This window comes from Cupressus sempervirens, chromosome 2 (assembly GCF_028749045.1).
Source record: "Cupressus sempervirens isolate cs-2001-9-10 chromosome 2, ASM2874904v1, whole genome shotgun sequence".
NCBI classification, from domain to species: domain Eukaryota; kingdom Viridiplantae; phylum Streptophyta; class Pinopsida; order Cupressales; family Cupressaceae; genus Cupressus; species Cupressus sempervirens.
In genome coordinates, this window is record NC_143119.1 from 99,277,190 (window position 1) to 99,349,278 (window position 72,089).

The 72,089-nt window shown below is 35.4% G+C and overlaps 1 long non-coding RNA gene and 1 pseudogene across 1 annotated transcript; one reads left to right on the forward strand and one right to left on the reverse strand.

The window, feature by feature from the left end:
- The first annotated feature begins 12,904 nt into the window (after positions 1-12,904).
- On the forward strand, positions 12,905-17,637 carry LOC149571216 (uncharacterized). Its single transcript, XR_016359782.1, has 2 exons — positions 12,905-13,180; positions 17,070-17,637. It is a non-coding gene; the product is annotated as an uncharacterized LOC149571216 (long non-coding RNA).
- Positions 17,638-17,657: 20 nt separating this feature from the next.
- Positions 17,658-19,387, reverse strand: LOC149571217 (transcription termination factor MTERF15, mitochondrial-like; annotated as a pseudogene).
- Positions 19,388-72,089: the final 52,702 nt, after the last annotated feature.

Sequence of the window (72,089 nt, forward strand, 5' to 3'; positions counted from 1 at the left end):
TATACCACATAAGAAGTCATATAAAACTTCTTCTTGTCCTTTATTGTTCGTAACTAGTCACACAAGTTCTCACTAAGTGTGGTGGCCCAATCTAGTGGCATCTTTGCATGTCTGATGGTCTCAATGAAATTGACCATGAATGGAGCGAGATGACCCACTGCAGGCAATCCCATAACTCTGCTAAGGAGAATGATTGAATATCCAATGTCATCCTTCATGTATTCTTGAGTCATATCCACTTTGCTGATTGTCTTCCCCCGAGGTGGTTTCTTAATGAAGTATGAGGAATATATGATGTCGATGGCCTCCTGTTAATGATCCTTATGCCACCTCTAAGATGCTTCATATGAAAGCCTGATGAACTGATCAGCTCTGGGTAGATGAAAAACCCTCTCGATATTATCAGGTCGTAGATCCAAAACCACTTCCCCAGTGATGCTCTTTACCACCCTTTCATCAAGAATAAAATGCTGAGATAGAGTCAATCAATTCAACTGACTGCACGATCCCGAGATGTGATGTTGCATTTACTAATCCAAAATGGATTAGGGCAGATCTCAAGGATGACCTTTCGATTGGATTGTTACAAACTCTCAAGAACTCTCCCAAGTCTGTGTGTCCAAGTTCTGTGTCTTTGATCTCAGAGTACTCATCGTGTAACCATAATTTTGGGGTTACGCCTTGGAACTTGTAAACAACTAGTTTGGGTGCGACTCCAGATGTGGACGTCATTTAATCACCTGCACACAATGAGATAAACATTTATTAATCCAAAGTTTAAACATATAACTCTTAAATTAAAATAAGCATAAAGAAAAGAAAAAAATAAGTGCCCTTGGGTATTTTTCAATATATATATATATATATCTATATATATATATATATATATATATATATTTTTTTTTTTTTTTTTTTTTTTTAATTTATATTATTATTTTTTAATTTTAATTTTTATTATTTATTATTTATTATTTATTATTTTTTAAAAACAAAATTGAAATATATATATATATATATAACGTTTTAAGAAAAATGTGAGGCACGGGCTCGCATTTGTAGAGGCGCGGCGCGTGTTCGCAAGAGGGTAGGTGGCACGAGGGTGCATGGGTAGGGTTTGGAGATGGCGTCAGGGTGGGGGGGGCTTTGAAGCAGCGATGCGTGGGAACTTTGGAAGAGGAGTGTTGCACGTAAGCAGTTTGGTGAGTGCAGGAGTTGAAGGCGTGGAGTGAGCAGAGGCGCTCAGATTTTTGGTTGCGACAGAATGGAGTCACGCGCGCGCGAAAAACTTGTAGAGATGCGAAAGGGGTGGAGATGCAAAGGGGCGCAAAGGGTTTTAGTTGGCACGCGGGCGCAAGGAAGGCACGTGGCATTGTTGGGGCATGACACGCGATGCTAGGAGTGTTGACGCGGTGGCAAGAGGTGAGCACGATGCCGCATTATGATGGATGTGTAGCCATGTTCAAGACAAGCATGCGGCGCCATAACATAACTGGCACGATGCTTGGGCACTCGGGCGTGATAATGCACAGTGCCAAAAGGATAGGCGCGAGCTGCTTGGGCGCGTGACACATGGGCCCGCATCGCCATAGTATGATAGGCATGCGCAGGGCTTGATGTTTGAGCGTGAGGGTTTGAGAATTACCTGCGTTTGAAAGTCAATAACCAACTTGAATGTGCTTTTTTAAAAAAAATGAAGTGTGAGGTTTTATAACCTCTCCCACCCCTACGCACCAAGTGATGCCCACGCAACGCCTTGACGCGCATGCCAGTGCGCGGGACACGCTTCACTTGCACATGTGCATAGGTGTGACATGTTATATATATATATATATATATATATATATATATATATATATATATATATATATATATATAAACTTTTTTATTTTTTTATTTTTTATTTTTTTTTTAACTCTAAAATTCTAACTTCTAACCAAATTTTCTTCTCTCGACTTCCGAACTATGAGTCCAGGAGTCGAAAAAAATAAGGAGTACCCATTCCTAGTAAGGAATGGGGCGTATGTTGTGGACACCACAACACCATGTACATTTGCAAATTTTCCTAGATTTTAAAATTCTTTGTTATCATATGCATATATGATATTGACAATAAACATTGAATTTTGATTTTCAAAATTTGAATGCATATTGTCATTGTGTTGTGAAATAATGAAATGTTGTAAACTCATTAAGGTTATATGATGTTTAAATGACATGTTTTATCCACATTTTCATATGAGTGCCATGTACATTTGCAAATTTCCCTATATATTTTAAAATGTCCCCACAAAAACAGTTGTTGTCCCCAAAACTCATCCCCGTGTATCCTATTGTCTTTGTTCCAAAAATTCATGACAACATTGATCACACCTATGTTGAGATAATGGGTGTTGCACACATTGCATAATATTGTTATATTGTATTATTTTATTTTATTATGTAATATTGCACACCTAAATGGACATGCAACATGAAAAGATTCCCATGGGATATACTTCATAAGTTGTATTGTAACATTGTGATAATATTTGATGTAATTATTTAATATTGGGGAAAAGAATTAAATGTTCAATATTAAATGTGGGGTCAATGGGTTAGATAGCACATGTTTTATGTAATACCACTTGGTAGTTTTGTGGGACTTGCTACTATATAATCAGCCACAAGGGTAGTTGTATAAAAAGACAAAAGGCAAAAAAAAAATATTCGAGCAAGACAACGCTTGACAGGTTAGCCAAGAGAGTATTTGTGAAAGTCAGAAGCATGGCATGGGATGTGTGAATTGATGTGTGTTTATATGAATTGTTTGATTGTAGCTATGGCTTTGAAGGCTTCCATGGTTGTATTACAATGACATTTTTGCTGAATAATACATGGTGATGGATGTTTTTGGAGGCTGGGTTTTTTCCCTCAATAAGGGTTTCCCAGAGTATATCTTGTGTCATAATTTTTGTGAGTATGTTGTCTATTCTTTTGCATACGGATTTTAATTGCATATTTATTTAAAATCTATTATGGGTTATGTGGAAACAGTTATACTCTTTGTTGCAAGTTTCCTTACAACCTACACATAAATCACTAAAAATAGTAACAAAGTTAAAAATCTTCTACTCGTATTTCCTCACCAATAGGATTCCCTACACATGCCTCTACTTTTTTTTGGTATGTTGTGTTTTCTAAAAATAATAAATCTTCATTATATATGAGGATTCCAAAGATCTTTATCTTTTGTTGCTGCTTCTACTTCAACATTAATTGCTTCAAGTGCTACAATATTTCAGACCTCCTCTTATGATAGGTTGTAGTCCTCTTTATGCAATCTTCCAGCTCTTCTTTTTTTGAGTTGTACTCTTTCCTTAGGAAATGTCACTCAACACTTCCACTCTATTCATCTTCTTATCATCATTCTATTTATCCACTTCTAATCTACATATCTCTATAAAGATTTTATAAATCTCATTCAAAGGTCTTTTATTTCTTACTAAAAAAGTGAGTATTTATCCTCACCATTCTATTACACCTTCTTACAAGTTTTCAACACCTTTGCTTCAAATTTATTTTACTTTTTTTAATTATTGTTGCATACCTCACATTCCTTAAATATGCATAATAACTCTTCCAACTCTTTTTTTTTTTGCAATTCATATTGTTGATCTTTTGTTACCTTCTTCCTCTACCTTTCGCTTACCCTTTCTTCCAACTTGGTTATCCTCTTTTACACATCATAATAATTTTCCATAATTCTTTTTCATGTCATGATATAATTCAGTATTTACTTTTCACATCACGACACAATCCCATGTTTCCTTTTCACATCATGATACCACTCCATATCTGTATACACTACCAAAAACCAAATACCACTCCATCCCATCCAAAGCATCGGCACCAGAAGACTCAATAGGTTTCTTGAAAACTACAATGGATACAGAAGGGAGTCATCCACAATGCCCTCCAATTAATAAGGCAGATAAACAAGAAAGTAAGCCTCCATAAAATATCATGTGAAAAACTAGAAATAATATATTTATTATTGGCAAATAAAGTGCTCACAGAAGTCAGTGTACAAACCAAAACTTTCTCTTCCCCTCCTTGCCTCCAAATCCCCTCTTCTTAAACTTTATCCTCCTCCATTCTTCCTCAAGATCACTTGAAAATGCATATTCTTCGCTTGAAATGCTATCATTAGAATGTTGCTTTCTTTCTAAAAGAAGATGTTCAGGCTTAACTTCAAAAAGGTTGTGTTATGCCACAACATATCGTACTACAATGAGCTTCATGTCTAGTCTGCTGCAGGCCCGCAACACTATCTTATTTGTGTCTCCTTTTATGTTGAATGCGTATTCAACAACATTAACTCAAAGCTAATAAAATTCTAATATATAAATATATTTCTGGCATCTTCTGAGTCTTGACTTAGTAGCCTTCTTACAATATGGAAAGGCTTTAATAGAAAATCCCACACCAATATATTATAGTTTTTGCATTCGACTCTAGAAAATTTGGATGTTGCTCACAGCAAGTACAAGATCCGCAATGAAGCGCTACTGACAACCACTCACACTGCTAGGAAGACCTAGTCAGATGCAGACTTGTATTGCTCTTGGTCTTGCTTATATGTAGCCTCAAATCATTTACTATCTTCTTTGTCGCTACCCTCCTTTTCTTTAAATCTTCACGCCAACTGGCCTTAATTTTCTCTGTCAGTGGGGAACATTGACTTCTATCTTTGGCCCCTACTATTCTCCTCTTCCCATAACAACTACTTCTCGAGGCTTAAACTCCATATGATTCAAAGATAGCGGCAATGTCTTCTTTACCTAAGCCTCATATGGTATTGACAACAACTTCGCTACCAAAGAATGACTGTGAACAGAACTCAACGAACTTCTCTCATTACCTCTTCTTTTTGCTCTAATACCAAATTGGTGCAACACTTGAAACGTTTACAAACCTTTTAAAATACATGCAAAGAGAAATTGAAGAGCATCCCCTGTATAGCAGCAGAGAGATACAACTATAAGCAAGGGTTAATGAGGGCTAATGGTCCATGGTTAATAGAAAAAAGGAACAGTCAGGGGAATGCAGAAGATATGATTCTATTAACATAGAAAAATATTTACAAACCTCAAACTTAAACGTATCCTTCCTTTTCTGACCAAACTACCACCTCACAACAGACCACTAACTTTCCATTTTTAGCAATCATGTAATAGGTGCTTCCCACCAAATTAAGCCATTATTTGCAAGACCTTTTAATGTTCCTATGTCTCTCTGTGTTCAAAAATGTTGAAATTTCACGGAAGATCACCTGAATATGGATGTTAGGCGCGCAAGAGGGTAGAAGACTGGCCGTACGGCTGATTACAGATGGCGTATGATATGTCTTGAGCCGTACCGAGCAATCCTTAGCAAGTTCATATGGTGGAGATTAATGTACGGTTGTGTTGAAGAAGGCGGTGAATGACTTAGTAGCCGTACGGTGGCAACACAACTTTCGTATGATGATGGTGGCAATCTGTACGGTGTCCTAGCAGACCGCGCGGTCTTGGTATGAGCTGGGCGTATAGTGAGCAGTCCGTATAGGGTGTGTTTCAGAAGCAAGGTAAGTTGTACGGTGGCTTAGATCAGCCGTACGATTAGAGTAGGAAGTTGTACGGTGACTTAATTGAGATTTCAGAGACGTACGAATGGATGGAAGATGAGGGAAGTCAGGACGGATGGAGAGTGGAGCAGAACACACACACAATGATAGGAACACAATGTTGCATGTACATACACAGAATATTGATTAAGCTACACAATAGGAAAGAGAGTCGAATGCGAATATTGATTTCCACCAAAAGATAATACTCTGATTTGCCAGATACAAAGAGATGAACACCAACGGAATAGGGTGAGGGCTGAGTCCCACCAAAACTGAGCGAGCCAAATAGGGAAGGTCTTTCACTTCCGAAATAGTGAAAAAATTTTGAACTCCAACAGGAATCCACAATACAGAGAAAATATGATCCAAAAACATACCTATCGACTAGTACGAGCCGTGCTTAAATACCCATCGGGAAAAGCTTTCCGAGGGTGTACAAAGATTACCCGACGGCGACACAAACTAGTATGACAAAATTAAATTTGGGTCCGAGTTAAATTAAACAATCGGCCTGTTACACAAAAATAATTAAATACATTTATTTCTGTTCGAGAACATTACAGCCCTCCCATCCCAAAATTTGCTTGTCCTCAAGCAAATGCAGTGCTGGATGCTGAAGGATGTGTTTGCCTTCCCACGTTGCATCGTCCAGCGATAGATGTCACCAACATACCAGGTATTCTCTCATCGTTCGGTTACGCAAGACTTTTTCATGTACTTCGAGAATCTCAGCAGGTTCCAAGATGAGTTTCTCCTCCTCATTGAGTGGTGGAAGATCTGTAGTGACAGAGATGTTTTGCCCGATAGCCTTCTTCATACAAGAAACGTGGAAGACATTATGAATGCAACTACCTTCGGGAAGCTACAATTTGTACGCTACCTCACCAATGCGACGAATCACGTGGTAGGGACCATAAAACTGGGGCTTTAGTTTCTCCTTCCCTGTTCCCTTCAGTGAGGACTGTCGATAAGGCTGTAGTCAGAGATAGACCAAATCTCTCACTTCAAAACTCCTCTCTAATCGATGTCTGTCGGCATATGCCTTTTGTCGATTTTGTGCCTATTGCAGGTTTTCTTTCAAACTCTTCAGAATGTCCTATCCTTCCTGAAGCCAATCCTTCGCCTTTGGAGCGCGATTTTTGCTCAACACTGTATCGAGGAAGGAGAGTGGTTCGTTCCCATATAGAGCCTTGAACGGCGTCATTCCGATCGACATGTGATAAGTGGTATTGTAGCAGTATTCTCTGAGGTGGATCCATTTCACCCACGTGCGTTGTTGTGCCGAGACGTAATTTCGTAGATAACCTTCGAGCCATTTGTTCACAATTTTAGTTTGGCCATCTGTCTGTGGGTGGTAACTTGTGCTCGGTGATAGTTCAATTCCTGCCATCCGAAACAGTTCTGTCCAAAAGATACTGATGAAGCGTCTATCCTGGTCGCTGACAATGTTTCGGGGTAACCCGTGTAGATGGAAGACTTCTCTGAAAAATAGATCGACAATTTGTGCAGCCTAAAAGTTCGAAGGGATGGCGAAGAAGTGAGCATACTTTGTCAATCGATCAACTACCATGAAGATGCAATCCCGTCCGTTCACCTTGGGAAGACCTTTTATGAAATCCATTGATATATTTTCCCACTTATGTTCGGGAATTGGCAAAGGCTATAGCAGTCCAGTAGGAAGAGTGTGTTCGGATTTGTTCTGTTGGGAAACAATACATGCTCTGACATGCTGCAATACATCCCCTTTCAATACCTTCCATGAGAATCTCTCTCGCATACTTCTATAAGTTTGTAGGAAGTTGGGATGACCAACTAGAGGGGAGTCATGCATGTGCTTCAGGATCTTTTTCTTCAACTTTGATTCAAGCACTAGGTAGATCCGATCCTTATAATAAATGATATCATTCACCACCTTATAACAATCATCGTGGATGTGACTATCCATTATCTCACAGGTGAAAGTATTCTTGGAATATTCCACCAATAATCGTGCCTTCCAATTGGCTGAGATCTGCTCTAGTGAGCAAATGGTGGGTCTTTGGGACAAGGCATCTGCAACAAAATTGTTTTTCCCCTTCACATATTCAATATCAAAATCAAAATATTGAACCTTCCTTACCCATTTTTGTTGCCGCTTGTTCAGATCCCATTGCTCCAGGAAATACTTCAGACTGTTGTGACCCGTAGGGACAACAAACTTGGTACCAACCAGGTACTACCAAAACTTGGTCAGTGCGTGAACAATGGCCAACATTTCCTTATTATAGATGGAATACAGGCACTCGGCTGGTGTAAGCTTCCTGCTCTCATAGGCGATGAGGTGTCTGTCCTACATCAAAACTGCTCCAATGCCTTCCCCTAATGCGTCGCATTCCAAAATGAATGGTCAGGTGAAGTCAGGCAATGCCAACACCGGACAAGTGCTCATGGCCTCTTTTAACCTATCAAATGTGAGTTGTGCTTCTTCATTCCACTGGAAAGCCCCTTTCTTCGTTAGATCTGTTAAAGGCGCACTGAGTTGAGAAAAACCCTTGAAAAATCTCTTGTAGTAGCTGCACAATCCGAAGAACCCTCGCAGATCCATGAGTGATTTCAGGGGAGGCCAATCGAGGATAGTCTGGATCTTCTCCTGATGCACTTGAACTCCATATTGAGTGATAACATGCCCCAAGTACAATATCTCTGTCATTCCGAACTCACATTTGGATTGTTTGGCGAACAAGGATTGTTCTTCCATGATACTCAGAACCTCGTTCAAATGTTTCAGGTGTTCCTCCCACGTCCTGCTATAAATGAGAAGATCATCAAAGAACACCAACAAATACTTATGCAATTGCTTGTTAAAGATGCGGTTCATGCATGACCGGAATGTAGCAGGTGCGTTGGTCAGCCCGAACAGCATGACCAGGAACTCATAATGTCCATAATGGCAACGGAAGGCCGTTTTCTCCACATCCTTTTCCCTCATTCAGATCTGATGGTATCCGGAACGGAGATCTATTTTGAGAAATAAACCGCACCATATAGTTCATTCAGCAGCTCATCTATCCTTGGAATGGGGTACCTATTCTTTATTATTCTCTTGTTCAGTGCACGATAGTCCACACACATACGCAACGTTCCATCCTTCTTCTTGACCAACACCACTGATGATGCGAACGGGCTAGAACTGGGACGAATCAATCCCTTATCAAGTAACTCTTGGATTCTTCGTTCGATTTCATCTTTGAACTTCTTTGGGTGGCGGTACAGTGTGGTTATAATAGGTTTCGCTCCTGGTTCCAACTCTATTGTATGTTCAAATCCTCGATGCGGTGGTATGCCAGGAGGAATATCTATGAAAACCCTTTCATGCTTACTTAAAACATCCTGAAGCTCTTTATCCTGTGGAGGTGTTCGGTGCCCCTTAATAGGTTCCTCCGAGATGAAACATTGTGCAACCCACACAACATCATCATGCCGTAAGATTGCCTCCATCCGATGCGCAGACACTTCCTTCGGTCCTTCATTTGCCATCCCTCGGAGGACCACCTTCTTCCCATTAGCCACGAAATTGAAGTCCATTCGCTTGAAACTCTAAGTGTATTCATCAAGCGTCTCCATCCACTGTATGCCGAGGAGGACCTCCATGTCGGCCAGATCCACTATGAAAAAGTCCTCTATCACCGTGTGATTTCCCATCGTGATGCTCAGCTGAGGAACTAGGTGTGTGCAGGGCAGGAAAGTCCCTCCAACAACTTTGACCTGAAAGCCCATGTGTGCTTCCATCGGAAGATTTCTTCGTTGTACTAAAGATGAATTTATGAAATTCAATGTAGCTCCGCTATCCAACATCACTGTGATCCTTTGTCCTTGAAGGGTACCTCACACACGAAAAACTGCGCACCTCGAGCTGCCAACCAAGGCAATGGATCCTCCACGTTTTATTAAAGCGGCAATCCTCTCCGTATGGTTGAAGTTGGCCATGTCAATGTCATCACTATGTTGGATGTCTTCTACTGGCGTTTCCTCTCGATCCTGCTCATCTTCTTCATCGAACATCACTTCGATGTAATAAATTTTCCCTTTCCCGAGACATCGGTGGCCAGGTTCCCAAGGCCCCTTACAATTAAAACATAACTTCTTTCTTCGGAGTTCTTGTCGAGATGCTTCATCCAGTGATGGCTTCTTGGGCGGAGGTTTGTCCCTCAGGAATGTCGACGGTTTTAGATGTGAATGAATCCGAGAGGATGAGGATGATACTGACAACGACGCCATGCTTCGTGCCTTACTGATTGCTTCTGTCAAGGTTGACGGGTTGAATCCTTTCATCCAACCTTTCAGTGATTCTGCTAGTCCATCCATAAAGAGAACAACCCGCCTTCGTTCAGAAATGTTTGTCACCAACACAGAAAGTCTCTAAAACTCTGCGATGAACTGATCTACTGATCCCGTTTGCCTCAGCTATGCCAGATCTTTGAAATTGAGCTCGGGGTCTTTTCCATCAAATCGTTCAATCAATCTCTCCGTGAACTCAGCATAAGTCTTTATTTGATCATGCCCAAGAGTGATAGTGTCGTGGGGCCACCATTCATGCACAACGCCCTCCAAGTGTAATGCGGCGAATTTAATCGCTTCTTCTTCGGGCATAGGATTTAGTTGGAAGTAAGTGTCAGCTTTCATTACCCATGCCTACGCTGAAATGGAGCCTGAACCATCAAATGGAGACAGGTTCACCTTACTCAATTTTCTCCTTAAGTCATCGTTAAAATATCCTCCTCTGTTTCCACCTCCTGCATATCTCATTCTTAGATCTGCGTAACCCTTGTAGGAGATGTCTTCTTCAAGATTTGCATTCCGCCAATCCTCCCGTATTTCCTCGAAGGTTGGAAGTCTCTCTCTGTGATGTGTCTCAGTCTGTGGTGGGAAAGTCGGCATGGATGTTCGAGAGTGTGCAGTGTGAGGGTGTGATCTGCCTGCCACTGAATCTACGCTATGTCCATTCGGTTCTCCAGAAATTTTGTTTTTCGCCAACTTTTTGAGAGTTTCTTCTATAAGCCGCTGAGTATCAGTGATCTGTGCCTGGTTCCGCGCAAGATCCCTCAAAAGTGCAATGAGTTCAACACCTATCGATTCCCGTTCCCGTTCCTGTTCTTCAGCCATTCTATCAACAAAATGTGTCCTTTGCTTCCGGCTATAAACTTGCATTCACCGATCACAGGCCGGCAGGATCGATTGCTCTGATACCACTATAATGTTCCTATGTCTTTTTGTATTCAAAAATGTTGAAATTTCACGGAAGATCACTTGAATATGGATGTTAGGTGCACAGGAGGGCAGAAGACTGGCCGTACAATTGATTACGGATGGCGTATGGTATGTCTTGAGCCATACCGAGCAATCCTTAGCAAGTCCGTACAGTGGAGATTAATGTACGGTTGTGTTGAAGAAGGCAGTGAATGACTTAGTAGCCGTATGGTGAAGGAAGGTAGGTCCGTACGGTGGCAACACAACTGCCATACGATGATGATGGCAATACGTACAGTGTCCTAACAGACCGTACGGTCTTGGTATGAGCTGGGCGTACAGTGAGCAGTCCGTACGGGGTGTGTTTCAGAAGCAAGGTAAGTCGTACAGTGGCTTAGATCAGCCGTACGGTTAGAGTAGGAAGTTGTACGGTAACTTAATTGAAATTTCAGAGACGTACGGATGGATGGAAGATGAGGGAAGTCAGGACGGATGGAGAGTGGAGCAGAACACACACACAATGATAGGAACACAATGTTGCATGTACATACACAGAATATTGATTTGTGTTGGAGGTGCAAGTCAAGGCATTATAGTAGAGAAGGACAAGCCTGAAGAGATTGAGTTGACACCAAAATGAAAGGATCAAGAAGCCATTCAAGCACTGGTAACTTTACCAAAATTTGGCACTTCTTCCAGTCACACTCTTTAGAAGTCAAGCATAGATGCAACACCATTTCAAAGATTAGTGCTGAGTCTAAGCTCATCAAAGGTAGATGTGGTAATTACATATGGAGTTGTAAGCCTTGATGAAGAGATTGTGTTACCAAAGTATGATTATGGCACAATTATACTAAACCACAGGAAAGAGAGTCGAATGCGAATATTGATTTCCACCAGAAGATAATACTTCGATTTGCCAGATACAGAGAGATGAACACCAACGGAATAGGGTGAGGGCTGAGTCCCACCGAAACCGAGCGAGCCAAATAGGGAAGGTCTTTCACTTCTGAAATGGCGAACAAATTTCAAACTTCAACAGGAATCCACAATACAGAGAAAATATGATCCAAAAACATACCTATCGACTACTACGAGCCATACTTAAATACCCATCGGGAAAGGCTTTCCGAGTGTGTACAAAAATTAGCCAACGGTGACACAAACTACTATGACAAAATTAAATTTGAGTCCAAGTTAAATTAAAAAATCGGCCCGTTACACAAAAATAATTAAATACATTTATTTCTGTTCGAGAACATTACAGACCTATCACACGAATCTGAGGAATCCATGTGATTGTGACTCCTGATTCGTAAGTTGTCAGTTTGCATCACCAAGCATCTGTGGTGGACTTGCAAAGTCTTGAGCTGAATTAACAACAGTAAACTTTTCTGTCTTGGCTCAGTCAACTCACAAATTTTGACAAAAAATTACAGTATCTTCTGGATTTCTGTGTTTTTGGTAGAACTTTGCTGACACTAAATCAATCTCAGGCCATCTTGTTTCAAATAGGCAAGAGCGATATTCAAAATCCTGAACAATCAAACTTAAAACACTCGTCATTTTCATAATTTATTTATGTAACAACTTTTTAAATAAACCCTCGATAATTCATTTAATCTATTATCTCCAATTCATTAAATCACAAGAACTTTCTCAAATTAGGTATCTGCTACATGGAACACAGCAACCTGTTCATTATATTTCTATTGAGAGGCTTTGCACTTAGATGCATGTCACTGATGTTACTCTGAATTGCAAACAATTACTGTCAAATTTATCTGCGAATATCTTTTTACATTGTTGAACCAGAGGTTGGGGTTGACCTTGTCAGGCTTAGTCCCAAAACTATGCTTTAAACCATTTCTTAACCAACTTCGAAGTGTTCAAACTAATAATGTTTCCTGATGTTATTACTGATGAACTTTCAGTATATATGGAAAAGCCGAATGTTTTGGTTTACTGCTTAAGACGATAGGATTTTTATTCTGGGCATCGCCCACTGACGGAAAAATTTCATATGCCGGTAAGATGTCTTATGCTGTTAAAATCGTGAGACAATGACAGTTCCACATCGAGCTTTAATATATTGACTTATCCAAAACATTATGGAATTCCCGGAAAATAGCCCCAACCTTCTTGCAAGGGAATTGCCGAGAACCCTGCAACAGAGCTGCTTGCCGGGATGCGGAGGAGCTTGCAGGAAGATCTTCTCAATGCAGAAACTTGCCACAGCGGTTCTTGGTGGTGTTTGTGATCACCTCAGGAATTGTTGCCGTACAGAACTATGGGTTCGTGGGACAGGTTTGATCCATTGTTATTGTCATGTCCATTTTCGTAGACTTGGGGTTTTCCCTTAAACAGAGAGAACATTGAAAAAAATCAGTAGCAAAGCCAAGACCGAAATTAGGACCAGAGCGCAAACTTGAAGAGAATTACAAGACCATCACAGTTGATTCTTCTTACCCACAATGAGATATCAGTTCTATGTGGTTTAAATTTTCAATAACAAGAACTGCAGAGTATGTTTGATAAGAAATGGCCATAAGCATTCCAAAAGAATATTTCTTCAGATCGATCCATAGGGGATTTGAAACTTAAAATGCTTCTGAAACCATAGCTTCTTAAACTTAATCTTGACGATGTTGTTTCCCTCAGTAAAACTATTTTATACCCTAAGAGAATCCAAGCAATGTCAGCAAAATTATTCTAACTTATCAGTTTGGGTTCGTTTTCAAGTTTGAAGTTTGAGAACCGGTTGGCAAATTTGGCAAATTATAAAATGTATATGTATATATAAATATTTATGAAGAATGAGTTAAAATTAGAATGTAGCATAGTAGCATAAACACATTTAAATAACAAAAACATCATACACTTGTAATCATGGTGATCTTACCATCATATAGTCATAGTGCTCATACCATCATATACTTCAACATCAAAGAGATTACCATCATATAGTCATAGTGCTCGTACCATCATATACTTCAACATCAAAGATTCAAAACATGAAAAATAAATCATAACATCAAGTTCAAGTATCATTGTTTCACATTCATTGTTCAACTAATAGAATAAAAATCTATTAATATTCTAGGTTCTTCAATCTTTGTCTTCTTCTTCATATTCATCTTCTTCTACTTCATTTTCTTCTTCTCTGGCATTAGTTGACTCAGCACAGAGCTAAGGCCAATGGGATCAGCAGCAGCAACAATGTTATTGGCATGAAATTTTTCAAAAAATGATAATGAGAGGCCACAAAAAATGACAATGCGAGGCCACCAAAAGCATGTCATAACAACCTTTTAGAATTGTGGACGCCAAAAACTTAATTAATTTTGCAAAAAAAATACTTTATTGCTGTCCACTGGCCCAGAAAGCATGTGGTTTGAACTGGGGTCGAACTTGGTTCAATTTTTTTGGACTGGTTCACCCAGGTTCAAACCAGATCGAACCAACAAGCAAAAATTGGAACCCTGCCCAAACCGGACCCGAACTTCAAACCAGTTTGAACTTCTGCGGGTCTGAGGGGTCTAGGGACAAACCATGGTCACTTAGAAATTATTTCAAATCCTTAATGGAAAAATTTGCATTAGCTTCAATAAATGGCGAGGTTAACCAACTTTCTTCCCTGCATATCCAAAAAACAATCATACTGTGCAAAACATTCATGGGCCTTGACCCCATGAATGCACTGTGTATGTAAGTTATCATTACAACAACTGACCCAGAAGTGCAACATATCTGAACCAGGTTACTAAGCCGAACATTTTTGGCTGCCTACCATTTTAGATTGCATTTTATTTTCAAAGCCTCTATGTTATGAACCAAGCATTTGTTTTTGTATAGGTTAATTATTTGATGTTTAAAAGGTCCACGCCCTTTAACAACTTCAAATTCTATGTATTAAATTATATTAATATTTTAAATTTATTTGAAAGGTCAAATAATCTTTTACCTTTCTGATTTGTATTACATGGAGTTACATGGAGTGTCCCTGCAACCTAGTCCAGCGATGACCAGCAGCCAATGTAAATTAAAGCGAGATTAGTCCCCCGTGGGTGAGATCAGCCACGTGCAAGATGTCTCTCTTCTTAAACCTGAGAGAGTTTTAAATCCAAGACCATGTGAAAATACCCACAACCTCAAGCCAACTCATCTATTCGTGTGGGCTTTACCTCTCTATTATCGTAGTCGCTATCTTTTCTTATTGAGAACATTATGAGTTCTCTCCAGAGGTAACTGGATATTAGATAAATTTGTATCTATCCCGATGTGCTAGATCAAGGACTGTAGACTGGTATTACTTACCCAATAGGCATACAGCGTTAGGTGCTTTGTTCATAGAAGAATTAGATTAAAGAGGAACCTTCAATATGTTTTTATGTTACAGTGTTTGAAAAACTTTGAATTAACAAAAGTTTCCTTGAACCAGTTTACTTGCTTTCTATATTGCTTCTTTGAAGCTCTCTGCTAATGCCCTGCACGTTATACAGAAAATAAAAACAAAAGTTTAAGAAACATACCATTATACAGAAAATTAAATAAAAGTTTAAAAAACATACTCCAGCCATCAGATACAGGAAAAGAATGAACTGCGCTCTGTCGAAATAAATAGTTCACTAAAAAGGGATATACAAATACCTACCTTTCCAGAACCCCTTTTGTTTTTAACAAATTAGCGGGTTTAGAAACCTTACTGCAGATGCATGAACATCTGTTCAACTGCTGTTGTTCAGATTAGAAACTAGCATGTTTCCTTGGTTTCTTGGTTGTTGCAGAAGACTGAGCCACATTGATTGCTATCACAGATTAATCAAACGTTTGTGCATCAAGTTTCAGAGTTTGTTTCTTCTCTGGGTTTTATTTGAAAGGACAAATGATTACAGCAAGTTCCTTTACTGGAATCTAGTGTGTAGTTTTTTAATGAATGCTATCCTATGTTTATATTTTAAAGGAGTTTTGTACAGAGTCATGTGCTGAGAGGTTTAAGTAGGAATGAAACCCATGAATGCGATTCAGTAATGGTAGCTTTTTTATTTAGTTGCTGTAACAGTAGCCACATTTTTTTTACTTACTTCAAAGATGAGCTCTATGTATGGATGATGAGTGTGTATATAGAAGGGTGGGGGAATTAAATACGCCACTGCATGGGCTCCCTGTCAATTTTACCTTGAGAGACAGTATGGTTGTACACTCTATATTTAGATTTTGGGCTTCTGGAAAAACTAGAATGAAGATATACATATATGTAGGTGCACTTGTATACGTGTGAATGAGGTAAACTATAAGTGCATCCGTTCTAATAAGAGTCATCAAATCCCATATCTTAGTTTAACTATTTTCAAGGTAAGGGCATGTATGTACATAGGAGCAATGAAAAAGAGCACATACAAGGTAGTGTCTCATTCTTCAGTAATAAATCAGTACTTTATAGGTTTCATTAAGGTCTTATTAAGATGATACAAATTGATGCAAGTTTGGGAATACAGATAATGTGTAAATATTAATTGATTATTAAGAAAGATATTTATTTCTATACAAAAAGAGATGTTATCTCTTATGTGCTCTTTTGTGCTGATTTTTGAGAGAATCTTTCATTACATTGATAAAAAGTTAGACCAAGTTCATATATATTACATGTTAGGAATGCTATAGTACTGAATTATTTTCTTTATATTTTTAAAGAATTTAGTCAATAATGCTTATATGAGAGCTCCATTTTCACATTTTGTTCTCTTTGGATTCTTCTTTCACAATTCCCTCTGATTTGGCACATGACCTCATTTCAGTTCTTACAAAAATTACAGAGGTTGATGTAATTAGAAAGTCCCGCTAAAAATGAATGATATAATTGGATGCTATTGAGTATTTCACAGCATTTAAAGGATTTCCTTTATTACAAGATTCAAGAATTGACAGATTAACAGATTTTCAGATGACTGATTTATTAACAGACGAACAAATGTGTTCTTTATAAAGAATTACAAGGATGTCGTTTCTTTTTACAAACAAGGTAGACTGAAGACGAAATTAGAAACAAAACTGAAGACAAGATAAGAAACATTCCTATCTAGTCCGAAAGATAGATTACAGACAAGTAGTTGACCAATATAGAAAGTATTTAACTAAGAAGATAATATCTTAATATCGTTTTCACAATGACTAAGTTTTTAACTTAAATTTGCAGGTTTCTGAGCTGCGATGAATTTAACAGACATAGAAGCTGGATCACCAACATCAGTTATTTTTAGCCCGGGTACTATTGGCCAAACAGGGAAGCCTGGAACTTGACAAATACTCATCATCATATGTTCCCGCTGACATAAACATTGCACCTGATTGGTGCAAGTGCTAGTTTCATGTATTTTGAAACGTGTCAATGACGTTACTGTGAATTGGAAACAATAAAAAATTAGCTTCTCTAGGAATACATTTTTTTATTTATTGTGCCAGAGCTTGAGCTTGACCGGGTCAGGATTAATCCCAAAAATTATGCTTAAAACGATTTTTTAACAGACTTCAACTATTAACGTCTTCCATTGTTATTACTGATAAACTTTCACTAAAAATGGAAAAGCCTAAGTTTTTGGTTTACTAATGTCAAGTATTCTTGAAGAACTGACTCTGGTGTTCTAAATGGTAATGCACCAAACCCATAACCATAAATTCCAAACATATTAGTGTCGTAAAATTTGTTTGCTCAACAAATGTACGGTTGCTCACTCCTTGCACTAGCAGACTTTTCATTTGGAATATAACAGTAAAAACCCTCAGATGATTTTCAAATGTAACAAACTTTTACGTATTAAACATTAACCAATTACATTACACTAAATGGCTGCACCGCTAGCAAGTGGCTCACTTTAAAAATTCAATTATTACAGTGCATACCGTTCTTGAAGAGCAACTAGTAGGTAAGGACTCGCCTTCCTACTTACAAATAGTCGATCAATTAATTTGTTGCGGTGTCTGGGTTCTGTGTCTCGCCTTCTCCATCCAAAATTATGTTTTTGTTGAGCTCTTAGAGCGGTTGAGGGCATTAGAGATGGCACTTTCATAAATTGCCCACAATGTTTTAGACTCGGGATGTCCTATAATTTTGCTAACAAATTTTGTCTCTGTCATGGTCAATACGTTCCAAAGAGAAAGCTCAAGGGCATTGATGGATTTGATTTTCTGCCAAACAAGAAACCTGGGCCTTGTCGTCTTTTCCAAATTGAGGTATAATAATCTAGGGCGCCTAATTACATAATTTGCAGGAAACTCCATGGTATTAACTACGAAGTTCATTTTCTCCTGAACACCTTCCTTAGAGTAAATTAAGGACCAGAGGAGCAGCTCCCAGCAGCTGCCAGATTTCTTCAGGCAAGAGTCCACAGAGTTTGAGATTCTCTATCTTGGCCTCTAACGTTTCCACGCGGCTCGCAGCAACTTTACTCACAACATATTTGTACAGTTTTCTCTCTTTATCAATGTCAATCTTGTTGATGACATCGACTTGTGCAGGCGTTAGAGACGTGCGTGTGAGAACAAACGGATATATCTTTAAGAAGTTTCCTAGCTCCTTCCCAGAGAAACCCCATTCTTCCCAAAAAGCAAGCGAGGGCTTCAGGGTCTTCTCCAAGCTACGACTGAGAAGTCGCGGTGTTCTTGTCAGGGCTTTGACGAGCACATCCTGGGGCTGAAATACATTCTTCAGAAACTCCATCCTGGGAAGGTGGTCATTCTTGAGGTTACGACACAAGACGGTGGAACAGTAACTCAAAAGCTTGGCCAGATTTCCATCCACAAAACCAAAATCTTCCAGCAGTTTGATATTAGATTCAATTGTTCTTTCTGCGTATCCGATAATTTCGGGCCGAACCCTCATTATACGGGCAATTTGAACATTAGTAAAGCCGGGCTTTTCAAACAAATGAATAAACTGCTCTACCTTGCTGAGGTCTCGAAGCTTCTTCAGTTGGGGGAACAACTTGAACATCCGAGTGATGTCGGCCTCAGACATGTTCAGTTTGGAGGAGGCAAACTGTGAAAAGAGGGTCTGCGAACGAGCTTCCTTGAGAAAGCATTACGCAGATGGAATGGATTTACTAAAAGCATTTTGGAGCAAAAATTGGAGTTCATGGGAGCTCCTGCAAGGAATAGTCTGCGGCATAACCAGCTATTCATCGTGCGGGTTTTCTGCAACAACAAAAGATCAGGTTAGGGTTTGTGCAGAGCTTTTACAATTTCCTTATCGTAAAGCCACAAATCTGATTGGGTTAGGGTTTTCTGCAACAACTGAAAAATAGGTTAGGGTTTCTGCTAGCCTAATAGTCCATTTGTAGATTCATACACTTCCTATACTCAGTGACACGGCAACGGCTACCCAGGCAGGAGGATCGACTGCCTCGGGTATGCCCCCGCCATGCCCCCATCGTTATGCCATCCCCATCATGACGGATCCATCTGGCCTCCTACGTGCGGGCATCGTCAACGCTATACCCGATCTCCTTTGTAACTACGTCAAAAGTTTGAATGGTTTAAACAAAGTTTCCCTCTTTGTATGATATGTATTTTAATTTGTTACTTTATTACTATTTTTTTTATCGCTTTGTTAGTTTAGTTATATTATTAGGAACATAATATATAAATTATTTTAAGATGTATTATATAATTATATTAATATAATTTTTCAATTTTAAAATCTTTGATTTGTAAAATCATTAATAATTCTTTTATTTTACTATATTTGTAACACTTTTGAGTAATTTGTTTAAACAAAATTTATCGCTCTTTTCAAATAATGTTTTTTTCATATCTATCTTTTATCTTTATTGTTTAAAACATTTTATTTTTAAAGGAGCAAACCTAACTAATTAGTGTTAAATAAAGGGATTTAGATATTTGTTGTTTATTTTCAATGTAAGTTACTTATGAAATGGAAAATTTTATGAAATAGATTTATGCTAATATTTATCTTTCTATACTTTTGTTCCATCAACCTTTTTAGCCATAGTTGAAGGTGGTTGGTGAAACTTAAGTTTTTAAAAGGAGCATTATTTTTCAATTATATTTTATATTATCATTAATCTATAAATTTCATTTTAAATTTACAAATTCTTGTCTTGGGAATTTTCCCAATGAAAATATATAGATAGTTTATATATTAGAGATGTGCTTTAATTTTCAAAATTTATATATCTTGATAAATTCCAAAAGTTGTTTCTAAATTTCCAATATTTTGTTCTAATATTCAATGAGATTGAGTGCTCAAGTGCTAATTCACATTTTAATGAAAGTAACAATAAATTTTTTACATGAAAATGGTAATATGTATCTCTTTTATTAATGTGAGCCAGTATGAAACTTAAATACAAGCTCTAAAATATATAAAATAAATGTAAGACATAAGTATTTTAATGTTAATTATGTGAGCTATTATTAATCTTTACATAAGTTTCTAAAAACAAAAATTATAATAATGTAATTTATAAGTACATTTTTTAATGTTTTTAAAATCTAAAATAATAAGAATAATTTTATAGCATTTTAACTAATTTATGTGAAATCATTTTTTTCCTTTTTGAACAATAGTCCCTTTTCTATTAATTAAATATTAAAGCTACATATTCACAAAAATAGGTCAAGGGATATGAAGATCACACGCGAAAGTTCACATGATAAAGTTAGAAATCTAACAACTATTCATCAAAAAAAAAAAAAAATTGCCCTCATGCGACTAAGGCAATGCCAATCAAGGGGGTGGATCCTAACGATCATTAAAACCCAATACATCAGTCGAGTTTGTAGGTGGCTCAGGAGGAGCCCACCCGTTAAGAACAATATCTTTCTCTTTATCTTCTTCTCCCTTTTCCTAGGCAAGCAAAATTGCCTAGTCCAAGCAGGTGAATGACCACTTGGGATCTGTACTAGGGGTAGGCCAACCAAAGGCAAAAAGAAAAGCAAGAGGAAATCGAAGACTAGTCAAAACCTCATCATTGAGAGGTAGAGTGGCGATGCTGGACATCCCAACCACCACTAGGAAAGCGACAGGAAGATTGGGAATATTGTGTCAGTGAGCACTGAACCAAGGAGCTACAGTCCTACTGATGACCATGGGGTGGAGTCTAATCCGTGGAAGCAAAATCTAGTGGCACCCAGGCGACCATACATGGTGCATTACCCTAGTGATTAAGAAGCTTCTGTAAGTGGTACACCTCAAGAGCCACCTTGTTGGCTTATAGTTAAATTTGTATCATTACATTGTGACATATGCAAGATTTAGTGTACATAGATACATTTATATCTATAAAGTTATGAGTGAAAAGAACAACATTCTTATGTTTCCATAGATGAAAAGATTTTCCATCTTAAAAGCATGCCAAATTTGAGTATACTTGAAAGGGATTCTGGGGTAATCCCCTGGCAGAGAGTCATATGCCAAGAAAATGGCTTTAACCTACAAGACTTGAAAATATCATGAATCCAAAGTCAATAGTGTTGAGCATTCTGATATAACCAAAATATATGTAGAAAGGACTCTGGTTGCCCACAAAAAAGACAACATGGGATAGGAATACCTAAATTCTTGAGTTGAGAACCCAAAGGCAATCTCTGGAAAATGACACACCAAGAAAAGTTTGCAATCTCTAGCTCAGTGATGACATTCCAAATAGTATTAAACTTATATGTCCAATTCTTCTGTGAATACTAGAGGTCTCAGTATTGGTTGATAGTAGCAACCATAGGAAAGTGAGGCACCAGCCAAAGGTATCCCATCTTGGTCTTGTAATTGACAAGAGGAGTGGACAAATAACACTTCCAATCCTTCCACCAAGGTTTGATAGGCTAGACACCGAGCTTGTAGAGCATATGAGGTGGGAAGAAAAGTCTAGTAGGTTAAAAGTTTTTTGATCTACGCAAGATAGATGAAATTAGACCTCCAATCCTCGCATGATCTAAGGCTCATAGTATCTTTGGAAAAAAGGTCTTTGGGAGTCTTGATGCAACATTTCAAAAAAATAACACACTCACACCCTAAATTTTGGCAATAGGCACACCTTGAATTCCAAACAAGGGTAAATACCAAAGATTGTGTTTGATCATAGAGAGCCCATCTCTAAAGTCCTTAGCATCCTAGTGAAGCCACAACTTGATGATTTCTAGATCTTTCCAAATGCTTTTGACAACAAAAGAGCCCTTAATTTGCACTAACTTTGACATGATGAGAAGGGTTCGCAACCCAATCCTCTTTTGAGTGGGTCTATTAACTGGGAATCAAGAGGAAATGCAATGTCTAAGAAGGATTTTCTATGTGTCATCTCTAGTAAGGGACTAGATGACCTATTTATCACATAAAGTAATACCCCATTTCTAAGTGGAAATGAGGCCAAGACCTCTAGATTCCTTTGGAAAACAATAGTAATCCCAAGTGACTAGCTATGAAAACCATGATGCTTAGCTCCTGAAGCCTAGAGGAAATCTCTTAGAAGCTTCTACAATTTTAAGTAAGAGGCTTTAGAAGGAGCTCAACAAGATGAATAATAAACATAGGGAGTAGCTAAAACCTTGGAATTGAACTGTAATTTCTTGGCCAGAGAAAGAGGCTTAGTGAGCAAATAATCCAACTTATAAATCCTGGCAACCAAGACATTCAAAAGCTCAACATATGAAGCTTGAAAAGAAAAGGGAATGTCCAAAATGAAAAAAAAAAGACCTCTCAGTGTTGAATCCATTTCCACTGATAGTGGGAAAGCTTTGGTAAAGATGAAACAAATTACTGCCTATAGAAAAATGTTTTGTGTCATTAGACGACATATCCAAAAGCCAAATCAAATGTATCAATATATTGGAGTACATTCAAGATATTTTTGTCGCCCCCAATTAGAGTGAGGAAAGAGTCATCTGCAAAGTTCCCATTAACAAGATGAGTAGGAGACTCAGGTCGAGAAGCCTCTAACATGGCTAGAGGAAATGACATTGGCAAGAAGATACCCAATTCCTTTAGCAGCAAGAACATACAAAGCTAGAGTGCAAGGACATCCCTATCAGATGGACGTGAAGTGACTGAAGTCCTCAGATTGTTTTATCCCCTCTTTGAGTTGCTCCTTTTTCAAAAGTTTAGGTATGAAATCTGATTGGCAACAGTCTCATTTTCAAATAATTTTTAGGGTTGGACATAGCGATGGAGAAACCCTAGTAAAAAATGAATAGGTTTATCCTTGTTATTTTTTGAACCTTTTAGTTTAGGGTTGTCTTTGATAAAGGGCAAACCTTATTAAGTATTTTATATCCTAAGTTTTTCTTGTTTTAATGTCCCCCTGATCATGAATTAATCATGGCAGGTCCTTTGATTTTGATTACTCATTATATTGTGCCTATGGTGGATACTTGATGCAAACTGATTTTGCAACCATTAGATCAAAAGCTAATCAAAGGTCATCGCTTTGTCACTAAAGAAAAGTGCAAGGTTTTTAAGTTTTGCGACAAAGTGAGGTTATGACACACATCTAGTGGGGCCATAGAAATATAGTAGTTTGAATGCTTGAATGAGAGCCATCAGATGCATATCAAATTGAGGATTGTCATATAGTCTCTAAAGGAAGATCTACTAAGTTTAACCAAAGCGACATAGTGACAGAAAGAGATGTGGATACAGTGGGGCGAGAGAGTTTGCGAGTTTCAAAATCAGAGGTTAACAGGTGTCACAGTTTGATTGGATTATAGTTGGGGGTAAGAAGGCTTTTAAGATGTATTTAAGTCATTGATCAGGTTGAGGATCAATGAATTTTGCATCGTCACTATGAGGAAATGCTCAATTTTTAACCAATACGACAAAGTGAGGTTACGACACATGTCTTGGTGGGCCTTACCCTATAGTGAAGGTGTTATCTTTCATACCATTTGACAAAGTGCAAGGCAGGAGAATCCCCAAAGGAGATGTCCTAGCCCCTAGAAAATAACCATAGTCAAATATACACGATAACATAGAGATTTAGATCAACACAATGCCAATTCTCATAATACAATTTTCATTCAACATGCCCAGTTGTAAGGCCTTCCAGGTTATCGCGTATATTTGACTATTGTTCAAAAAGGAAAAAAATGATTTCACATAAATTAGTTAAAATGCTATAAAATTATTCTTATTATTTTAGATTTTAAAAATATTTAAAAATGTACTTATAAATTACATTATTATAATTTTTGTTTTTAGAAACTTATGTAAAGATTAATAATAGCTCACATAATTAACATTAAAATACTTATGTCTTACATTTATTTTATATATTTTAGAGCTTGTATTTAAGTTTCATATTGGCTCACATTAATAAAAGAGATACATATTACCATTTTCATGTAAAAAATTTATTGTTACTTTCATTAAAATGTGAATTAGCACTTGAGCACTCAATTTCATTGAATATTAGAACAAAATATTGGAAATTAAGAAACAACTTTTGGAATTTATCAAGATATATAAATTTTGAAAATTAAAGCACATCTCTAATATATAAACTATCTATATATTTTCATTGGGAAAATTCCCAAGACAAGAATTTGTAAATTTAAAATGAAATTTATAGATTAATGATAATATAAAATATAATTGAAAAATAATGCTCCTTTTAAAAACTTAAGTTTCACCAACCGCCTTCAACTATGGCTAAAAAGGTTGATGGAACAAAAGTATATAAAGATAAATTAACATAAATCTATTTCATAAAATTGTCCATTTCATAAGTAACTTACATTGCAAATAAACAACAAATATCTAAACCCCTTTATTTAAAACTAATTAGTTAGGTTTGCTCCTTTAAAAATAAAATGTTTTAAACAATAAAGATAAAAGATAGATATGAAAAAAACATTATTTGAAAAGAGCAATAAATTTTGTTTAAACAAATTACTCAAAAATGTTACAAATATAGTACAATAAAAAAATTATTAATGATTTTACAAATCAAAGATTTTAAAATTGAAAAATTATATTAATATAATTATATAATACATCTTAAAATAATTTATATATTATGTTCCTAATAATATAACTAAACTAACAAAGCGATAAAAAAAATAGTAATAAAATAACAAATTAAAATACATATCGTACAAAGAGGGAAACTCTGTTTAAACCATTAAAATTATAGCTGACGTAGTTACAAAGGAGATCGGGTATAGCGTTGACGATGCCCGCACGTAGGAGGCTAGATGGATCCGGCATGATGGGGATGGCATAACGATGGGGCATGGCGGGGGCATACCCGAGGCAGTCGATCCTCCTGCCTGGGTAGTCGTTGCCCAGTGACACTACATCTAAGCGTACTACCAATCAGACATGTGTGTGTGATGGGTATTTTGAAGAGGTGTGGAATTTAAGTGGAGAATTTTTTAAGCTCTTTTAATGAAGTACATAAGGTCAAATGATAAAGAGTGCAAGAGCGTAGAATGCATTGTTCAAGAATAAAATTGTAGAAAATTTCAGAGAAAGTAGAATCTCTTGTAAGATTTTCTACATTTAATTGGCGCATATAATAAATATGGTTATTTAATTTAATTATTAAACTAAATATAAAGATAGCATATGGTTATTTAATTTAATTATTAAACTAAATATAAAAATAACATGTGAATAAAATAAAATAATTAACCTTCATCAAGTGTTGTGTCTTATGAACTGTTCATTACAAAGTTTCTTAAGCTCATCAATTGATAAGTAGGAGATATTTTTCATAGCAAGTCAAATTGTGATATTGGTATTAGGGTTCAACTGTCTAATTTTTGAGTCAAACTCACTAACCCGTGTTTCATGAGTAGTGACTTACACAAGCACATCTCTCATGACAATGAATGCAAAACTTAACACACATTGGATCTAGGTGATGCTCATAGAGGTGAACCATTGAGACTTCCCAGGAGGTCATCCATCCCAGTACCACTCCATCTCGAGAATGCTTAACTACAAAGTTTCCTCCATGTTTAAACCCACTTTGCAAACCCACAACCCCCCCCATTCATTCAAAATATTTCTAACACTGTATATCATCATCGAATGAGGTGAGAGGGACATCTTTTATAGTGATTTTAGAACAAAAATCGAGAAGGGTCATCTCAGGAGAAATAATTATAAAATCCAAAATGGGCATGTGATCTGAGAGAAAATAAATCAGGTAAGGGATGGACTCATTCCTTACTAGGGTTTGAGGATTAGGTCATCCCTTACCTAGGGATCAAAGATGACCTTAACCCTTACTCCACAAAATTTGAGCCTCAGGTTACACACTAGGATCTCGGGGATGGAAAGATAACGACCAAAAAAGAAGAAAAATGTTGAGAACAAGAGAAATTAGAGAATAAGTGCATTCATGGGCCTAGGATATCACAAATGGGAGGGGTATAAGGTCTTACAATGCAAGTGCTTCTATTTTAAGACCTTACATTAGTTATCCTTCACTTTAGCAAAAGTATGAGTCAAATTCAAATTCATGATAAAGTAGATCAAAAGTATAAGGTAATCTTGTCAAGACTAAGGAGACAAGGAAACAATAAAGAACCTAGTAGACTTTATTCCTCATCAAGTCCAAAATCAAGACAATGAAGTCATCACTAATGAAAACTAAAAACAATGATAGTGTGGTTTTCTCACGTAGTAAGTTTTTTTTGTCTCAGAATAAATCACACCAAAGGTATGCTGCACCAAAAGATAGAATTGATAGTCTACCAAGTGTGTGTGGAATGAAATTCAACCCGTCAATGATGCTCCTTGAGAGGCACCAATTACCAAAGGGAATTCCAAAATGATGATCTAGGCATAAGGATGTAGATATCCTTAAGGGATTGGAAAATGCATATGTAGGGGATCAAGCCTCAAGGATTGTCAATAATCCAAGGAGGGATCCAAATTTGTAGGGATCAAGCCTTACAAACTATTAGTAGTCAAATAAGAGATTGGCATATGAAAAATATCATTGTGTGTGTGTGTGTGTGTGTGTGTGTGTGTGTGTGTGTGTGTGTGTGTGTGTGTGTGTGTGTGTGAGAGAGAGAGAGAGAGAGAGAGAATGTGAGTGGAGTCTATGTCCCATGCTAACGCGATTGGTAATGCCTCAATAGAAGAAATGACTTTAACAGGGCATATATATACATCTAGAGACATTTCCATTGTGAAATACCTCTAAGAAAGGACATATCAAGGGAAATAAGCACATCAAAAATAAGATCTCAAAAGGGATCTACCAACTTTGGGCTCAATATGAACATATGAAAAAATATGTCTTATAGGAAATCGCATCATTCCCCAAAGGAATTAGATCTACGATGCAATGGAGAAAATACATGTAAGATTTACAAAGAAGAGTCTTTTGGGGTTGACATCATAGAGACCCAAAAGAATTCAATGCTACCACATGTCACAATATTCCAAGAAAACTACAAAAGGCATATTTATGAATAATGACACATGTAAAACACAAAATGTAAACAACATAACAGAGAGACAAGGATCATCTAAAGTAATAAAGAGAAAGAATATAATAGGCAAAACATTATGAGGGCAACACATTACAATAGGAAAACACATAAAGACCACTGCAAGGATTATACAAAAATGCTAGGTAAATATTTATGATACTATTAGTGATTGATAATTGTTGAAAAAGAATTTTTCCAGTAAATCATGATCAATTTTAATAGTCTCATATAAACCATCACAATCACTAGCATGTATATTGTTAGCATAAATAACATCATCAATAGTATCTTCTTTACCTAGATTAATCATTATTGAATCTAAGATACACATATTATCATTATAAAAACTCACATTATTAACAATCTTAGACATAAGATGATCAAAGAGATGCTAAGTAGGAGGTATATGAGATGATGAAGTATTTTGGGAATCAAGTGTTCAACCCTTAGACCTAGGTTGGAATTATTTATGATGATCACAAGAAGATCAACTACACTTTCTTTTGGAAGATACTTGAGGTGGGGTAGGTTCAAATTGTTGGAAATAGAAGATAAATTATTTAGTTAGGAGTGTTGCAAAGATGTTGAATTGATAGCTTTTTGTAATTGATGTCAACACATGTTCTTTGCTTCATGACAAACTCAAGTTCTGTATGGCGTTGGCTACTTATCAGTTAAGACAATATAGTGGTTGATAAGTTTGGGTATGTGAACTTACATTTATTTAGAAGAATGAGTGTGGACATCATATCTATGTTCATTGTACTTTATGTGATATTCTGGTTGAGTTAGAGTTTATTTTATGAATAGTGGCAAAAAACTAGTGTTCATGAAAATGCGACAAAGTCAATTAAATTTTTTTTACTATATCTTGATGGTGAGAAGTAATTGATTCTAAAGAAAATGAAATATGGTAGAAGATATGTTCATGCATATATGTTTCAATTTCTAATTTATTTTTTTTATTTTAGAAAGATTGTTGATGGGTAACATGCAATGTATTTCACTAGCTGAGGACTAGGTTGTTATAGCATGTGAATTATCATTGGAAAATGTTACATTCTTATTGTATCATGTGGGACACTTCATGCAATATTTTTATAGATGCATATGAAGGCATGTATTCCTTAGCATGGTCTTATATAAATAATTGTACATTTGGAAAGCCCTAATAAGCCTACCCAAATAATTATTTGTAATGAGTATAAAGGAAAGTTAATTTCCTTGATTAAGATGTTTGTATGGGATGTATAGATATGATCATTGATGTTTGATTATTATAGAAGTGTAACTAAGTTGTTTGGAATCTTGTGAAGAGGCATAAGTGGAATCTATCATTCCTAGTGGGCCTCAAAGGAACTAGTTTGGCAAGTTGTAGATTAGTCAGCTTGTGCTTATTAGATATGTTATCCTAAAATATCTATCTTTCACTTTTGTCAGAGAATTTTGATAGTCGGTCTACTTTATCTCATCAACATTTAATAGAGTTATAACCCGTAACAAGGTTTCAAGGTCTCCTAATAGGAATTTGTTCTTTAACAAGGACTATTGTACTAAATGCACCACATCTGACTCTCAACAGTGTAACATCATTTCACAAGGAACTTAAATATTAGCACTATTTTGTGGGTGTCATCACCATTGGGGTTTTTTCCTTTGATCAAGAGTTTTCCTTGAAAATAAAAATTAGAGTGTAATGGTGTAAAATTTCTTATCGTTGTTCTTCACTATAATATTTTTTGGTGATTAGTTTTATGAGTTTGGATTTAATCATATTTTTTCACAAGTGACTCACTCCCCCTATTGTGGTCATCAACTTTACTTCTTAACCATTAGTATATGATCATCTGATCCTCTTTAAGAAGGAATATTAGAAACTTAAAGGAATATATAATTACTTATAGGAAAGCAAGTCCTAAACTTGATGGTGACAACTATGACAACTAGAAGAACAAGATGAGAACATATTTGGTGTGTATGCAAACTAACCATTAGATGATCATGAAGGAGAGGACTAATGCCAAAATTGGAAGTCATATATCTTAATGCATAGATGATTAAAAGAAGCAACTCTAGTACAACATGATTGCAAGAGAAGCACTAATTATCGCACTATCTGAAGCAAAATTTACAAAGGTAAAAGAAATTGATTTAGCACATGATATTTGGACTAAGTTAGAAAAGTTGTATTACAGAATTGGAAAGATAGATTGGAGGAGGCTAGAATGTAGGAAGATGAAACCATCAGAGCCTATACACTAAGAATCATAGAGACTCTAACATGGATAAAAGGCAAGGGGGGAGTATACATATGGATAGTATATCTTTGACACAGTTATTTATCTAAAATTGAAATCTCATTTAAGGATAGTGTACATAAGGATAAAAGGGTACTAACAAAGAGTGCAAGCACCAGTAGAAAAAATATTGGAGTTTATGCCAATGATCAAGTAGAAATTAAAGAAGAATAAAGAATGATGGATGAACTTAATGCTTTGATCATGAAGAGAGAACAAAGAGGTGAGGGAATATTTAAAGGAAATTTACCTTTAGTTTATTACTTATGCAAAAAAATTAGTCATTTTTCATCAAGATATCCTAAAAGAGGATCTACGTATTGGTATCTCTAAATCTTGTTGTATATTAGTGTCAAACACTTAGTCATATATAAGGAAGAGTTAGTTGGTCATCATGGATTCATATATAGACTTGTAAATAAACATGTAGGTGTTGATCTATATAAGAGTCGAGCAAGTCTTTGAATGCAGTATTTTTAGTACAAGTTGAGCCTAGTGAATGTTGCACAAATAGAGCACATTGATGCCAAGTTTTATAGAAGGTGCTGAGTAAAGTTAAGAATGAGCTACAACAATAAGAAGAGTTATGACCAAGCATTAGAAATAGTATGTACTGAGCAACACAGAGTTGACATTAAAGTTAGAAATAGTACAAACTTTGAGATAAACCATTTCAAGCTGATAGAGACATGACATTTAATATTTGTAGATTTTGTTACATGTTTATGATGTGGATCACAAATCCCTATAAGCGGTGAATAACCAATCAGAGGAAAAGGAAAGAGTCTAGAAAACTCTTTAGAAATTGTTATATAAATGAATCAAAATCCTATTTCATATAGAAGGAGAATGTGTGAGAAAGATATGTGTGCGATCATATAGCAAATCAAAGTGTTGAAGTGCAAACATTGTGAAGAAGGAAAAAGAGTTAAGTTTTGATATTGCGTGTAAGAGAGAAGTTGTGAAGAATAGAGAAAACAACCTTATGAAGTAGTAAAGGACAAAGAAAAGATATATCAAATTATAATTCATGAGAGGAGATTCATAATTAGTAGTAGAGTGTAGACCAAAGGGTCAAGTACTAAATCATAACTGAGTCCAGGATAATCTCTTAACAGAGCAGTTTTAACATACCTTTGCAAATCTCTTAACCGAGTCCTTAATTTATTGTAAGTGTAAAATCCTCTCACAAGGTAAGACCTAACAATCTTAATGGCCTTTAATAGGGTAGACCCCTCACAGGGTAGATCATCTGATATGATCAAAATTGTAACCCTAATAGGTTAACTTTATTACTATAGTAATGAAGATTTGTGGGTGTCATCCCCACTCCAATTTCACCTTCACTTTGGAGGGTTTATGGGTAACCAAATATTTGTGTTATGTGTTTATATTTCATGCATGTGATTTTTAGTTAAATCTACACATTACAACATTCAATTTTATAAATTGTTTTATGCATGAATTAGATATGAGATGGAAAATGTAGTGAATACAATAAAGTTGTTTTAAGGGATAAAAGTTTTAGAGATCCTGGTTCACCCCCCTCCCCTCTCAGTATCTTGTTTCCTAGTTAAGACTTCCAACAATTAGTATCAAAGTATTGATTCTCTTAAGAAAGTCTAACAACTTGGGAGTTCAGATCTTGGAGATGGAGGCTTTCAAATTGGGAAAGATTATTGACAATCAAGTGATTGACATCCATCTCATACTGCAACAACTTGAGGTAGCAAGACATGAACTAAGGAAATCTTTGAAAAAGAGAAATTGGATATGTCCATTTAGCTATATGACATAAACTATAGAGAAGTTGATACTCAAGGACTCTTTTACACTAGAAATTCAAATGAGAATGATGTAGTCGTTGTATATCTACTTAAGAAGAATAGTATCCTACATGAAGAAGTCAAAGGATTAAAGAGAGAACATGAAATTCAGTTAGTAATGCTATGTGAAGTGATCAAACAAAAGAAAAAAGTTGAAGAAGACAAGGTTGTGGCTGAGGAAGACAAAAGACAAATGACTATTAGACTTGAAGAAAGGTCGTTTGATGTGCAAAAGCTTACAAAAACTCAACTAGACATGATGAATTAATTGATGCTTGTAAATCAAGAGTTAAATAGGAAGGACATAAAAATAGCAAATCTGAGATCACAGACTAATCTATTGAAGAATTATTTGAAGCCTAAGAAAGAACTTGTGGAAAGGTTGAACAAGCCCAATGAAGCAATAAAGTACCTTGAAGAACTGATGAAATCACCTAGCTCATCTAGTAAAACTTCTCGACAAGAACATATAAAGAAACATTTATCTATTAAAGAAGGAGAATTACCCAAGAGAGGGGAGATGAGGAATGCAAAGTCAAAAGGCAAGCCTACATGCTATCATTGTGGAAAACTTGGTCATATTGCAAACATGTATAGAAGAAAAAATGGTATGCAAAACCCTAAACCTAAGTTTCCTGAATATTATTTTAGTGCTGGAAGAAAGGACATCAAATGCATAAGTCTAGATTAAGAATGAAGAATACATCTATTGCACCTAGATTTGAAGGTTATTATTACAATTGTCAAAAGTTTGGACATAGAGAACATGAATGCAACTTGTAGGCAAAACCCTATTGGACAAACATGAATGCACCTAAGAAATTTTGTTCTAATTGTCACAAGATTGGACATGTGAATAAGAATTGCAGGACCCAATCACTAGTACCAAAAAGAACACAACAAGTTTAAAGGCAAAGTGGGTGCTTGACAAACAAAGAAGGAGATGAATCAAACCTGGAAGAAAAAGGTGGAAGCTATAGGTAGTGGAATAAATGAAATTAAGGTTTCCCTATCCAATGGAGAAGGTGATGACACCACTTCAAACTAATCAAAAAAAAATGTAAGGAACTATATATTTAATGATTTATCTTACATCAATTCCTAACATAAAATGTGCTAAAGTTCATATCTACATAAGAAAAGATGCATAAGAAAAAAATTATGAAAAGAATAGTGCAAAAGAATCATTTATGCAATGGGTGTCAAACATCAGTAAAAATTGTCTATATTGATTGAGCATTGTAATATGGACCAAGTACTTCAATGCCAAATTGATGTATAGGACGAGTTAGATGGAATAGACCAAGTTTTATAGTGAAGACCAAATTCAAAGGCACAATATCGACTGAGACAATTGGATTCCACCTAATAGTGAATACAACATTAATGAAGATCCTAATTCGAGCAAATGAGAGTATATATTGAAAATTTGAAGGTATTTTACACACCTTGAATTCAAATTTTGAGCTCACACAGAGCAATTTGAGTGATAGAGCAATTTGCAAAAGTGATTTTAAGGCGAAAGTTTGATCGAGTGAAGATTTAAGTTATGCTAAGTTGTTCATACGAAAATGTTTCAAAATACTAATGAGGGAGTATGGTATATTCATCATGTGTAGGAAAGAATCAAGGAGTAGAGGTAAGTAAAGTTCAATTGGTGAGGAATGACATTTGTCCACCAAAATTTCATGTTATTCTTGAGATTTCTATGAGAGGCAATCCAATGGGTGCATTATTATCAATACCACCTAAAGTCATTATGATCCATGATGTATGAAGTTGTTACATGTGTAAGATTGGAGAAGTTGGTGATTATGAGATTCATGAGGCATATGAAAAGTTGTGTGATGAAGGAATATTGAAAGATGAATTTAAAGTTGTTGAAAGGAAAGGGTTAACTCATGCCCTAGATTTTCCAAGGAATTTCAAGATTGAATGGATTAAAGCATTGCTAAGAAGAATTCATGATATGAAGTTATGGCTAGATAATGGACCTATTGAGATTAAAAGAAGAAGACAATTCTAAATGTTATTGGGTATCCAATATTGGACAAGAAGAAGACTGTGTATTGTTTGAGCCAAGAATAAATTAAGGCTAACACAAATGTTGAATGGAATGGATGAGGGTTTTCCATCTCTACCATAATTGATCTAATGATTGAGTTTACACTAAATAAATCAAATCTTTGATTCTTATACTTGCTTAAATAAGAAACAATTTTCAGTTGCAAAGCAATTCTCCTGTTATCAAAATCTAACAAGTCATTAGCAACATCATACATTTTTTCAATTTGGTCATGGGAAGACCTTATAATTGAATAACATAGAAGGGTGATTTCTTTCTCCCTTTTTCCCCACTTATTAACAATAGGCTTGAGGGTTTCATCATGGGTTTTTAGTTCCTCCCATACACTTGTTACTCTTGTCAATTGATCATAGAACAAGGGCCGTTCAATTTTATCTACTAAATACATTAGAGCCTTTCTAAGCTTATCCTCATATTGCATATTTAACTCTACATGTAAGGCCCATAGCTTGCTTTTCTCTTCCTCAAAATCCTCAGCTATGTAATATTCTAGCCTTTGAGGTGTGTCTGGTATTTCTACAAGGGGTGTGGATTTAAAAGGTTCCACTGGAAGACAGGGGTATGTTATTCTTGGCTTGGTGGACTTCCCCATTAGCTTATCTTCAAGTTTAATTCTCCTTTTTACCTCCTTATTATAGGCCTCAAGAATTGTCTCATATTTATTCTGCAACTCAAACATATCTTGTTTTTCCTTTCTAGCAGTGGCCAAAAGAAATTTGGATGAATCCACTACTGCCTGCACATGTGGGGTATTAGAAACCCTTCTTACAATTATGTTTCCCATCAATCCAAACTCATGATTTTGATGGTGTGTCTCTAGATCCTCTTGTTAATGACCAACTAACCAATGCAACTTGATCCTCAACAAATGCAGTGCCCCTGAAATCCTTTTTATTGTGATCTTGCAAATTCAATTTATTTGAAATTGAACTAAAAACTAAGGCATCAACAATATCCCAATTTGGTAACAATAAAATGTTAGATGCCTTCACCATTTGCCTCCCCTCCTCGGGGCTTATATTCTGAAATTCTTTCATCATTTCTTCTTTTGTTTGTTTCTGGATGGAAGTTTCATCCATTTCTGGATGCTCTATTTTTAAGCTTTTGCATCTCTCTTAAAAAATATCCATGTTTTCCCTCCATGAAAACTGCTAGAAAGCCCTAGATCTCACGAATTTGTCATCTGCCAAAAATTGATGACTTGCCTGTTCTAACATAGGGTCCAATTCCCTGCCTCTATAGTCTACTATTGTTAGATCCAAACTTGGTAGGGGAGGTTCTGGAGGGTTTCCCTCATCTAATTCCGCTTGAGTAATAAAGATACCTCCCTATGATCCCATATGTTCAATCTGCTCACCAGTGAGTTGTTCTTCTCCAATCCTCAAAGGGGATTGAGTGGGTGAATATTCCTCAACTTGAGGCCCCTCTTCTTTCATTACCTTCTGCCTCTTGGGACTAGGTTCATCAGGTCTCTTCTCTTGGGCTACACTGGTGGATCCCATTATTTTCTTGCCCTTATCTACAAAAGCCCTTTTATTTTGAATTATAGTGTAACCGGGCTTCTTTTGTACAATTATCTGACTAGCTCCTAAATTAGGAGTGAAAGCCAAACTCCTCATGACCTCTCTGGCCTTATTAGGATAAGAATCAATAAAAAAATTTTCTTCTCATTCATAGCTTCCATTATTTCAGGGAAGTTACTCATGAGCTTATTTATTTTGTTAGCCTCTGTATTAGCATTATCTAGAGGACTATATTTCTGATCAAAATAATGAATGAATTCTAGGACCCAAGAATAAACTCTCCATTTTATTTTTTAGTTTCCTGCTCCTACAATGAGAATTCATTCCTTATAATGTCCTCTAGATAATATGAATCATGTTTAACCTATCCCAGCTTAATTCTATGCCTCAAGGTCTGATTAAAAAATCCCTCAAAATCACAAAAATGGGGATGGGAGATAGCCATCATATACTGATCCAAAATTTTACGCAAAAAGAGCCAACCCCCTTTGGTAATCACAAACTGATGGACCACTATGCAAGTAGGGAAAATTGACCCTAGTTGCCTTTTCAACAGAAATATTTCTTCTACTCCTCCTAATTGCCACAAAACTTTAGCCATTTCTACCTTCAAAGGTATTTGGTAAGGCAAGACATGAGGACTCCCTTTAAAACCATAGATTCTGAAAACTATAGAAACAGGGTAAGGAATGATATCTCCCTAATTATGTGAAACTTTCAAGTTATGGGGTTTGTCCATAGGCCTGAGGAGGTCTATTAATACCTTAGGGATTATGGGATTGTCTCTTAATATGAGACATCTCAATTTAGAAGCAAAATACCTATCAAATCTGACAAAATTGGCATTATTTACATCCCAAGTCATATTTGCACTCCACAACTAGACTGGCAATGCTTCCCCATTCTGCTCTCTGTTCAATTCCATCTCATTACCAAAATATGTCACCCCCTTGAAAAAGAACATATGCATCAATAGAGAATAGTGGCCAAAAGTTTTCTCCACTTTTCCCTTCACAATTCCAACTAAACCAGTATGAATTTCTTCAACCAAAAAGGAGACAAAATCAAAGATAACATCTACATCGAAAGAAGCAATCTGAACCATCATATACATAAGGCCAATGGGCATGAAATCTTGCTCATCCTCACCAAAAACATGGCACAGGGTCCTATATATTTCTACAGCCCAGGAAGTGAAAAGATTCTTCTTAAAAGGTTCCTTAGAGGCTGCGGTAATTACTGGGAGAGTTCCTATTGTACCAATGTGTGTCCTCAGTGCACCTCCCCTAATCACATCCTTCTTTGCTTTGTATTCATTTTCTAGTTCTGGCAGATTTATTGGCACATGGTAATCTAACAATGGTTCTAGGTGAAAAACCTCTCTAATTTCTTCAGGACTAATTGAGATCAAAGGCACACCATCATTACTTCTTACCACCCTAATAGCTTGGTCATAATTCTTGACAATGGCTTCAAGCAAATCATAATCCATGAAAACACTTGGGACTACTAGCTTTACCAAATCAAAATTTCAAACATTAGCATGCGGGGCAAACAAATTCCTCTCTGAAAACCACTTTTTAAACAAGACAAGACCAATTTGTGTAGTTGTTGCATCCTTAACCCAGTTCCCCTTGTCATATAGGCCATCAACAATCTTAAGCCTAGGGTTTAAGGAAATTAACCTTTTAACTTGTGCAAGCTCGGTGGTGGATTCTGGGAGTAATTCTAGCAAATCATCATGGACATTTCTATCCATATACTTAATTTTCCCAAAAAATGCTTTCTTAGGAGGCATCTTGATCGTAATAATAGGAACTAGAATGCTACAGATGTTGTATATGAGTACTTACTTGACTTGCTAGAATTTTTCTTCTTTGAACCTCTGCAATTGCTCTCGAACAGATGAGGAATTGGTTCACGTCCATGCCAGGCTAAACATAATATGATCAATAGGCTCTTGTGCTCAGAAAATGTGAAATCTTTGTTTGCATGAGACTGGAACTAATGAAATCTCCTATATTATACTCTATTTTTCCCACACGTGAAGCTTTCATTCATCATAAATGCATAGAATAGAAAAACAAAGTGGCATCACACTTTCTTTTAAATTTGTGCCATTGATCCTTGAAAAATCCTACGATCCAGGAATGAAAACTAGGCTGACTCACTTTTCTTCTCAACACATTGGTAGTCAAACCAATAAACTACTTCCATCTATACCTTTCCTTTAATGTTGGCATTTCAATCTAGGCCCATTGATGACTGGGGACATGTGTCATCAAGTCACTACATCATTATGCATAACTTTCGAGCATCTTGCTATAGCGAGATAGTGATAACCACTGATTTTGCTTTGATTGTGTGGCAAACATTTGAAACAACTCTTAAGAGAATAATGGTGGGCCCCTCATTTGCTAACTCGCTATACATAATATTTGCACATCTTTTCATAGCGAGTTAGCGAGTATCATTGATCCATGCTTGATCTGATGATTAGAATTCTTTGCATATTTTCTGCATGGGGAGCAGGTCTAGGTTACCATTGGTGCTGGGATGGTTTGACATGTAATCACATATATATATTATTTTAAACCTTTAGTGACATCACACATCCTCGGCCTTGCTGTGTTTTCTATTTTTAGGCGGGTCGCTACATCGCTACTGATAAAATTACTAACTTTCTAGCTAGTGATATAGCGAGTTCTAACAAATTTAGAATTTTTGGCTTATAAATGCTTAGTAGGATGCCACCGTGTCGTTTGATCTGCATAACTCAGCTTTGTCAAGTCACTCATTCAGGGCCCACCTTTGAAGATTTCCTATTAAATCACAACCTTTCGACTAGTCGCTACATCGCTACTAGAAAAATTACCAACTTTCTAGCTAGCGATATAGTGACTTTTTGGTAACCCATCAAAACTAACGCTAAGAAATAAAACTTATGAATGACACAACCTTCACAAAAATAAAAGCAAAGCTTGCACAATATCTTCCTCGGGATCCTCAAAATCATTTTCTATTTTAAAAGAACATCGTCTTTTGTAATGACCGGGCCCTTGCTATGTTGCTACTAAAAAATTGGTGATTTTTTGGCTAGTGATATAGCAACCTTTGACGGATTCACAATTCTGGTGATAGATAATCGAAGATACATTGATTGCAACTTTACCAATTAATACTGGTGTTAGAGAAGGTGGTCGTGCATATTTATGAGACTGCATGGGAATTTTTGCAGTCACATCAACCTTAAATAGGTTACTGCTTTCTTTAAAATCCAGGCACTCACTATGTTGCTACTAGTAGGTCGCATGGATTTTTTGGTAGCAACTTAGCAAATCGCCAGAGAAACTTGAACTCCAGTGACACCACATGCGAGTTTTTCCTCATACATTCTTTCTAATATTGACAAGCCTAGGATATAGCACGTAATCATAATGTCTTCATATTAACACACATTTTTTGGCACCAAATTTCATTTTTTCAGTACCACAACATAGTTCTCTGATGGTCACTACATCGCTATAGGAAACGACCTCGAAACTTTTTATAGCAAGTATGCGACAACCGTGGATTCAAATAAGATCCAATGGTGGGATAAACTTTTTCAAACGGACTCAACAATGACCTCAAAGTAGGCAGGAAAAGAATATTCGCTTTTCTTTTTTTTTTAAATCGCTCCAAGATAAAATAAAAGGGCAAGACCTAGGGCTTTACACATATTTTGAAAGGTACCAAAAGTATGAGACCAAAACCTAAAATCCTAGGTTCTAATAAAAGGACTCACAGCTGATTTTTATACCATGATTTTAAGAGAAGTTAGTTATGTAAAAAATTAGACCAATAGTGGCTTTGTCTGGGGATGATAGACTATTTGAGTCTATGCAAGAATTCAGAATCTCTGGGAAAGTAGAGCACAAACTTGATACAACAATGAAAACTTCTTCATAGAGCATAGAACATAACAAACAGAACAAGGAACTAGACTATACAAAGAAATTTACAGGGATTTACAAAATATACACAATGTACAGGAAAACACAAGAACCCTAAAACTACTGTTCATGGAAAAAGGATACTTTAAGAAAAGTATCTCTTCAAGAATTTTCCATGAACTGGCAATTCAAGAATGTCTCCAGTTAAATCTTGCAAGAAATATGAATCTTCTCCATTTGTATCATGAATGCTATATGGACCTAGCCAAATTGAATCAAATTTACCATGCTCCCCTTTATCTTCCATTGTAGCATTCCACATTAGTACCATGTCACCTACTTCAAATTTCCTATCAGTGGTCCTTTTATCATAAAAATATTTCATTTGTGACTGCTGCTTGGCATTCTAAATAGAAGATTATCTCCTTGTTTCTTCTAATTGCAAGATGTCATCCATTCTAAGTTGCATCTCATCAACAATGTCATTTTCATAAAGTTGAATAAACTTGTACATTTCTTTTAATTTATTCTGAGGGAGTCTAGCTTCTATACCATAAACCAAATCAAATGGGGCACATCCAATAGCCTTTTTCACAGTAACCCTATCAGTCCACAGGGCTAATGGAAACTTTGAATCCTAGGCCTTCTTGTTTTCCCCCAAAATCCTCTTGATGATTTTCAATATACTCTTATTACTAGATTCAACCTGGCCGTTACCTTGAGGATGATAGGGTGATGATGTATATTCTATAATACCATACTTTTTTTACAAAAATCTTTATATTTCTCTAATTTGAAACACATGGCATTATCAGTTACAATCTTCTGAGGACATCCAAACCTAATTATAATATTATTCAAGATGAAATAAATCACCACCTTACTTGTTGCATTCCTAGTAGAGATTGCCTCAACCCACTTGGTGAAATAATTAGTAGCCACCAAGATCCAAGAATGACCTCCATTGGACTTATTTGTGATTTTGCCTATAAAATAAATTCCCCATTGTTGGAAGGGTGCTTGCACCTCAATAGGTCTTAAGGGTAGATTTCTAGAAAACTTCAACTTCCCATTGAATCTTTGACAAGTATCACATAATTTCACAAAGTTATGAGCATCTTTAAAAAGTGTTGGCCACCAAAACCTAGCCCTCAAAATCTTATGAGTAGTAGTTTTAGCCATATAGTGACCACCACATACACCATCATGCATATCTTTCAACATTCTTTTAGACTCAGTTTCATCCAAACACTTCAAGAGGACTCCTTCCATGCTTCTCCACCACAACTGTCCTTGGACTATAACATATCTTATAGCATGCAACTTAAGGGATCTCTTTTGGTTATCAGTTAACTTTGATGGAGATTTCATAGTTTGCAAATAATAGATTACATCCTTGTACCAATCAGAGGTGTCATATCATAGAGATCTTCTTTGCAATTATTATCTAGTTGATTAATTTGGTTTGCCTCTAGATTTTCTTCTGTCATCAACTTGGCCAAACCTTGACCTCTGACCAATTTAGTAATCTAGATGTCAATATTGAATTCTTGTATTCTATTGATCCACCTATGCCTCTTGCTAGATACCTCTTGTTGTGAGAAAATGTCTTTCACAGCAGCAGTAGGGACAAAAGCAATAACTGTAGCCCCCATTAAATAACATATGAAGGCCTTCACTCCTTTGACCAATACATATGCCTATTTTTCATTAATATCATACTTTAGCTCAGCTACTTGCAATGACTTGCTAAAGAATGCAATCGGTTGCTCATAACCCTCCTCATTTCTTTGTAACAATACTGCAACAACAGTGTGAAAAGAAGCAAAAGAAAAAATATGCATTAGCTTGTCATAAACTGGTGCTATGAGAATAGGAGCATCCTTGATAGCTTGCTTAATTTTATTGAATGCGGTACTAGGCTCACCATCCCATTTTATCTCAAACTCTTTCTTCAACATCCTTGAAATAGTCCTGCTAACTTCTGCAAAATTAGTTAGAAATCATCTAAAAAAAAATATTTGGCCAAGGAATGATTGAATACCTTTAACACTCTTGGGTTTCTATATCTTATCTATGGCTTCTACCCTTTTAGGGTCAATCCTAACTCCATGTTTTCCAACTAAGTGTCCCCATAATCTTCCTTCAGTTACACCAAAATGACACTTTTTGGGGTTTAAAGAAATACCATATTTGAGAGCCCTAATGAATACCTTCTCCAAATATGTGCAATGGTCATTCTCATCTTTTGAGTAGGCAGTTAAATCATCTTGATACACAACCAAAAATTTGTCAATAATGTCAGCAAATGCCACATCCATTGCACGTTGAAAAGTAGCCCTAGCATTAGTAAGCCCAAAAGGCATCCTAACATATACATAAGTTCCCCATGGAGTAGTGGAAGCAGTCTTATATTGTTATGATTCTTTGACAATAGCTACACTATGAAAATGTCGCACAAATTTACTTTACTCCTTTCAACAACCATCACATATGTTATATGAAGGAATCTAGCTAGTATAGAGTTTACCCTTAATCCATGGTTCAACTTGTACCCTAATATTTTGGTCAACAAATTAGCTCCTTTATCTTGAATAGGATTAACCCTCATATTTCTTCCGTCGAACTTGGTTTTCAAGTTTATCTCCACTAATTTCCTAAAGCTTTTCTCATTAACAGGATTACAACCTTCATTGCTAAATCCCACGACCTTGTGAATTATATCATTGTCAATGAAAATCTATGCAACACCTAACCAGCACATATCATCATGAATTCTGCTCAATATAATTTGGGTCCACTCATAATTGTTGAATTCTATGTAGAACATATACTTCACCAAATTCAAATATTTAAGGTGCACATATTTAGACTTCATGGATAAGTCATTATTAGACATGACTTCTAAGTCCTTGTGAATCTCCTCATCACCTATACTCTCAGTTTTGCAATGTATATAATTCCTTATATCCTCTACATGTAACACATTTTCTAGAACTTGTGAAAATATGACTACAAGATCATCGAGTAATGAAACAAATGGATGTTTCTTGAAGTCATATGTTGGTCTTTCACTAACATCATGCACTCTTTGACTAGCCATTATTTTATAACTATAAAAACTTCAAGAATCTGGAATCAATATTATGTAAAATACCTCAAATTCTATAACTTTCATCTTCTCAAACTCGCTTTGCACTTCAATTGCTGTTAAATCACTCTTCAATTCACTCAAGACACTTCACATGAATAAATGTTACATCAAATCTTGTTAATGATCCTTAAATCATTTCAAATTAGACTATGCAATAAATGTGTATCTACCACAAACTTAGAATAGTATTTCTATTTACCAATGACCTTGATCTTACAATTCCCACTTATTGAAATCACATCAAGACTTTTTCATTGAGCCATAGATATCTCTCTATGTCTTCTACTTTCTATTAACTGCACAATCTCTAACTCTATCTCTAACATTAGTTCTGACCACTGATGCTCTACTGCTACTGTAATAGCTTAATTTAGACAAGTTGGGCCACAAATAATCTATGAATTCAACTTTCCATCAAGTGCATCAAAGAATTATTCTTCCAATACTGTTTGCAAACTCTCTGGATTACAAACCTTCACAAATTCTTCTTTGAATTCCTCAACATGTTCCTTGACTACTTCTTTCTAACTGTTGTTACCTCCATTTTCATTACTTCTATCATTCCTGTTGTTGTTCCTTTTATGATTAGGGTTCTTGTTAAAGTTCCCTCTGTCCATTCCACAAAATATTGTTGTGTGTCCAAAGTTATTGCATAACTAACATACATTTCTCCTCTGATTGTTCCCATTCTGATTTTCAGGTGCTTTTTAATTCCTTGCAATATGTCTAGGATTGTTACATTTGTAGCAAACAAACTGATTTCTCTCACCATTAGGTTTCTCTCCATCATTAGATCTACTTTGTGATCTAACTCTTCCATTACCTATAGGGTTAGCATTCCTAAACATTCTACTATTCTTATTATTATCAACAAACTTAGGTTTCTTACATTCTACTACCTTATGTCCATAACCATGACAATTATAACAATAGAAATTAGTAATAGGCTTAAAAACTTTACCTGTACAATATCTCTTCACATGTCCAACTTCAGTGCATTTGAAACATCTACCTTTGAATTCATGTGTTACCTATTTGGATAAGTCATCTTTCTTAAGTTCTTCAACTTGCTCTATAATTATAAGTTCATTAAATTTCTTTATCAATTCAGTTTTGTCAACTTCATCAGGCCACTTGAACTTTTCGTTAGGGTTTTCTACTATAGAATCTAGTTCTATCCTAATCTCATCTTTCTTTGTTGACTTCTCTCTAAGAAGATATCCAAGGCCTATCTTTTTATAAGAAGATCATTGATGAAATATTTGTTCATCAATTTTCTCAGAACCTATATAAAGTTTCTCTAACTGTTATTTAGATTGTGTCAACTCTCCTTTCATAATGATGTTGTATTTTTCCAACTCTACATGCTCTATCTTAATAGAATCTAATTCAGATGCTACTTGACTTAACTGGGATCTAAGGTCTACTTTCTCAAATTTTAGATCAGGTTCACTCTTGTTGCCACTAGTCTTAGACTTAGCTTTAGTTCAACAATTTTCAACTCATGTTTCAAGATTTCATTCTCTTTCTTGATATTTTCTATATCATCATTTACACTGATCTCCACAAATGATTCCTTTCCAGATTTCAGATCATCAATTTCATCCTTTAGTTTTCCAATGTAAAATTTTGCATATTTGTATCTATCTTTCAAGTTATCTCTCTCTTCAGTAAGAACGCCAATCTATTCAAGAACTTCTTTAAGATTCTTCTTCAACTATTCTATATTCATGAGGATCTTACTTAAGCTATTAAGCCTTGCCAAAGTTACTATGTTTTGATACCAATTGCTAGAAATGGATAATATTAAGAGGCATTGGTAGATCAAATACAATGTGTGCAAGAAGAGCGCACTGCCCTAACATGCAATTGTACAATTCAATTCCTTTACAGAATAAATATACATACAATACTTGCTTGCTACTATAACTTGCACTTGCTCTAATCTTACATTAGATTTCACATCACATAAGCCTCACAAATGGTTTTCACAATAGTTCACATGTCACATCTAATCATGCAACTTCCACAGTATTTGTGCATTACACATATTCCCTGCACAACACACTTTCTCTCATTATTTGTGCAACATAAGATCTTTTTCTTATACCTTGTGCATTCACAAATTATTGTTCAGTCAGCTTCCATGTATCTACACACTTGACATAATATAAAATAATATCCACATAGTCATCTTAACATGACTTAGTAGTTATTTTGAAATCAAAACAATTCCTAAAGTCATACAACTCTATTTTCTGCTATGCTCTGTTCTGCACTATTAAATACCAACACAGTTAAACTTTCTATAACTTGTGCCATACTAACCATACACACATACACACTGGTACATATCATCATGAAAATTTTACAAACATTTCCTCAACTACACATAAGATAATTCTCTATGCATCATCTGTACTATTAAGATCTGTTCACTATACTCTTGCAAACTATCTAATACTTAAACAATTTTTTGTCTCTGAATGCATAAATGAAATGCGAGTATATGTTGCCATAAATTCCAACCATAAAGACATATAACTGGCCATATTGCCAGCATCACTATCAGTTTGGATGAAGTCATTGAGATGCCAAAATAGGATTTGGAAAATCTCACTTTGGAGCAAACTATCATATTTTTGTACATTTTTGGCAAAGAAGAAGAAATAGGAAGAAAGGAAAAGCGAGCAACAAAAAAAAAGTGTTGCATGATATAAATGAAATATTATTTGATGCTTTTGATGTACATAATAATGATGGGCAAGCCCCAATCATTTCCTAGCTAATACAGATTATTGAACTAATAAATGTTAGAGATATTGAAGCAAATGAGAAATTAATAGCATGGCCATCAAAGATATTTGAGAATAAAGTTATAGAGAAAATCTCTACAACCATTGCCAAGAAAAAGGTTGAATTGTAGGTACATGTGCATAACACAAAAGAGATTGTACACAAGGTACAACATTTGTATAATATTTTATGTGATGTGCCAAGATTCATAAATGATTTTGAGGAAAACATACAATGGATTCAGGCTGAAATGAAGCAATCGGGCAACTCTATTTCATAGTTAGCAAAATCCAATACAATGCATTATAATAAGCTATCATTTGCAGAAGGAATATTGGTTGAATTAATAATATCTAATAGCAACATGCGGGCCAAACTAATCTCAATCTAGTCAATGTTGATACCTCATCTAGAGGTTACGCAATGAGAACTGAAATCAACAAAGAATGTAATCCAGATAGATCACAATCTTTTGATGGCTGACTATTTAATTGACCTAGCAACAAGATTGTAATTGTAGATTAATGTGTCAAAATCAAGTAGAACCACATGGGATCATGATCTTGCGATGATTAGTCAAATTCTCAAACCATTTATTGAAAAGTACCATTTGATTCCACCCACTCAACTCCAACAACAACCATGAGTGATAAAAACAAGGAGGAATGTAATATTGATGATTATACACTAAATGAGACAAAGTTGAGATTAGGGAGTACACAAGAGTCAAAGCTTAGAATATAGATATGGTATGACATAGACACAATCATACTATTTAGAGTTGTGTACTATATTTAATGTTATCTTGTTCATTGATTGTTCAGTCGGTAAAAGTTTTGACATTCTATATGAACTAAGTCATAGGCTTAGGGGGAGTACTCTTACTCTTATTATTTTATTGTAATGATGTAATCACGACAAAGTTCTTTTTCCACTAATGTCAAAGGGTGAGATTGTTGGTATCTCTAAATCTTTTTGTCTATTAGTGTCAAACACTTAGTCATATATAAGTCAAAGTTAGTTGGTTATCACTACAACCAAGCTACTCTATATAGGCCAAGTCATATGAAGACTTGTAAATAAACATGTAGATGCCAAGATCTATAGGAGCTAAGAAAGTCATTGTCATCGAGTATTTTTAGTACAAGTCAAGCCTAGTGAATGATGAGCAAACAAAGCACATTGATGCCAAGTTATATAGAAAGTATCGAGTAAATTTAAGACTGAGCTACAATAGCAAGAACAATTATGACCGAGCATCAGAGACAGTATGTGCCGAGCAACATAGAGTTGACATTAAAGTCAAAAATAATACAAAACTTGAGGTAAACCATTTCAAGCTAATATAGGAATGACATTTAATATTCGTAGAGGTTTCTACAGATATTTTTATGCGTTTATGACATGGATCATAGATCCCTATGAGAAATGAACAACCAATTAGAGGAAGAGGGAAGATTCTAGAAAACTCTTTAGAAATCTTTAAATAGATAGATCAAAACCCTATTTCGTGTAGATGGAGAATGAGTGAGAAAGATATGTGTGTGATCATAGAGAAGATCAAAGTGTGAAAGTGTAAACATTGTGAAGAAGGCAAAGTAATTAAGTTTTGATATTGCATGTAAGATAGAAGTTGTGAAGAACATAGACAACAACCTTATGAAGTAGTGAGGATATATCTAATTAAAGATCAAATTAGAATTGAAGAGAGGAGATCTATAATCAGAAGTAGAGTGCATACCAAAGGATCAAGTATTAAATCATAATTGAGTCAAGGGTAATCTCTTAATGGAGTGGTTTTAACATACCTCTATAAATCTCATAACAAAGTCCTTACTTTATTGTAAGTGTAAAATCTTCTCACAAGGTAAGACCTAACATTCTTAATAGCCTTTACTAGGGTAGACCCCTCATAGGGTAGATCATATGATATGATCAAAATTGTAACCCTAATAGGTTAACTTTATTACTATAGTAGGGAAGATTTGTGGGTGTCATCTCCACCCTAGTTTTACCTTCACCTTGGAGGGTTTATGAGTAACCAAATCTTTTTGTTATGTGTTTACATTTCATGCATGTGATTGATAGTTAAATCTACATGTTACAACATTTGATTTTACAAGTTATGTTATGCATGAATTAGATATGATATGGAAAATGTGGTGAATACAATAAAGTTTTTTTAAGGATACAATTTTTATAGATCAAAATTCATCCCCCCCTCAGTATCTTGTTTCCCAATTAAGACTTTTAACACTAAGGTTAAGCCTAGACCCTTCAAGTCAAACTTTTCTAGGGAATATCTTTATGTTAGTGACGATGAGATTGAAGTTAAGGAAATAAAGTTTGAAGACAATGATAATAAGGATGAATAGGTTTTTTTGCATTTAAAGATGAAAGTCCTATTAAGGAAGAACAAGAATTAGTTTTACATGTTGAGAAGAAGAAATTAGACTAAATTATAGATAATGGAAGTTGGCATCACATGATAGTTAACAAGGACAATTTTATTGAGTTGAAAAGATATGATGGATGTGTTGTCACATTTTGTGATAATACACCTTTCTTGATGAAGGGAAAAGGTTCTATAACCCTTGATGGTAAGAAGAACATCTGGACGATGTCTTATTTGTTTATGGCTTGAAACATGACTTTCTAAGTGCTAGATATCTCATAGACAAGGATTACTATTTAGGAGAAATGTTGAATAAGAGATAAAATAAGAAATGAGATTATAATTAGTGCTAAAACTAGAGGTAACTTGGTTCAGTTAAATCCTTTTGAGATTTAAGTCATTTTCTTGAAAAATCTGATGACAGTTGGTTATGGCACAAAAGATTTTGTCACATAAACTTTGATAACATAGTGAAGGTTAGTAATTACAATGAGATTTAGCTAAGATTATTGTTAGAACTAATAAAATTGAAATGAACTAAAATTAAAGAATTATAAATTAATCCAAGAGAGTTTGTGATGAACGTAATTACCATAATTTATAAGAACTTCCCAAGATCAACACAAAAGAGGAGACAAGGATTTTGAAAGGGGAAAGCAAAGAAAACCCCTTGTGAATTATATGAATGAGGCAAATGCCTAAGAATGAATAAAGGGAGAGAAGGAGATAATGGGGAGCCATAATTCTCATTACATGAACTACATCTTGATTATGTGTTAAGAATGAGAGAGAAGCATCTCTTATAAAGAGATGAGAGGAGGAGTTATTTATAAATCCCATGTGAACGATTGCCGCATTCATAAGTGTGTGCATAACAAGTGTCTTAATCCTCTTAAGGAGGAATAACTATTTTCCTTAATAAAGGAATTACAAAATAGACTTGTCCTCACATGTGGACTAGAGGACAAACAACATAAGGGATACCTTGGTTTATCCCATTTAATAAATACAACCAAGGAAAGATTACCAATTCTAACACCCCCCTTTAATCTTTACTTGGGTAAATTACATCAAAGGGTATTAAACCAAAATTTTAGAATGAAATTCTAAATAGTAGCAACTTGATCTTTGACAATTATGCAAAAGGTCTCTTGTGAGTGTATGTAGATCTTCATAGAGCCAAGAGAGAAGTGGATAGGTAATTAAAGTACACCAAATAATATTGTCTTGTATGTGCCTGGATGGATTACTTGAAAAACATAGACACAAGAAACAAGACAACTATCCACAAGGAGTATTTCATTTTATATTCGAATTAGAAATCCTTTTGAATAAGAAAACTCTCATAGAGAAATAGAGAGGAAGATACAACATGTTACCACAAGGCAATGGAGTCAACCTGATATCAAGATAAATCATACTCAAAATATTATCAATAAGCACGCAAAAAAAGTTTGATCAGTTTTCTCATGTAAACTATATTATACTAATGTACTAATGACCACAGATAAGGCCAACTAATGATACTTGCATCAACATTGCATCAATCATGTGGATATAGACAATCCACTAATGAATCATCCCACTACAAGTTAATGGGCACCATAACTTACATGACTCATGATCTAAGCAATGAAGTATGTAGAGCATTATCACATTAATATATGAAAATAAAGTAAAAGGAGATACATGTTGATCAAATTAGTATTATCATGATTTTTGTTAGGATGCTAAAAGGAATCGATTATGAGGATTTAACAACATATTGCCTTCAAATTGGATCAAATCATTTGAATTTGGAGGGAAAAACTCCAATAATAACATCCTCTTCATTGAGGAACAATGGAACAACATGGAGGGAAAACTCCATAAATATCAACCTTTCAAAGTAGAGCATATAGAATCAAATGGAGGGAAACTCCATATAAATATTATCCTATCAAAGTGGAACAAATAGGATCAAATAGAGGGAACCTCCATATAAAATGAGTGCACACCAATATAGGATGGAGGGAAGCTCCATGGACCAAATAAGGAAACTATGTATCAGTTATACTAAGGGGACCTACATAGTTAACCTTGAAAAATTGGCTCCCTATGCAACTCAAAGAAAATATCATATAAATCATGTAAATCAATGGTATAAAACTATAAAGTGCCAACATGGGCATGGAACAATGCTATAAAAGCATAAAAGTGCAACTATGTGCACATCAAAATATCACAATAAAGTTGAAGGCAAATGTGTAAGATAACTCATAATCCAATTAGAATTAAGGTAAATGCTGGTATCCAAGGAAGATCAATGAAAAAATAAACAAAATATGGATATCAGGTATAAAACTCCATTGAGGGTAAACATGAGTACTCAATTCATTTTGTGAAGGTATATATCAATTCCTGAATCTTAATAGTCATAAATAAAATTATATATTTATCTGGGTATATATGTGTGCACCCATATATACTTAAATAAATATATGATAAGTCACAATATTTACCTTTAAAAAGAATTGATAGGATCCTTCTATAAAAATATATCAAATAGAATGAATATTTTGAATAAAGACAAAATGTCTTAAATAGTAATTCTTGATAAATTGAAATAATGAAATATATCACAATCAAAGAAATGCATGATCATTAGGAATGACTTCCAAAGAAAATATAGTACTCTTCTTTTTGTTAAAAAATAACATAACCAAAATTTTAGAATGATGAAAGCCAAAAAAGCATATTACATGAACAACTAAAAAAAATTGATTTTTGTGCATACATGAATAGAGACGTTAAAGCAATGATAGAAGTTTAGCAATTACAAAGGAATATAACTAGAATAGATAGTTGCAAGTAAGACACAAAGGAATCTCCTAACATGCATTGGGCAGTCAATTGTGTAATCAAATAGAAAAGGAAAAAACTTCTATAAGTTGCAAGCACAGAGAATGAAGTTGAGAGAAGCATTTAGTCTTACTCAAAAACTTCAGTCGACCTAGTTCTAGGTAAAGGTAAAGCATATGAAAGTAGAGTATGAAAAAGTATCTTTTTGTCATGAAAAAACACTTATATTTCTTATGAATTTTGAATGCAGGTTTTAGGGAGGAAATGGATCACAAAGTGTTGAATCTCCAAGTGATGATTCCCATTTTAACATGGGAATTTCCACTAGAGTCAACATAACTGAGGAGAGATTTTGATGAACTATTTCAGGCAATGCCTGGAGAGGTGGAGCATGCAATAAGGAGTATAATAGGAGATGGGGTGTTGAGGCCAAGGGCACCCTGACCTATCTATCAGACTCAAGTATTGTCCATATTGTACTCAAACATATATGATATGTTACCTGAGTACAAGAAGTTGATGAAAATTCAAGAGATCTGTATTAATCCATCTTTTGTGAATGCAACCGTATTGGATGAAGCAATCAGTGGTTATATGTTGCATGGTTGAAAGGCATGGGTGGGAGGAATTATTCCCATCAAGAAGTTTGATGAGGATATGGTATGAATGAACCTTTTGGATACTATGAGGATAGGGTTGCAGCTAAGGAATTGCATGTATTTTGAAAGGGAAATGATTCATATTTGGGCTCCTACCAATAGATATGGTGGCTAGGGCATATGCATTATTTGATGCAATCTTAGTGGTGGTCTGATACTATGAAAATCAAACAATTCATCCTCAAATGAGGGCCTCTTCTGGGGATGACAACATAGGGATTATAGTGGAGTCAGTGGGTTCTACTAATCAGGTGTATGGGTTTGGGTCTAGAGGAGAGTGTTAAAAAAAAAAGGTAAGCAATAGTTTTAGGTTTAATTATGATAGTAGAGAGAAAGAAAAGAAAAATTTATGTACTTATTTTATTTGAAAAAAGACTTACTAAATTAATTGCCTAAATGAATTCATTTTAACATAGGAAAAGATGTTTTAATGTTGTTAACAACTTTTCTTGTTAGCTATGATTTCTCTTTATCTAAGGCAACACTGCAAATGAAAGTATTGGTAATGATAATTATTCTCCCCTTTGAAAGAATCAATCTAGAGTAAAAAAATGTTAGAGAATAACTTAAAATAGAAGTTGATACAGATGAATAATAATGTAGACCTACAATAAAACATTAGAGGAATGATTCTTCTACAATGCAAAGAAAAAAAAATGGTACTAACAGTTACCATTTAAAGGAAACCTTTTTAAAAAACTATTTAAAAAAAACTTGAAGTCAATTGTATCTAAATATGAATAAGGGTCAACTGTACAAGTTATAAATGAATTTTATAACTCGCAATGTAATAATTTATAACTAAAGTAAATATCCAAACTTATAAATTTGTAATAGAGCTCTAAATGTGATCAAAGGCCAAATATAGAGGTTATAAATTAGTTTTATAACCTAGAATATGACTATTTGAAACTTATAAAAAAAAATATATATATAAGATTAATACTACAACTTGATTATTGCTCAAGATTTATTATTAAAGAAATAATAAAAAAGTTTAGATTAAAGTTAGCTTAAGGAAGGATTACAAAAAAATAGCTATATTAAATTTTATAAGCACAAACAAGCTCTTTTTGAAAAACTTTATATTGAATTTATAATTTGAAGTCATTTATATAACCATACTAAGATTTTTTTTTTTTTTTTGGTTTGATAAATGACAAACCAAAGACTTAGATTAATAAATCAATAATTAAAATAATAATTCAAACTAAAAAAAAAATTAAAATAATTACTTTTAAAAAACACTCTTTTACTAATAATAAGCAAAACTTTATATTAAACCTTTAAAATCTATATTAAACTTTCCTTACAATAAAATGATTTATAAAAAGTTTAAAAAAAAATGTTTTCCATCTTGTTTTACAATTTATATGAAAAAACTTGTGTACCCCTACGCTCTTGGCAGGATAATAGAGGAGGAAATGACAATTCAACAAAAAAAGACAAATGATCACAAACATCGTGAGCTAGTTTGAAGGAAATCCTAACAAAAGGCGTGGAGAGCAATGGTTTTACCATCTAGGGTTCATTCCACCAAATAAAAAAACATTCACATTACACCTTAGCATCTATTCACAGGTTGAGGTATAAAAACATTCAATAATGGATGGATAACACCCTCTTATTTTTTTCGCTGACCTTCGAAGAGCTGGCTAACACTACTTGAGTACAACCCTCGTTTGCGATAAACCAAATGGTTTTCCCGGTCTAGTCTGTGGCCTAAACCATTTACTTGTTTTCATGCTTTGGCAATCAAGGGCATCGATTATATTTATAGCCATTTGGCAATGTTGCACTAATACTGTTTGATGAGAAGATGACTTCATTCTTTGTGATTCGAAAGAAGACCCCATTTCAAAAGCATAGAGAAGAAGAGGAGGCTAAGAAAAAAAGAGCGGATGAAGAAGTGGCTTGCTTGTATGAAGAGTTTGTGGAATCTTTCAAGGAAGATGATAGGCCACTCAACCCATGCAAAATAAAAAATGTTTTAACATTAAAAAATTGACAATTTAAAGGTTCGACATATCAAGCATCCAAATAAATAGAATCATGCTTTGAAGCCTGGCAAGGGCGAAAACTCTAAGGCTGCCTTACTACCAAGAATCCACTTCCAATAGGTAAACAAATGCATTCAGACTATAGATGAGGTGGTCTAAAAGAAAATAATAAAAAATGAATCGATGAAGTCATCAGGCGAGACAAGCAATAAATTGTGTAGGCTCATAGAATGAAGTAATCAGATGAGACAAGCAATAAATTGTGCAGGCTCATGAGAATGCCTTACAAAAAAAATTACAACAGGAGCAAAAATGATTGAAACAAAGCACAACAACAAAGATAAATAGCTGTTAGAAAGTAGAGAGAAAAAAAATCAGACAGATAAAGAGGAAAGATACTAAAAACTAGATTAGATATGAGGGAAACATAACTAGAAGGGAAACATAAGAAAAATTTATTTTAGAAAAAGTTGAGAATTTCTAAAAACAAAAATAAGGATTTAAGTAAAAAAAGAGACAATAAAATATATATGTATTTTTATATTAAAAAAAATGATTTATTTAATTGAGTAATAGAATCATAAATAAGATTTAAAAATAATAGATATTGTTGAGAATATCTAAAAGGAATATAGATATTAAATATTAAAAAAAGATGAAAGAAAATAATAATACTAATTTTTTAAATAATAATATGAATAGAAATAAATCTAATAGACTATAATGTAAGTCCTAATTAATATTATTTAAGTGTTTCCTACAATCAAATGTTAGGGAAATAATAATGTAAAAAAAATTAAAAAATATTAAACTCAAATTAATAAATGCTACTAAGAGCAAAAACAAATTTAAATTTTTAAATAGAGTTACCTAGGTCGAAATAAGGTGAGCTCCAATCCACCATCGCAAAACTCAAAACAAGAATTAGTTTTCTTTGATACCATGTTAGAAATAATAAAATTGAAATAAGGTAAAATTAAAGAATTATAAATTAATCCAAGAGAGTTTGTGATGAATGTAATTACCATCATTTATAAGAACTTCCCAAGATCAACACAAAAGAGGAGACAAGGATTTTGAAAGGGGAAAGCAAAGAAAAACCCTTGTGAATTATATGAATGAGGCAAATGCCTAAGAATGAAGAAAGAGAGAGAAGGAGATAATGGGGAGCCATAATTCTCATTACATGAACTACATCGTGATTATGTGTTGAGAATGAGAGAGAAGCATCTCTTATAAAGAGATGAGAGGAGTTATTTGTAACTCCCATGTGAATGATTTCCACATTCATAAGTGTGTGCATAACAAGTGTCATAATCCTCTTAAGGAGGAATAACTATTTTCCTTAATAAAGGAATTACAAAATAGACTTGTCCTCACATGTGGACTAGAGGAAAAACAACATAAGGGATACCTTGGTTTATCCCATTTAATAAATACAACCAAGGAAAGATTACCAATTCTAACAATTATAAAGCCTGCTACCATGATGTGTAAGGAATGTATGATGTAATAAAATGAGGAATACATTTCAGCAAAAAAAAAATTCTACTAAAAAAAAGTTGGAAGTGGTACACACATACTTATGTGGTCCTACAAATATGAGAACAATGTATGGTGAGAAGTATTTTATTCCTTTTTATTGATGATTACACTAGAATGGTGTGGGTTTCTTTTTTAAGAGAGGAATCCATAGACAAACCTAAACCCCTAGAACACCACAGAAAAATGGAGTAGTAGAAAGAAGCAAAACAATAGTTTGTGAGGAAGCTAGAGTGATGTTACTTTAAGGTAATATATCACATATACATTAGTAGAAGTAGTAAATACTATAGTATACACCTTGAACAAAGTTAAGATAAGACAAGGAATGAGTAAAACATCCTATGAACTTTGGTTTGGTCACACACCTCATTTAAAGTCCTTTATAATCTTTGGAAGAAAACTATATATCATGAGATATAATGAAATAAGGAAGTTTACGCTATAAATAAAGGCATATTTATTTATTACTATAATAAGAGTAAGGCTTTAAGATGCCATAAGGCTAAAGAACATTATTAAAAATGAAAATGTAAGAATTAATGAAAGATTTAAAGTGCAATAAATAATTTTTGAGTATGATTTAGATGAGGATACTAATAGGGAGAACAAAAATATAAAATTAGATGCAAAATATGAACTATACTTTGAAATTGATAATGGAATCCATGTTCATATTGATGATCTCAGAATGCAATTAATAGAACGTAACGAAAAGAGGTAGAATGCGAAATGAAATGTGTTTGATATCACAATATGAAGAATTGGAACAAATTGAGAAGAATAATAAATGGGAATTGGTTCCTAGTTTTGGAACCCTAAATTTTGAAAAAAAATAGAACTCCTAATACTCTGCCAAAGGAAGAATATTCGTCCTCAATTATTTCTCATCATGAATCCATAAAATACATTTTTTTGCTATATTAGAGAAAGGAAGTCAATAGCCAAGAGAAACAACAAATTTTCTCTATTTCATAGATAAATGTCAAGAGTAAAGAAAAAAGGTGATTTATCACTATTTTGTAAAGGGCCTCACAATCGAGTTGCAAAATTTTAATTTTGCAAGTTATGATCAGGAGAGCTTACGAAGTGACAAAATTTTGTAAAATCACAGACAATAAGAAGATAGAGCTCCAAATCAACAAATTTTTTAAAAGGCACAAGTATTGACATATATTCATAGATACAAAATTATCCCAAGATTCATTTATCAGATGACTAACAATGAGGAATCTAGAGGCATTTGCCAAATGGAACAAGATGGAGATAAAAAGAACATCAAAAGTAAATTTTATTATTAAAGATTTAATTATCATCAAAATAAAAGGACACAACCATTGAAGAAGAAAGGTAACGACAACACCAAACTTTTGGATTAATATTTTAATTTACACTATAATTAAATAATGTGTTCAATTGTATTTAGTTTTTAGTTAGTAATAGTCCCTATGGTTTGAAGCTTGTACACATCCTTTCATGTTTTATAAAGGATACCAAGACCATTTGTAATAAATATAGTTATCATATAGTTTTCAATAGAGTTTTGTAGATACATAAGAGATGGATTATTATTGTAGTTTGAATAGGTAATGCAACTGAACATGGCTCAATTGTACTTCCTTGCTTTGAATCAATAAAAATAATTATTGTTTTGTCTCAATTTGGGAAATTCATGTTCAATATCTTGTATTATTCTCCTCTTGGATCTAGATCTACTAATTGATAGATCAAACTTCGTGTATACTCTTGATTATCAAATATTATTAGGAATGCAATGTTTTTCTAAGTGGTTGTACAGTTTCATAATAGATGAAGATAATCACACTATTGTCTCTCTCAAGGATACTATATCTATTCTAAAGACTACCTATTCCATCATGAAATACACTTGAATTGTCAATCCAAGGATGTAGGACTTGAAATGGGTCAGCAGAATATGTGCACTAAGTTCCTTTAAGAGTCTTAATGCCTATGTTGTAGGAAAGTAAAATGCATGAAAAGAACCTATACTATTGTTACAAAACAATAAACACAATTGAGCTAATAATAGTTAACTATAGAAAGCTTTCGAAAATGAATCTAAACTAGTTAACAACTCAAAGCATCCACCATGATCATTTTCTACAAGTATTGTAGGAACTTTCATAGCAAAAATGTTGCAGGACTAATATAGTAAATCTATCTTGAAAATAGGAAATTGCACAGAATGAATCTAATCTACCTAAATCTATTCCAACACCCAAGTGGGCCCCCTTGGTTGGTTTCAAATAACTACAAACACAATAAGTATTCCAAAATCACTCTTTCATTAAAATCCTTCTTTGATTACATCAACTAAATAATTCATGAACAAAAAAGAGTAACTTCTAAATCTTAAACCAACATTATCTATATTCTCATTACTAAAACAATCCAAATCCATTATATAGAGGAATGGATACTTAATAAAAATATGAAATAGAAGTCTTGAACGAACATCACTAGAAAAGAAGGTGGAAGATCAACCATGACATAGTACATTCATTACTAAGCAACATAATAAGAACTTTGTAGGAAATATAGCAAGTTGTGTCTCCTAGATTTTCTAGAATAGTAATTCCTCTGTAGGCGTGACTAATCCATAGCAACTGAACTGCACTTTCTCTTTCCATGATCGATCTCCATCATCCTCTTCTTTTAATGCAATAATCACTATAAGAATTTTCCTTAGGGAAAAATCACCCAAGATAAAGGAACTCAAGCACAAGCACAATAGTAGACCAACAAGGTATGATCAAAATAATAATATCTAAAATTGATTTATTGTCATTCAATGTTCAGTACATACACACTAGGAGTGCCTGAATATAAAAGCCTTTGGAATGCTTCTAGAATTTCTAGGAGTCAACACACTAATAAGTCTTACAATCAGGCACATGTCCACCAAAAGTGGATTATCCTCCATTAAGCACAAGAGTTAGTGCGACGATGAGAGGATAAGCCTACAAAGGTGTAGCACAAAATATAATATTGTACACACCATGTGCTAAAATAAGACTACAAATAACTATGTTGTCTTCATGAAAACTTAGTTACTTATGCAAACTCCAGTGTTGTAGACACCATGTACTGAATTAGAGTTTCTTACGTCTATGTTGTCAACATGACAACTCATAAAAGTATGCAAACTCCTAAGTGTCAACCTAATAAATAATAAAATAATGCATTGACTTAAGTAAACTTAAGTAAAGTGTAAATAGTGAATACTTATTTACACCAAACCCCCCCTTAAGTGCAACTTAGGGGAATGTACTTAAGCTTACAAAAGCTAGGATGAATATGCATAATGGGTCCCAGCTACTAGGCCATGTTAGGTACCCATGTACAAAATGCAATGCAATCTCTCATAAAGCAGAGAAAGAGGGAAAACCTCATGGGAAAAACCCTCCCCCAAAAAGAGAGATGAAAAAACAAGATGCATGGATGGATGGAGTAATCAAGACCCCCACATTACGAAATACATCAAGTATATACAAAAGAGAAGTAGAATGACAAAGCCCCATAAGGAGAACCAGACAATGTAGTCCCCCTCCTAAATGTAGAATGCTGATTAGTGATAGTTGCTCCAATATAAAAGCTGATCCATGACTGTTGAATAATGTTCCTCCCCTTTGGAAGAAACAATTACAGAGGTAAAGGTAAGATGCTTCCCCTATGTGTAGAAAGAATTCTAAAGATGAACGGTGCCTCTAAAACCTACTCAACTGTCCATGTGTCAATGTTGATGGTCGCTCCTTCCAATGCTACTGAAAAGAACAATGTTAGATCTAGCAAAGATGGATGTAGAACCTATCCAAAAGAAACAACTATCTTGTCAAATGATAAAGAGCCCTCCTATAATTTTTGTACATAAGGATCCACAATCATATCAGCCTATGAAGATTGATCATGTAGAGAATGGACAAGAGGGGAAAAGTGAGCCCTCATAACAATAGAAGAAGATTCTACTTCATCAAAGAGAAGATGTAGATCATCAAAGATGTCTCCCAAATTTGTTATGTGGGACTCCATGAACAAACCTAAAATATCTATCAAGAAGTCATCCACTAATGCTAGAACTGGAAGACAAGATGTACCTTGTTGTGCTGAAGTACATGAACCTACCACTATGACAATGGATGAAGTATTCACCTCAAAAAAGGGAAGGAAAATGTTATTGATGATGTCTCCCACATCTTCAAGGTACAACTCCACGAAAAACTCTGAAATGTCTAGAACGAAGTTGTCCCATGAAGGTGAAGTAGGAAGACATAGTGTTTCCTACTACACTAAATTAGAAGCATCTGTGGTTGTAACTAGATTAGACGTAGTTGCAAAAAGAGCATTAGGAGGTGTGATCTCATCTAGAGAGGATGCAACTATAGCTGGAGGTAAAAGATCTTTTGAGAATGGAGGAATGTGTGGATCTCCATACATCTCTCAAAGATAGATCCAAATATCATATAAATCAGTTGACTTCATGTCATCAAGTGAATCCATAACCTCCATATCCATATGAAGAAAGAGGGCATGAAAAATGATAGAACTAGTGTGACCACTATATGAAAGTCCTTTCGCATATGGCAATGCATTATGCTGAGTAAGATAAGTGAGAATCAATTGATTCCACTACTTATAGTTTTGTGTTGTCAAGGTAATTAAAACTTCCTCATCCATGATGTGCTAATCAATGTACTCCCCAAAATGCAAGAAAAAACAATCAACCCCCCCAATGTATGATTTGGTGCTTTATAGGTAGTGCATGTACAATAGGCCACTTGTCAAAATGTACAAAGTGGACTTCTGATTTTGCTGGTTACAACTGCTTTTTGAGCCTCAAATCTATCACTAAGCACTGTAGCTCAGATGTACAAATTTTTTGAAAAGTAATCAAAGCAATATAATGTAGAAAAGGCCCTAAGTTTGAAAGTGATATTTTTGTCCACACAACCCATAATTTGATTGCAAATCTAGAAAGTAGACAAAAAATTATTCACTTTCAAAAAAATGGAACCTGATTATGTGTCCAGATGAGTCCATACTAAGCATTTGAGGTTGCAAAAATTGGGATTTGTGACTTGCAAAAAAATTCAGGAACAAAGATATCAAACTTCCTACACCAATGTGTATATTACAAATTCTACCCCAAAATGAAAAATATTGCTCACAAAAAGGAGTTTGGATGAGGGAGATATCGTTGTTTGAAAATCACCTCTGTAATTATTTTTCTGAATCGCTGCCATTGCTCCTCCAAAAACCAATTGACTCTAGATTTTACCTTAAATGTCTAGTTTTTGTGAAATAAAAGTCAATTTGGAAGTTTTCTAACCTTCTAAATATGATGCCAATATCTAATTGGCACCAACAAGCTCCAATCTTCACCTGCAAAAAAATTCTCCTACTGGCCTGATAACCAAAATTTTTTGGAAAATAATGTAGATCTGAAAAATAATGCAAAGAAATTGTAGAGACTAAAATGAAAAAATATGTAGATCTAAAAATTAAATTCAGAGATCTGAAATGATCATACCAAATTCACAAATCAGGCCTTTGGGTTTTGGTTTGCAAATTTTTTTACCTCTGATTTGACTATGGCCTAATATAGGTGAATTTATAGTCAAATTTTACTAATGAACATTCTAGACACAATGGTGAGGTCCTCTTTGGCTCTAGATGCTCCTAATGACTATGATACTCTAGATCTGGGTCAAAGTGTCCTTAGAGAGGTGAAGCAAGATCGGTCTTGAATGGCTATGTGAAGAGAATTTCTCTCAAATTTGATACCATGTAAGAATTTTTCTAAGGGAAAAATCACCCAAGATCAAGGAACTCAAGCACAAGTACAAAAATAGACCAATAAGGTATGATCATACATGACATAGTACATTTATTACTAAGCAACATAATAAGAACTTTGTAGGAAATATAACAAGTTGTGTCTCCTAGATTTTTGAGAACAGTAACTCCTTTATAGTCACGGCTGATCCATAGGAACTAAATTGTGCTTTCCCTTTCCACAATTAGTCTCCATCATCCTCCTCCTTTAATGCAATAATCACTGTAAGAATTTGGCTTAGGGAAAAATCACCCAAGATCAAGGAACTCAAGCACAAGCACAATAGTAGATCGACAAGGTATGATTAGAATAACAATTTCCAAAATTGATTTATTGTCATTCAATGTTCAGTACATACACACTAGGAGTGCTTGAATATAAAGGCCTCTGGAATGCTTCTAGAATGTCTAGGAGTCAATACACTAATAGGTCTTACAACCAGACATATGTCCACTAGGAGTGGATTATCCGCCATTAAGCACATGAGTTAGTGTGATGATGAGAAGATAAGCCTACAAAGGTGTAGCACAAAAATAATGTTGTAGACATCATGTGCTAAAATAGGAGTGTGAATAATTGTGTTGTCTTCATGACAACTCAGTTAATTATGAAAACTCTAGTGTTGTAGACACCATACGCTAAATTAGAGTTGCTTACTTCTATGTTGTCAACATGAAAACTCATAAAAGTACACAAACTCCTAAGTGTCAACCTAATAAATAATAAAATAATGCATTGACCTAAGTAAACTTAAGTAAAGTGTAAATAGTGAATACTTATTTACACCAACAATCACCACCCTTTGTGTTGCTCTTCTTTTTCCTGAAAGTTAGAAACATCTGAAACATATGTGCAAGATAACATTCCTACTCTTATTCAGATATTAGAACATAGCTTAAGATATTTATATGAAATACTGCATTTTGTGTATAATATTAAGCAAAGTATGTCATACACACTACCCATAGGTTTCGTAAGTTCTAGATGTCTCTGGCATAAGTTCACAAAATATTTACAAAAATGTTTTGGAAATGCTTTTGACAAAGCACAAAGAATAAGTCCAAACTATAAAAACTATATCAAAATTAAGACATTAATATGCCTCCTCATCTACCTCCCACTATTCAAATGCTTGTCCTCAAGTATTATACTTCCTTTCCATAGCTCTAAAGTCCCCCACTATAGTTTTCCCTTCTTCCCACTTTTGAAAGTGTAGATGAATCCTCTGGTGTGCTTCTAATGTTCACCTATGTGTTCCTAAACCAATGGATATGGTTTGGTAGCATCATTACCATAAAGAGGCTAAAGAAGGGTAGGGGGCTAAAAAGTCAATGGCATCCATAGTTCCTTTTTGATTTTTCTTCCCAACTGTATATACTTGGCCACCCTATTAACAAGTACCTCATAACATAGGGCTATGTGGTTCTACCTTTTTGAAAGCTTCTAGTAGTTGGTTCCATCAGTTCCTAAGCCTTGAAATAGCTCTTTTTTGTGTAAAGTTTGGAAGTGTCCAATAATCTCTATAAACCTTTTCTCTTTCTACAAACACTTTCTCCCTGATCTCTGGTTTCAGTCTCCCACAAGTTAGTCTAAACTAGTCTCTTAGAAGGTCATTAGGCTTCCGTGATTTAGCTTGTAGTGGTAATGGTTCATATTTCTCAAGATCCCTATAGGTATTTAACTACCTATCATAGTTTGTCTCATTGTGCATCCAGGACATTAAAGCTCAACATGTTTATCTAGAGAGGGTAATGCTGGTTCTTTTTCTATTTCAGCTAGATTCTTAAAATGGTGAGCATGCAAGTTTGAAAACCTGCCTTCGTAGGTTAAATACTTGATGATATGGGTTGCTAATTGTGAATATAAAGCTGAAAGAGAGAGTCTTTTACACCCTTACTTTGTAATTTCCAATAGAGGGTCACCCGATCGAGAGAACTACTCCTGTGATGACTCAACATCATGTTTATTTGGATAATTCTCCCCATTAGCTAGTAGTCCTATGACTTCTACTATCTACTCCTCAATAGAAATTACTATTAACCCCCATTCTGTGGCTTTCCCTTCATCAAATGTCCTCATAAACTTTATTGTTACTTCATTGAGATTAGTAAACTAGAGGAAGTAGCCAAGCCATCCACAGGCATTGAATCATTGGACTATTTCCACATCCACAAGTAGAATACTATGAACAATCAACTCATGTCTCAACAAATATCCTCCATCTTCAAAATGCCTAGCCTCAAATTTCTCTATTCTCACTACCTTAACAAGTTTTACCTATTTAACACTTTTGAAAATACCCTCTTCTTAGAATTTCCAATTGATCTTTCTAAGAAATGTCGATACCACATTCTCTTAACAAAACTTTGTTATATTTGGCATGTAAAATAATGATGCAATTAATTATGAAGGACATCAAGGTTTAACTAGAAGTGTTCTCGTAATAAATCATAGTACTTTTCAATCATGCCAAACACAAGAGATCTTTCCCAAAGTTGCAATGAAAAGGTACAACAAATACAAAAAGATTTTAAAATTAAAATTAGACTACTACCAAAGTACAACCTATAATCTGCACATGACTAAGGTGACATAGAGATGACATTTGAAAATTAATACACTTTCTCAGCACCCCACTAAATTTTGACAAGTGTCCACACTTAAAATTTTTGGCATAGGAATAAGAAACTAGCTTAAGGCTTATATGATATAATTAATGCAATATTATATATAAATATCAAAACCTATGCTTTAAAAATGAATAAAGAGGGAAAATGTTGTACCTACAAATTTTAGAGTGCACTTTTTCATGCAAATTGATGAGGTAGTGAAGTTGGGTGATTGTAGAAAAGGTGCTAACGATATGTTTTATTGAAAGTAGTAAAAACTAAATTTGTGGGTGACGTGGAATGTGAGTGAATGATGGATAAAGAAATTAGATGAGTTGATATGAAGAAAAAGAAAAATGAATGAAAGAATGGACCTTAGATTAAATGAGGTTTTATTATGAGTGCTCATTGAAGGTTTTTCATGGGATGACTATAGGAAGAAGGTTTGCACCCTCTGCTATAGGAATTGTGTCCATAGGAGTTGGTAAACCATTTACAAGAAATTTGAGCTAGAAAGGATCAATGGTTGTTAGCTGGACTACTCCATTGTCAAATACATATTAAATTTCATAACGCCCTAGCTACCGAGTTCACAACTTTCCTAGATTCTCCTTGAAATGAGAATCATATAGGAGAGCCCAATCTGCCACTTGGAATTGTTTATTACTGATATGTGTGTCATGTCACTTCTTCTACTACTACTGAATGATATCTATTCTTTCAAAAGCTATCTTTGTCATCTCATCCAGTGAGTTCAAGTGGAGAAGTCTCTCTTCTTGTGTTGCAGGAAGACTGATGTTTAATTCTAAAGAAATGCACAATTTTTTATGTTCAAATTCAATATGCAACATTGTTGCTTTTCCATATACAAGTTTAAATGGAGTGCATTCAACTATTGTCTTCCATGTAGTTCGGTATGCCTAGACAGCTTCAGTTAACTTGCTACTCTAATCCTTCCTATCTATTTGCACTATCTTGGTCAGAATGACCTCAATTTCTCTATTGGTGATCCCTACTTGCCGATTTTCCTGAGGGTGATAAGGACTAGATTTCCAATGCCTTAAGCTGTATTCTTTCATAACTTCAATGATCAAGTTTGATGTGAGTTGGGTGTCCTGATCTATGACAAGTTCTCTGGGAACTCTGTAGCATGTGAATATTTGCTCATATAATAATTTAGCTACTTTCTCATCTCTTGCATTTTTCATTGCCCCGACTTCCACCCATTTAGTTAAATAATCCATGTATACTAAGCTGTAGGATTTTCCATTTGATGGTGGGTCAATTGGACCTATGAAGTCCATAGCCCACTTGTCAAAGGGTTTTACAAAAAATTGTGGATTGAGTGGCATCTCATTTGACTTGGTTGGCTGGCCCATCCTCTATCATTTTCCACACTTTGTTTTATAATTTGTTGCATCCTTATGTAATGTCGGCCAATGATATCTAGTTGTAAGTACCTTCAGTGCTGTTCTTTTTCCTACAAATGGCCTCCACATGGTTCATCATGACATCCATGTTGTATGTCATATATCTCATCCTCCCTAACACATCTCCTCATGATCTAATCTATTCCAGTATAGAAGAGATTGTTATCTATCCACGAATAATGAAAAATTTTCTTTGCTAGCTTCCTCTTGTCTTTGTGAGAGTAGTGTGGGGGCATTCTATTTGTAGCAATATAGTTTGCTATGTATGTATATCATGGTGTATGAGTTGCTATGTGGAACAAATGCTCATCTAGAAAGGTATCTTTAATTAGAGTCAGATCTTGATCAGCCATGTGTAGTCTGGACAAATAATCAAAAACTATGTTGGACTTGCCTGGCTTATCAAAAATGGTAATATTAAACTCCTACAATAATAGGAGCCATCTTACCAATCTACTAGTTACAACAGGTTTTTTCATTAAGTACTTTATAGCTAAGTGGTCAGTATGAACAAAAATAGGACATCTAGTTACCTAATGTTTGAATTTGTTTAATGCATAAACTACAACTAAAAGTTCTTTCTTATTTACTGTGTAGTTTAGTTAAGGACCGTGGAGGCTTTTACTAGTATAGTAGATGGTATTTTCAAGGTTAGAAAGATTTTGTCCTAATAAAACACCTAAAACATAGTAAGAGTTCGTCACTGAGTCTTGGAGTGATTGTGCTTTTGTTACCCCAACTCTTGGTGAGGAGATGACAGTGTGCATGATCTGGTTGAAGTGTTGCTTCAGTTTGTTATTGCTCGTGAGGGAGTAGGCAGTGAAGTGTTGATATTTGGTAGATAGGCTTGTGTTTTCATCAACTAGTGGAGTTGGCATCAAGGTATAGAGATGGTTAAATTGATATGCAGCTTATAGAGAGTTGATATTGACATTGTTGGAAGCAGTTTCAGCAGTGGAACTTGGCATGGGTCAAGATGTGGATTGGGGTCACAAGGCCATAATGCAGGAAAATGAACATAGTACAACATGGTGTTGTGAGTTTTTTGGAGTGAAATTTGAGTGAAGATGGTAGTGTCAGGGACATTTTAAGACCAGCTTAACAATAGTTTGGGCTGCAAGGTGCAGTGAGGTGTAGGAGTTGTGCGGGCAATTTCGAGGAGTATGGAAGTTGGGAAAGCAGGGTGGCTTGTGCATTAGGGTGGTGGAAAGTTTGTCTTTTAGTGGATGTCAAGAACAGAGTCTTGGGTAGTTAAAGGTGGAAGACAGGACTGAGTGGAGATGAAGCAGTAGTGTGGAGTTTTCAAGGGTGTCATCGGAGATGACCAGCTCAGTGGAAGTTAGACATGGAGTGGTTTCATGCGAGTGGGGTTAGTATCGAGGATGTTGACATGCACCAAGTATGTTATGGAAACAAAAGGTGTGCACCAAAGGTATATGGTGATGAGGACAAAAAGTGTTTGGAACATAAGACATCTGTAGATCCATGCGACAGGCTGCAACAGTGGTGTTGGAATCGTGAACATCACCTATTTTTAGGTGGGGGAGGATGTAAGGGGCTGTTGATTCACAAGATGAAACTAAGAGGCCAGATGGGCCTATGCTACAAAGTTGGGTGCACACAGGGGTGGTGTAGGCAAGGCATGGGCCAAGCCGAGGTGCAAATGGGACTATGTCATGTGCTAGGTAGGCATGGTTGTGGTGTAGGATCTTGTCCTAGACATGATTCGAGGTGTATGCTTAGGACTGTGTTGTGAGTTGTTCCCTCCAACATAGTTGTGATGTAGGCACGATGTTCAATCTGGGCTGAGGTATGATCTTGGGGCTATGCTATGAGATGTTCCCTCTAGCATAGTTGTGGTGTCAGCGAGGCATGGAGCCGAGCTGAGGTGTATCCATAGAGGGTAACTGCCGATGTGCATGATGGGTGACTTGGAGAGTCGACCTCCCTAAAGAGGGACGAAGAAGAGTAGTCCTTCTCTCTAGTCTTAGGGATATAGAGGTGATGCAGAGTCTTTAGGAGCAATGAAGTGTTGCTCCATCATTACACAATATGGTGAGGTTTGGTGAGATGACAAGGGTCCCTAACTTAGTGAAGCAGAGTAGTTGAGCCAATGTTGATGGTCTTCCATGGAGGTTGTCCAGAGTCTAAAAGCTAGGGAAAAGGAGTACCTAGTCCTATGATAGGAGGCAAAGTGGTTTTTCCAAGTAAGGAGCATTGGTAGCTTATGGTTAGCTGTGTGTGAGATGTGTTATGGAGCCAAATAGCAAAGATGGTGTGGTATTGGTTGGGTGTGGCACCGAGTGCACATCTAGGGTGCTTGGTTGAGTGGGTTTGCATTGAGATTGGATCTCACAGGCCAAGGTGGTTGAGTATGGCGAATGCGATGAAGTGTTCTGGGTTAGGTTCTTGGCGAGCTGAATCATGAGGTAGATTCGTATTAAGTATCAAAAGAGGTAGTCATTGGGGATAGCTCAAAGAATTTGAGTCATGAGGGATGGCTAGGAGCAAAGTTTGAGGTGCATGATTGAAATGGGTGACACAGATGGGTGAAGTGGTTCAGAGGTGAAGCTAAAAAGTGTTAACCGAGTTGGCTTAAGAAATTTGACATCCAACAGGGTTGGGTGGATCATGGAGCTAAGGTGTGGGAATCAAGTAGGTTGTGCATTGCAAGGGGATTTGTGGATTGAGTACGAGATTGCATGGATGCATGAAGGGGTTGGTTTGAGTACACTAGGTGTACGAGAACAAGAGGTTCACCAACAAGGTATGTAGACATAGATGTGGTGTCAAAGCAATCAAGACTCAATGTGAGGATCCAAAGTTTGGCTAAGGTAGTCAATAGTTTCGTGGGGAACAAGGGTTGGGCTTCAAGGGTTTAGTGAGGAGCTAGGGAGACCAACAAGAGGTGGAATGTCATGGAAACATATTCATGTTAGGATAGCATGAGGAATTGGACTAGAGGACTCTAGGAAGTTTAGGGAGGTGCCATAAGGGTTTCGAGTATGCCGTGGAGGTGTGCGTATGAGCCAAGAAGTTCAGAGAGGTACTGTAGAGGTGTCGAGTATGCTCTAGGAGTATGCATATCGAGCTAGAAGGTTCAAAGAGGTGCCGAGGTGGTGTTGAGTGTTCTTGGGAAGGATGCATATGAGCTAGGGAGTACTCAGGGGGTCTAAGTCAACTAGTGTGAATGCAAAGTTCAGCGAGGGAGTCAATAATGGTTCTCAATGCAGTGGTGTAGTGTTGGGCTTGAGGAGTCAGCGAAGTTGAGCAAGGGGAGCTATGGTAGTTCTGTGCATTCCATGAGTGGCATGGCGATCAAGAGGATTAGGAGGTGATCAAGAGACTTGGGGAGTTGACATCACATATGGTCGATGTTGGAGCATGGTGGTCTTATGGGGGACATCATGTCGAAGATATCACAAGGGCTGAGTAGGGGTTCAACATGGAGGTTGAATAGGGGTAGAGCTTATAGCTCGAGGATGCATGCATGGAGCACCTAAGGAAGAGAACCAGATGTAAGGGTGGTTCGGCATGCACTTCTATTCCATAGGAGTATATGTTTAGGTAGTCAGGTGTGAGGGCACTTGATGGAGAAAGGGGAGGTGTAGTCTGGGTGAACAAAAATGGTCGCATCTTATGGTGGATCAAAAGTAGGGATTGCTAGTGCCGTGTGGAGTTTAGAGATTCTCTAGGAGAAGGCTTAACTTGGGCATAAGCATAAAATCCAGCCCCATGATAGTGAAATGGAACTAAACAATCTGGTTCCTTTAGAACTAGTACTATGGTGAGGAGTTTCTTAAGCTAGAAGAAGCCTTCATTACATGCGAGTCTCCAAATGAATTCAACTTCTTTAGTCAACAGTGCATACAAAGGACTAGCTATTTTACTGAAATCTTTTATGAAATGCCCATAATAGCCAACATGACCTAAAAAAGATCTTACATCCTTTGGTTTTGTAGGTATAGGCAATGCTAGAATTACCTCTATCTTAGTTGGGTCCACTTGTATCCTTGCAATTGATACAAAATAACCAAGCACCACTCCTTCCTACATGAGCATGAAACATTTCTCACTTTTGAGTGATAGATTATGTTCTTTGCATCAAACAAGAATCTTTTCAAGATTCATCAGGGCTTCCTCAAAGGTGACTCCAAATGCTGTGAAATCATCCATGTATATTTTCATGCAGTCATGCGATATATCAGCAAAAATGCTGATTACAACTCTTTGAAATGTCACAAGAGCATTACATAGGCCAAAAGGAAAGACAAAACATGCAAAAGTATGCCATGGGCATGTAAATGTGGTTTTATCTTGATCTTCTAGAGCTATACTTATCTAATTATAACTACTATACCCATCAAGAAAAGAAAATTATTTCTTACCAGCCAGAGTGTCCAGAACTTGATCAATAAAGGGCAAAGGAAAGTGATCCTTCTTGGTTGCCTTATTCAATTCTCTATAATCTACACAAGTCTACCATTTCCCTCCCTTTTTAGGTATTATAACCAGAGGTGAGACCCATCTACTATCAGATATATGGTATATAAAACTAGCATCAAGAAACTTTTGTAGCTTAATTTTAACTATTTCTCTAAGTGTTGGATTAATCCTCCTCTGAGGTTGATAGAGTGGCAGACACCCTCCATTGATATATATTCTATGAGTGCATAATGTAGGACTTAAGCCTTTAATATCCCTATAGTCCCATGCAAAAGCTTTTTCATGTTTTTGAAGAAGCTCTGTTAACTGTTTTATCTGTTTGGGAGGTAGTTTGTTATTGTCATGGAGATTATGACCTTTTGACAACTCAATAGTAGTTGTGAGATCAGCCATAGTAGTTTCAAAGATTGGACTTGTATCTAGTTCACATTGTAAAAGCTAATGGATAATGTTTGGCTCCTTGGGTAGAAAATAATTCTCATTAAATTTCTTCTATGTAGTTAGTTCCAACACAGAACTTTCAGATACATCCTTTTCAACCACACAAGTATTATTAATAATACTTTGAATTATGCAATCCTCCTCCTGTAGCTTTAGAAAAGACTATCTATGTAACATCATAAGTTGTGCTATAGAGTTTAACTCTTCCTCTTCGTCCCCTAAATCTAGCCATACAGGTGTGCTTAAATCTAGTTGGAGTTGTGCTGGAGGATACGAGACAAATTTCTTTGTTTCCTATTCATCTGATATGGTCATACTCCCTGACCTACAACTTATATTTGCATCAACTGTAGCTAACTGTGGTCATCCTAAAATGACAGGGTAACTAGTTAAGTTGATTTTTGGGGATAGAATCATGAAATATGTAGGGTGCTCTAGAGAGTCTAGGGTTACTACTATGTCTTCTATCATCCTATCGGGAGTGACTGTAGAACTATCTGCAAGTTGCAGAATTGTTGGGGTAGCCCTTAATCCTTCTATATTCAAAATTTTCATAGTATCCTTGGTCATAATATTTATAGCAGCACCAAGATCAATTAAAGCATTTTTAATAGACTGACCATTTATAATCACATTCACAACTGGACTTCCTAGATCAGAATATTTAGGAATAACCAATTTTCCTAACATAATATTAGCCAATTGTCCTATAACATGGATTGTGGTTGGGTCCTTTTTCTTTCTCCCAGGCTTTTTTAGATTGGCTTCTCTAATGATTTTTCCATAAATAGGAACATCTTTAATATCTTGGAACAAAGGAATCTGGACATGCATATTCTTTAGCTGATCAATGATGTCAAAGGATTATTTCTCTATTTGTGCAGGTTTCCTTTATATGAGCTTTTGTGGAAAATGAGGTTCAACTATTATTTGAGTTTGAGTTGATTTAGTTACATTGGTTGGATCAATCATTTGTGGCAAAGAAGTCATTGTTTCTCATGCTTTAGGAATATCTAGTATTTTAATTATGAGAGGCAGTTTAGGTGCTGGTAGGGTTGGACCAGATCTCAAATGTATATCTGCAACATCTAGAGCATAAGCAGGATATTTCTAAGCATCAACATAATACATGGGTTGTTGTAGATGCTGGTCATTTAGACTTGGATGAGGTTGTGTAGGCAACTGAGTTTGGTTTTGAGGTCTAGAACTTGCAGATGGTGGCAATAGTGTAGGTTGTTGGACTGGAGGTGGTATTTGTGGGTTACCAAGATTTTGGTAAGGTCATTACTGAGGTCCTCTCCATTGGTTTGTAGACTGTCAATTCCCTTGGGGTGGTTGCCATTGGTTTTGCTAATTTTTCTAGTTAGGCCACTAGTTATTTTATTGGTTTGGCCAGGATGGTTGGGAGTATTGAGGCCATTGAGGTTGTTGTGGATTATTTTATCAAGCACTATTCCAATTAGGTTGACTATATTGTGGAGGACCTTGGACACTACTATTTTGCCATTGATTACTATATGGATTTGAATTTTGTAAAGGGTCTTGAGGTATACCTTGACATGGGGCCCATGGCCAGTGTTGAGCAATGAAGAATACTTTCTCATCCTCTCCTTCTATCTTGAGGTACTTAGTTGGAAGATGTTGGTTCTCCACACTAGCGACCAATTTGCATTGACAATCTTTCTTCTACTTCTAGTAGTGTGGATAGTACTAAGCTAGCTGCTCCTTAACCTCTGCATGCTTCTTCTTTGTAGTCATCGTTTTGAGATGTGTAGTGACATCATTTATGATGCCCTACTTGAAATCTGAGAGAAGATTAGATATCTTGAGCTTTGAAATATGTTGACTGATCCCTTTAGTGGCTGTAGACCGATGTCCTCTGCCTTTCTCCATAGTTGACCTTGAGTAGTTAAGATAGATTTTCTTGAGATCATCCCAAGAAGATTGATATACATCATCACCAACCATCAGGTCTAGTGCTTCTAGACAATTATTGTTTACCCCTCTCAAGAAGACTAGTTTCTTTGAATCCTCTGCCAGTACATGTTGGGGGGTTCTTCTGCAATGTATACAAGAAATGTGAAACATAGTCTTCTAATGTTTCATCCTCCTTTTGTGATATTCTAAAGATATCATCTCCTCTTGGATCATTCCCCTTGCAATACTCTTTGTATTTATCTAGAAACAAAGTTTGCATTTTATCCCAAGTACCTACTGCATTAGCTCCTAAGCCCATGAACCATCGTAAGGTTGATTCTTTCATTGTTGCTGGAAATAACTTGAGCTTATGGGCATTAGTGTTATAGTCAAAGATATGAAAATGTATGTCAAACTCACACAAGAAAGTATTACAATCCTCAGTTACAAGGCCATAAAACTTTGGAAGAGCAGCTGGAGGTATATTTTTGAGATTAACATTGGTTATGAGGCTCAGGAGAGGAAATGGAAAAGTAGGTTGTGCCATTACAAGAGGTATTTAATTATGGGGTTGCTGCTAAAAAAAGAGCATTGGCTATAGGATTGTTAACAATAGGTGGATTTGGACCAGAACTATTAAGAAAGCTAGCCAAAATTTTAGAAAAAGGATGAAGACAACTTGTGTCCAAGGGTTTTGCTCTAGAGGAAGATCCTGTAGGAAAATTAGGGCTTGCGTCCTCAAAAGGAAACTCAACTTCTTCTTCAATTTATTCATTCAAATTAATAGACTCCCATGGAAGAAATCTACCATATTCATCTCATTGTCTTCCTCTTTGATGCATGCAAATGAATTGGCGACTTCTTAATCAAGCCCACAACTTTGTGAGTTTTAGCTAACAAACTAATTTAAAAAATAAAGGACTCATAAAGGTTCCTAGTTTGACACCATCCCCAACAACGGGCCAAAAATGTACAATTTCATAAAAGATGAAGATAATCACACCATT